Raw genomic sequence first — 72,089 nt, 5'->3', positions numbered from 1 at the left:
ATCAATTGACTTTGAAATTATCACCAAGTTGCTGATATTTAAGAAGCATAGTGATTATGCATGAGAAAGTTTTAGAATAGCACAGTTGAGAATAGCTACACAACCATTTTGCAGTTTTACATTGCACGAAAATGTATATTCTACACCAAAACAGTAAACCGAACGCTACAAACAGAGGCAACCACGAAACAGACTCACGCTGACAACGAAAAGTTTTGGATTTCTTTACAAATCACTAGTTCTTGAACTCAGGTATATAAAATTTTCTATTGTCAATTATCCTACAGTAGTAATAGTAGGTAGAAATTGAATTGTTAATTCCCTTCTTTCTCTGTTGATACAGTAAGTTCCATGTTTAGGGTGAAACTTTAAAATTAGGGTGTACAAATTCTCTCTCTAGAATGAAATTTTCTCTCAGCAAACGCTAAACATGGGCAGAAAATCGAACACTGGAGCGAGAAGGCAAAACACACAAGGGGCAAATCCAAACAATAATCAAGGAGGAAAAAGGTGTTCCACGGACTGAAGATGCGAAGAAAGTGAAAATTTTGGATGCAATTCATGGAATTATACTGCTAGATTTGGCTCAAGTATCGGCAACTACGATGCCATTAAAGACACCGGTGAGGCAACAGACTGTAATCAACTAGAACTCTTCCACCAAGAAAGAGTAGCATTAGAACTCTAGTTATTTCTTCATCTACTAACTCTATAAATTGCAGGAGGTTCTCACATTACAGGTGTTGCACAAATGCAGAAGTTAAACGCGAATTGAGAGCAAAATAGCCTGAATTGAGAGCAAAATAGCAAGGCAATTTTGCAAGCATTTCGTGTGTGATTCAAGTGTGCAAACCTGAAGCTACATGAACCAGATTAAAGAACCAGCTCCATAAAGAGTTTTATGTGTCTTTCTTTATTTCTAGTTCAATTGTAGTAGGTGTTTTTATGTTGTACCCTTCAGCTTTATCTAGAAGCAATTGTAATAGGTACCTTGAGTATTCAAGTTAGAGTTAACTTAAAGTTGTCGCAACAGTTAGAGGTTGGTTGCTACAACGGGATTAGAGGTAATTCTTAGATTTACAAAGAGTTTTGTAAATATTGATTTAGCTTAGTGATACAGTGAAGAGTTTGGAAAAATCCTACTGGGAAGTGGGTCGTGGTTTTTTCACATTTTGAGCCAAGTGTTTTCCAAGTAAAAATACTTGTGTTCTTTACTTTCTGCATTTCTTATTTAGCAACAGTAGTATAAAGAACACAAGGAAGAACAAGGTCCTTCCATAATCAGTTTAAGCGAAAAATTGGTCACCACAAAAATCATTCCCCCCCTCCTCTTGTGTGGTATTGAAGTATAAAACATCAATTGGTATCGGAGCAGGTTATCCTTGAAGAGCCTAACACCTTAGGAACAGATCAAGATGAGTGCACTACCTGAATACTGGGAAGGGCAATCCACTGATAGCCCTCCACTCTTTAATGGCCAGTACTACTCTTGGTGGAAAAACAAGATGAGACATCACATCATCGGAGAAGACTATGAGCTATAAGACATTGTCACTGATGGTCCCCTGGCTACCATGAAGAAGAATGCTGAAGGAGTAGATGTGCCAAAAACAAGAGCTGACTGCAATGCTGAGGACTTGAGGAAATGGGAAAAGAATGCTAAGGCCAAGAAATGGTTTGTGTCTGGACTTGGTCCAGACGAGTATAGTAGAATTCAAAATTGTACCACTGTTAAGGAAATCTGGGACACTTTGCTAGTTTCTCATGAAGGAACACCTCAAGTGAAGAGGTCTAGAGGAACACTGTTGTATTCTCAATATGAGAATTTCACTTTGAAGGAAGGAGAAACCATCTAGGAGATGTATTCAAGGTTCACCACACTGACAAATGAACTTAAGTCTCTTGGAAGGGTTATTCTTGAGTAAGACAAAGTTGAGAAAATATTGACAAGGGTTCTGCCAGTCTCTTGGGAAAGCAAAATCACTGCTACTCAGGAATCAAAGAACATTCTCACTCTTAAGTTGGATGAGCTAATTGGAAATCTCATTGCCTATGAATTTAGAAGGCAAACCATGAAGATGGATGCACCCAAGAAAGAAAGGAGCCTAGCACTCAGAATCATTGAAGGTGTTGATCTAGAGGAAGATGAAATGACCATGATCACAAAGGACTTCAAGAAGTACCTAATGAGAGAAAAGAGTCCTTCAAGAAGTGGAAGCTACAGAAAACCAAGGGTTCTTGAAAAAAAAACCAATGAGGGTGTTACAAGTGTGGGAAGATTGATCACTACATCAAAAACTGCCCTCAGTGGAAAATTTAATGGAAGAAAGAAAGAGCTAAACGAAGGAACAAGAAGAAGGAACAGGTTCAACCCAAGAAGAACAAAGGATCAACAAAGGCTATGATTGCTTCCTGGGAGAAAGCTCAGATGAGGACTAAGAGGGTGAAAATGGAGATGTACAAGCACTTATGGAAATTGGAGAATCCTATGAGAAATCTGAGGTAGGTATAATTCATCTCAAAAATAATATTAAATTTTTGTCTAAAGAAAGGTTAACTGAGTTACTCCTCGATTTCATTGATTAATCTGAGGATCTAAATAATGAAAAGGAACAGTTGTCTAAGGAGTGTGTGATTTTGAAAGCTAAATGCAAAAATGTGGAACTTAGGGCCAGTGAAAATGATAGTAAAAATATTGAGTTAAAGAACTAGGTTCATGAATTTGACACCACTGTCCTAGTGCTAAGATCTGAAAATCTAAAACTGAAATTAGGAATAGGTAAAAAGAAAGTTAATCACACACAACTCACATTAGAAGAAGACCTAGGGAAAATGAAAGACGAGTTGTATAAAAGAGATGAGCAGATAAGAGTCCTTAAGGAAGATCTAAGCAAGGTTAAGCACGAGCTAGACAGAACCTGTAACTGGAATAGGTCCTCCGATGCACTTTCATGACTACACAAATACCATAGTAGCAACAAGAGAGGACTTGGCTATGGGACCCATGCACCTAGGTGGGATCCCAAAAGCAAGTACCTCACACTTCTTGAGAACAAAATTTGCATATATTGTGGTAAAATTGGTCACTATAAAAGTGAATATATTGCAAAAAAAAAGGCTAGTCAAAAGAATAAATAATTTGTTCAAGGGAAAAATAGGCTACCAGGTTGGGCTAAAAAGAATCTGATTCACCCTTCTGTCTATAGAAAGGGACCCAAACTAGTTTGGGTTCCTAAGACTAACCCCTGATTTCCTTTTGCGGATCCAAGTGAAGGGGAGCATCCAAATATGGTACATGGATAATGGTTGCTCAAAGCATATGACAGGAAGCAATAATCAGTTCCTTTCACTTGAGGACCTCAAAAAAGGAGGTAATGTCTCCTTTGGAAATGGAAAGAAAAGTGAGATCATTGGGGTCGGAAAGGTAGGTAAGACTGATTCTCACTCTAATGAGAATGTTCACTTGATAGATGGACTAAAGTACAGCCTAATCAGTGTATCACAATTGTGTGATAGAGGTAAATTGGTAGCATTCACCTCTACCAAATGTTTTGTCATAAATCTTACCATTGACAAGATTATTTTGCAGGAAAAAAGAGTAAACAATATTTACATTGTAGATATGTCCACTCTCTCATAAAATAAACTCACTTTCTTGAGTGTGTTGGATAATGATCCCTCCTTTGGCACAAAAGACTTGGACACTCCAGTCTAAGTCAACTCAATAAACTAGTCTCCAAGGACTTGGTGATAGAACTGCCTAAAATTAAGTTCAAGGAAGACAAATTTTGTGAGGCTTGTGCAAGGGGGAAGCAGGTAAGATCCTCTTTGAAAAGCAAGAAAATGTAAGTACTACCAGAATGATGGAACTAATCCATATGTATCTTTGTGGACCAATGAGAACTCTGAGCAGAGGTGGTAAGAGATATGTTATGGTGATTGTTGAAGATTACTCTTGGTTTACTTGAACACTATTTCTGACATCTAAAAATGAACATTCGATATGTTCACTTCCTTTTTTAGAAAAACTCAAAAACAACTATGTACTCAACTTGCATCAATTAGGTCTGATCATGGTACTAAATTTGAAAATGCTAAATTTTCTGAATTTTGTGATGTGCATGGCATAGATCATAATTTTTTTGCACCTAGGACTCCACAACAAAATGGTGTAGTTGAAAGAAAGAATAGGACATTGGAATAAATGGCTAGGACTATGCTTCTTTCTAGTAAACTGCCTCATAGTTTCTGGGCAGAAGCTGTGAACACTGCATGTTACATCATAAATAGGTGCATGACCAGACCTCTTATTAAGAAGATTCCTTATGAGTCACTTAAAGGGATAAAGCTAAATATATCCCATATTAGGGCATTTAGATGCAAGTGCTTTGTGCACAATAATGGCAAAGACTCTATAGGTAAGTATGATCCCAGAAGTAATGAGGAAGTATTCTTGGGATATTCTTCACATAGTAAAGCTTATAAGATATACAGTAAAAGAACTATGTGTGTAGCAAAAAGTGTATATGTTATTTTTTTAAAACTAACATTCTTTTTGAGAGGCAGGAACAAGATAATGAAGAGATTGGACTGATAAGAAATTCAAATGGTGAAAACCACAGTCCAGCCTTAAGATGCATCATAGGAAGGAACATGTGATGGAACAGGTCCTTCTACCCAAGGAAACATGACAGGGGGAACTGACTAGAGAGAAGCTGATCCTCAAACCTCGAGGGAACCTGTCCATGAACCTATTCCTCAGTAACAAAATCAGGAAGGAACATCCAAAAAAATTGACACTCCTGTTGTAATATCCACGAAATTGGATATAGATGAACCTGGTTCATCTATTGATCAAAAGTTGTATAGGGGAATGATTAGTTCTCTTTTATATCTCACTGCTAGCAAACCTGACATTGTGTGCAGTGTAGGTCTTTGTGCTCGATTTCAGAAAAATCCAAAGGAGTCCCACTTGACTACTGTAAAAAGAATATTGAGATACTTGAAAGTCACCACTGACCTTTGCCTTTGTTATCCAAAAGGTAGTACTTTTAACCTAGTCGAATATGTTGACACTGATTATGCAGGTTTCCTTGTGGATAAAAAGAGCACCTCAGGTATGGCATACTTCCTTGGTTCATGTCTTATGTCATGGGCTACCAAAAATCAAAATTCAGTGGCCCTATCTAGCAATCAGAGTATGTTGTTGCTGCTTTATGTTGTGCTCAATTGATGTGGATCAAATAGCAATTATTGGACTTTGGAGTTGATGTTGCTTGCATTCCTATTTTTTGTGATAAAACTAGTGCCATTAGTATGATAAAGAACCCGGGTCATCATAAGAGAACTAAGCACATAGATGTTAGGCATCATTTTTTGAGGGACAACTATGAGAAAGGCTTGATTATTGTGGAGTTTTGTGCTACTGATAAGCAAATTGCTGATAGCTTCACTAAAGTCTTAAGTAAAGATTACTTTGAGAGGAACATGTTGGAATTAGGGATGATTAAGTTCACCTAAAAGGACCAGTTCAAGCTTAAATGGAAAAAAAATTGAAATAAATTGGTTAAAAAGTCTGTAAATTGTGTATAATTAGATTAAATCTTGCACAGTCTCATACTTTCAATAGTATGGTCTTATGCCATGTGTTAAAATGACCCATTAATCTCTAATGGTATTTTCTCTATTTTGGTAAATTTAGACTTACATAAGAGAATTATCAGTGAAGAACCTAGTTCATCAGGATAACACTGTATGTTTTCGACACTCTACATAATTTGGAATAATAATATTTGGATCATGAGCAGAGTCCTACCTAAGCCAAAATTTCTTTTGAACTTATCTGTTACAAGTGAACCAATTACGTTCAAGACTCCTGACCGTATTAAACTACCTAGATTCTTTTAAGTTTGCTATTGAGGGGGAAGAAAGTGGTTCTTCCGAAACTGAACAGGTATCTTCTGATTCTAAAGTTTCTCCTGATATAATTTCTGAAGTTGCTGCAAATTTGGAGAATAGATTTGTAGGATCTATAGTAGGTGTTGAGACTACAGAATCTAGAGAAGTTGGTGGTAAAAATGAAAAAGAAAAAAAAAGAGCAAGGGTGCTAGGAGTAATGTGAGGGGAAATGGGACAAAAGTGGCTGATTCTTCACCCACTCTTGTGAGTTTAACCAAAGACACATGTGCAATGGCTGTTTGGGGAGATGAACCTGGTTCATCTGTAGAGGAAACCCATGCAGTTCTGCTGAAGAAAGTGACTGAAAGCTATAATCCAGCTTCTTGATAGAGTTATCAATGGCACCAAAACTCATACCATTCCATATAGCTTCATTCTCACAACTGTGCTTGCACATTTCAATGTACCTATGAAAAAGTGGGAGGCTAGTACAAGCATGGATCATTTTTGGGTTAATACTCTGCTTGCTTGCGATTATGAAGTCAATGTCACTCCTAAAGAATCTAGTTCATCCAAAAGGTACCAATGAATAGCAAGATCAGAGCCTTGGTGCAATAAAGTGTGGCTAAAGATGCTGAGATTGAAAGGCTGAATAAGAGGTTGGTTGAGGTGGAGACTAAGAAAGATGCTCTCAGAACTGAGCTGGCAAGAGAAAAAGAGAAGAATGATGGCATTCTTCAAGGTATGTTGAAACTCCTTCAAGTCAAAAACCAAGCACATAGTTCTTCCCAGCCTTAAGCTTCCTAGCCTAGTGTAGATTAGCCAGTGATCCAGTTCGGGACTTTTTGTTTCTTTTTCTCATGTTTTTAGTATTTATATTTCTTCTTATGCTTTGTAGTAGAATCTTATCAATCATCAATGAAATTCACTATTTTTGCTCTAACTGTTTGTTTATATTTCTTTGATGGTTAAAATTCTTAGTTTGATCTATGATGATTAATCCATATTTGCATTTGAAGTAGCCCCAGTGGCCATGAGTAAGTTTTAAAATCTGCTTATCTCACATTTTTATGCAACTCTTCGATGATGCCAAAAGGGGAAAAAGTTGTGCTTTAAACAAGTGATGTTTACACTTTGAACAGTGATGTTTATAACCTAATGTACCTGGTCCTTGATAATAAGTGATAAAAAGGAAAAAAATTCTAACATTGTGTTGATGTTGAGCTGAGTTGAAACAGGGTTTGTCATCATCAAAAAAGGCGAATTTGTTGGCCCAAGTAAAGGTTTGTTTTGAAGATTGACAAAGGAAGCTCACGCATGAACCAGGTCCATCTCTCAGGTTCATAAAAACGAGCAGATATGAGCATGTAGGATGCATGTGAAGGAGATAAGCTTAACTTGGTGTGTTTAATATTTCCTGATTGAAAAGGTTGCATAATTAATAAGGAGAAGGACTCCTTAATCAAAGAGAACACTATCCAAGATAAGGAAGGAGTTAGAAGTTGAAATCAACTAGAACTCTTCCACCTAGGAAGAGTAGCATTAGAACTCTAGTTATTTCTTCATCTACCAACTCTATAAATTGCAGGAGGTTCTCACATTACAGGTGTTGCACAAATGCAGAAGTTAAACACGAATTGAGAGCAAAATAGCAAGGCAATTTTGCAAGCATTTCGTGTGTGATTCAAGTGTGCAAACCTGAAGCTACATGAACCAGATTGAAGAACCAGCTCCATAAAGAGTTTTATGTGTCTTTCTTTATTTCTAGTTCAATTGTAGTAGGCGTTTTTATGTTGTACCCTTCAACTTTATCTAGAAGCAATTGTAATAGGTACCTTGAGTATTCAAGTTAGAGTTAACTTGAAGTTGTCGCAACAGTTAGAGGTTGATTGCTACAACGGGATTAGAGGTAATCCTTAGATTTACAAAGAGTTTTGTAAATACTGCTTTAGCTTAGTGATTTAGTGAAGGGTTTGGAAAAATCCTACTGGGAAGTGGGTCGTGGTTTTTTCACCTTTTGAGCCAAGTGTTTTCCAAGTAAAAATACTTGTGTTCTTTACTTTCTGCATTTATTATTCTACAACAGTAGTATAAGGAACACATAGAAGAACCAGGACCTTCCATAATCAGTTTAAGCGAAAAATTGGTCAACACACAAATCACCCACTCTTGTGTGGTATTGAAGTATAAAACATCAACAAATGATGTGAAATTTTAGAGACCAACTTTTGCCTTTGGATGACAATACTTTGAAGAATCTAAAGAAACAAAAAGTATTTAAAGATGAACTTTATGCACAAAAAATAATTATATTTTCTGATGCATTTTCATATGCTTCTTTCGGCATATTTAATTACTTAGTTATTTTAAAAGTATTTTATTGTTTTGCCATTCCCATGTGTTTGGATTCGTTTTTTCGAATGATGTGTTATCCAACAAGCTAGCTAGTCGGTAAAACTTTTGTCGAAAAATGAGTAAGTTACTTAAAACATAAAATAATATGAAATAAACCACTCTTTTGTAGAAAACGAGAATAGAGATATATAAGCGTCACAGGAAATAGTTATTAATTCATAGTTTAATAGATCTTATAATTATTTATTTTCGACTATGGGGCTTGGGGGATGATTCTCCTGTTCTCTTATGTCACTACTTGCTAGATATATACACGCGAACATGCATAAGCAACATGGGTAGTGATAGATTGATGAGTACTCCTTCATTCTTAAATTGAAGGTCGAGCTCTGCCTGTGAAGTCATGCTCCAATACGAATATTGATTGAGTTGAGGTTGCAGTCTAATTATTACAATTTTATTGTGTTGTTAACATTTTACTAAGGATATTACTACAAACTTGTTTTCTTTGGGAGAGACAACCCCGTCATTTTCAAATTGTCTCCTTTTCATCATTTGAGAATCTTAGATTTAAAGCTCACACATGATAGATGCATCATTTTTTATTCATAATGTGTTATCGTCTTTAGATTCCTATTTCTTTTTTGTTTCTTTGTCGTCTCATTGGATTAAAAAAAAATTCAAGAAATGAACAATATAAAAAGCGGAAGTTACACAATTAATGAATATGTACAGTCGGACCTTTCTATGATAACATCCATATATAATAGTTATTCATTATAAAAGCTGAGTTTTTCTCGGAACCTATTATTATATTATGTTATAATATATGTCCTCTATCACAATACTTCACTATAGCAATAAAAAAAAATTTGGACAAACAAAACTATTATAGAAAGGTTTCGCTAGGGGTGTGCATTCGAATCGGTTTATCGATAAATCGAATCGGTTATTTGTTATCGAAATCGAAATCAAAAAAATGGAAAAAATCGAAACCTTATTGAAACGATAATGATAAGCATATGTACAAATTGATAATCGATAAGTAATTATCGCTAAGGGTCAAAACCGAATCGATAAATCGAATGCACACCCCTAGTGTAGACACTTGTAAAATGAGTAATTACCTATTTGTGTAGATTAATTAATTTATCACAAATATCGTATAGCTAATCTATAGGGGTATTATCACTTTTAGTCTACGCCAGATATTTGGTAGCAGAAAAAGTGTATAAAATTTATACTATAATTTTTTAATATAACATACAGAATGTATATATATTCCGCTACTATTTTGAAAGCGGCTATACAATATTATTTTCCCTAATCTATATAGAATGCGTCACCGATAAGATATACTAAAAAGACAAAAAAAAAATTACTTTTTTACCCTTATTCTATAATACTCTTTCCTTTATCCTAAGTCCCCAATCCTATTATTTTCTCTACCACATTTAAGGAATGATCATATTTAAAGATCAAGAGAATGAAATTCAAATTAATGGAAAACAGAATTAGCCGTGATGATGTATTTTGTTTTGTTTTGTTTTTTTTATACCGTTGGAGTGTTGGTGGCATACATTTGATCGCTTACTTTAGTTTTGTTGCATGTGTTTGTTGACACAATTTTTATGTTATAAACGGTGTTCGTCTTATTTTAACTTCTTTTTGTCCATATTAGTTAGGCGCGTTTATAGCGATGTACTTTCCATGGAATCCCGCAAATTTTCTTATTGGTGTAATCGATAACCGAATCGATAAGGCCCCAAAATCGATAAATCGAAATTGAAAAAATCGAAATCTTATTGAAAAGATAACGATAAGCATATGTACAAATTGATAATCGATAAGTAATTATCGATAAGGATCAAAATCGAATCGATAAATCGAATGCACACCCCTAAGTTTGACAGTACTCGTATTCAAGAATGTCGAGAGGCAAAACTCAAACTTATCTTCTACAACAGATTGCAAGAACTTATGTGATGGTTTCTTCATAGTCTCACTTACTTGCTTTGTCACTACAGAAGGCAATTTTCTCAGAAGAAACAAAGAGTGAAGGCCCGCAATAAGAGGCAGAGTCAGAATTTGAAGTTTATGTGTTTGGGAATCTGGTACGTTTAGGTTACTAGGTTGTAAATTAATAATTTATACATATTTAATATATTTCATAAGACAAATATAGGATTTGTATTAAAGTTACTAGGTTTGGCCAAACCCGTAACTTATATTCTAGCTCTGCCCCTATGTAACGACCCGACCGGTCGTTTTGAGCTTTTGCACTTTGCTCTCCAGTTCTCGGGCATGACTTGCTCCGTGTAATGTATTATGACTTATGTAAATCGTTGGTTTTGGTTTTCAGGGTAATCGGAATGAATTTAGAAGAACAGTTCTCAGTTTGATGCTTGAAATTTGAAAGGTTTGACCAAGATTTGACTTGTTTGTATATGATCTCGGATCAAAAAATTTATGATTTGGTTAGCTCCATTAGGTGATTTGAGACTTAGGAGCGTGATCGGAATGCATTTTGGAAGTCCGTAGAAGGTTTAGGCTTGAATTGGCGAAATTTAGATTTTGGCGTTTTCCGGTTGATAGGTGAGATTTTGATATACGGGTCGGAATGGAATTCCGAAAGTTGAAATAGCTCCGTTGTATTATTTTTGATGTGTGTGCAAAATTTTAGGTCATTCGGACATGGTTTGATTGGGTTTTTGATCAAAGGCGTAATTTTGAAGTTCTTGGAATTCTTAGGCTTGAATCCGATGCAATTTTGGTGTTTTGATGTTGCTTTGAGCGTTTCGAAGGTTGGAACAAGTTTTAATGAGGTTATGGGATATGTTGTCATGTTTGGTTGAGGTTCCGAGGGCCTCGGGTGAGTTTCGGATGGTCAATCGAACCATTGCATGTTGTTGGGATGCAGAAAATTGTTGATCAGTGTTGCAGAGAAATGGCCTTCGCGTTCACGAAGGGTTAGCTGGTAAAGGCTGGAATTTTAGCCTTCGCATTTGTGAGGAAGGCTCCGCGTTCGCAAAGGTCTGATTGTTTGGGTATCGCATTCACGCGTGAAGATCTGCGTTCGCGTAGAGGAAATTGGTCAGCTGACCTTGAGGTGTTTTATTCACCATGTTCGCGAGAGAGGTAACACGATCGCGAAGGGTCAAGCTGAGGAGCCATCACATTCGCGAGTGGTTGGTCGCGATCGCGAAGAGTAATTTCAGTTCAAAGTTATTTTGTGCTTCGCGAACGCGAGGCGTTGACCGCGTTCACGAAGATGGTTTTTGATGCCGGGGCAGAATGTTTAAATAGCCATTATCCGCGATTTTGGGGCTAACTTTCACCATTTTTGGGCGATTTTGGAGCTTTTTGAGATAATTTGAAGAGGGATTCAAGAGATAGCACATGGAGGTAAGATTTTTGAACTCAATACTCGATCCTATGTTGATTCTTACTTGTTTAGTCATGAAAAATGTGGAAATTAAAGCCTAAAAATTGGCGAACTAGGGCTTGAATTTGGAGAGTGTAAATTGGGAATTTGAAGGGGCAATTGAGGTCTGATTTTGATGTTCTTGGTATGTATAGACTTGTGAGAGGATGAGGATTCTATTGATGTAACTTTTATCAGATTTCGAGATGTAGGCCCGGGGGCCGAGTTTGAGCAATTTCAGGATTTTTGATGTAAATTGGATATTTTCGAGTGGGCTTTGTTCCCTTAGCATATTTTAATAGTTATGCATTGATTGTGGTTAGATTTGGAGCATCCGTAGGCCGATTCCTAAGGGCAAACGTATCGCAGGCTAAAGTTTGGACTAGATCGAGGTAAGTAATGATTATAAATACTGTCCTAAGGGTTTGAAACCCCAGATTTCACATCGTTATGCTACTTTGAGGTGATGCACACGCTAGATGACGAGCGTGGAGTCATGCACCCTTGAGGATTGTGACTTGGTCCATCCCGTACAACTGTTAAGTCGCGTATTTGATTTGAAATCTTATGATATTCCATATTTTAGAGATTGATATTATATTTTGGGTTGTACGCCATGTTTGGGGCTTTGTGTCGACCTGTTAAGACCCTTAGGGGAACTTTCATTATTTTTCCTCAATCTATTTGTTTTGAAAGCATATTCTCAATCATGTTCTACCTGTTTATTGTTTAAATATGTTTTTATCACTTTACTTCTTAAAATGTGAAAACTGTTTGGACTGAGTTTCCTGTTTTACTGATGGTCCGAGTGATAGGAGCCTTTGGGCTATAGGAGCCCCTCCGGAGTCTGCACACCCCCAGAGAGCGAAGTCGACTATATATATGGATCGGGCTACACACCGCAGCAATATATGGATCGGACTGTATGTCGCAACGGTTACTATATGGTACCTATTGAGTATGGGTGCTGAGTGTGAGCACGGATTGGTAAGAGTTGAGTCACGAGTGACTGAGAGGCTTGCCCGAGGAGCTATCTATATACATGTACACGAGTGATGCTTGCCTGAGGGGCCTGGTTATGAGCTTAGTGTTTTTCACTCCTCCTTAAAGTGAGTTTCTATCGAATATGTTGATTTAATTATTGCTTTCACTCATCTTTAGATCGAGCCTCTATTGAAAATGTTGAACACATGCTTTAAACAACTTTCATTTAAACTGAAGTTTTAAGTTATGAAATGGGTATGAATTTCTGTTTTGCCGAGAAACTGTATACGAACTATGTTTCGCCCAAGGGGCCGATTATGATTTTCATCACTTTCACTTTATATATATATATTTAATTAAACTTATATTGAAAAGGTTAGAAAGATAAAAAAATTTAAGGATTTTACTGAAGTAGGAGTTTAATGAAATGATTTGAGTGGTATTCTGATTTGGAAATAGGTTGTAATCACTGTGGTGCTATGACGTGATTGATGCCTTTTCTTACTACTCAATCTTTATTTACTCTTATTTCTTACTGGGTTGGAGTATTCACATTACTCCCTGCACCTCGTGTGCAGATTCAGGTATTTCGAAACCCCGTAGTGGGTGTTGATTGCTTAGAGGCGGAGTCATCGGAGTTAGCAAGGTGGTTGCACGATGTTCGCAGCACTGCTTTCCTTCCCCTCATTTTCATTACTGTATTTAGAACATTTTTAGACTCTTGTTGTATTCAGACCTTGGTAGATGCTCATGACTAGTGATACCCCGATGTCGGGCTTGTGTAATTATTCTGTATTTTTCTTTTTATTTTTTTAAATTTCATTATGAGGTTATTGATTAATAAATGGTATAAAAGTAACTTTTATAGAATAATGGTTGATTCGGGAGTTGCGTCGACTGGCCTAGTTTCACGATAGGCGCCATTATGACCAGGTCACTTTTTGGGTCGTGACAAATTGGTGTCAGAGCCTAGGTTACATAGGTCTCATGAGTCATGAGCAGGTTTAGTAGAGTCTCGCGGATCATTACAGAGACGTTTGTACTTATCCTCGGGAGGCTGTAGAACCTTTAGAAAAAACTTCACATTCTTGAATTCTTATCGAGCGCCCTTGATTCAGCTTGGAATGTAACTGTTTGAATTCCTTCCATGCATTCATATGCGCGCATGAGCGCTCAGTATCAGATATGCATCGATGGCTTGTGATTCCCTGATCGAGGGCGAGATGTGATCTCTGTGTTGATATTGGGCTAGTCTGGAAGACTTGGGGCCGGATTTTTGCCTATAGTTTGATCCCTGGGCTGTTGATTGCGTGAGCACGTGTTTCTGGATCTATACGTTCTGTGGTATCCCTATTAAGGGAAGTAAGGACTGGATAGCTACGTGATGAGGGTAAAGTGACTACGAGATGTTTTCATATGAATCAAATGAGGCGAGAAATGTCTGCTTTGGGGTAGCAAGAAATATTAGTTACTTGATTTTCATCTCGATTTGAGGTATAGCCCTGAGTTATGGGCGTATGAATAATCTTTTCATATTTCCTAGCTGGGAGTGAGGTAAATCTCATGTTGCGGTATGAGTTCAGACTCAGGGAGATCAAGCGACTGTGTAATGTCTATGATGGTGGAAGGTATACAGAAATGTTAGTTTGAGACAAGGCAGGTGGGTTACCTCCTGTGGAGTGTTCTGAAGTTGTGTGATCCTTATGTTGTCTGCTAGAAGATCTCATTTACAAGTGAATTATATGTGTTGAAATTTGAATTTGGGTCGCTAAAGAGGGTGGGCATGACTGTTACGAGGGTGAACGCGAGATTTGCAAAAGGTTTAAAGTACTAGATGGTCTGTTTTTCACGAGCCATGAAGTATGGAGTTTAATCTCACTTTGGTACTATGGCAGCAATAGAGTATATGTTTATGAGTTATCATATATGTGTTTTGATCTATGGCTTCGAGCCAAGGAGTCTGCTATTGATTAGTTGACTGCACGGTTATGTGCTATATTAGTACCAGTTGAGGCGTACATAAGAATCGGTTATGGCCTACGGAGTTTGAGATCGAAGATGGCTCGAGTAAAGAAAAATTCTTGACAAAGGTTATAATATGCTTCATAGGTGTGTAAGAATCACGGAATGTCTTGAGTTTTTGTTGGTAAAGGATGCTCGGTGTATAGAGCAGGAAGCTGCTTGGTTGTTTTAGGATGAGGTTACACTCTGCGGTGTCGGAGTGCTATTGAGGCACGGGTTATTTGGTTCGTTTGATCAGGCTAATTGCAGTTTGAGTAGAGTGAATGACTCTCGAGAATGGTTCTAATGTGTCCAAGATTTTACATGGGATAATTGGATATTTTCAAGTTGTATATGTGGCTAGAAACCGAGTTTTCATTGGAGGATGTCAAGACTTGTGGCATTTTTATATCAATTATAGGAGTTTATATATCATTATCAGGAAGGTGAAGGTAATGGCTTGGGATTCGTAGGAAGTCTCTTCAGGGTAGGATTTTGAACGTAGTGCTTTTGGGAATATTTAAGAGAGTATTCGGCGGCTTATGAGACTTAGACGATGTGGTGTTTTGCTCGAGTCTCATGTGGCGAGTCTGGGCTGAGGATTGTGATATGATAACATGAATAAGTATCAAGACGAAGGTAAATTTAGAGGGACTTGTATACATGGGATAGCTTGGTAGTAGGTCGGCTCAGTAGGGGAAAGGATATGATGAGTTCTCTGGGTACTTATGAGGTAATGGGTTTCTACATGTGTTTCATGACAATTCCCTTGGGTTTAGTGACCTACCTAGCTCGGTTGAGTTAGAATGGTTTAGTCTTGATGATTTAGTGTTGTGCAAATGGAATTCGGAGAGCTCTAGAGGTTTCCACCACAGTTAGAAAGGTATATTTTTCCTATTAGCGTGAGGAGCATGGGATGTATAGTGATTTTCTTCTACATGGGATCAATGGGAAGTTCTTGGTTGGTTGAGTAAGTAGCTGCTGGTAGCTCGGAGTGGTTTGCAAAGTTCTCGTAATTATTATTTGGGTGGTATAGTATATGCGATATATTGTATGGGGTTGAGGTTTGCATGTGTAAGGTCACGGTTCAGTTTTGAAAGAAAGGTCATAAATTCTTAGATAGCATAGGCAGCTTCAGGTGACTAGATAAATGAGATCACTAATTGGTGTGGCTTGATGAAGGTATACATTTCAGAAGGGGCGATGTGTTTGAGTTATGGATGCTTTATTGGTATTGTGGTACTATCTCGTCTGATCGACTGATGATATTCGAGTTTTTTTGGTGGCACAGAAGAATTATGGGTGTACCCCTCATGGGATGATTGAGTATTAGAGGTATGTTGTATATTCGAGCGGCAAAATTAGGATCAGATATGGTAATTCGTGTGTCTTATGGACGTGGAGACTGAAAGTTCTCATAAATAGGTTAACTTGTGGTTGTGGACGGTAAAGATGTGGGCAAGTTAGTCAGATGATAGTATGTACTATGATTCAGTCATTGTGAACTTTCGGAGGGTTATTTATCTGTTGTGGGTGACTAGAGTTGATATGTGGTTCATTAGTAGACCTATATGGATGTGTGTTCTGCATTGAGACGGCTTTATTGACTTCGAGTTGCTATTGGTGAGGGATGTGTTGATTCGGTTGTTATGGAGCTGTTAGTAATCACGGGGATATATGAGTTATCTTCCGTGTTGCGAGACGTTAGGATTTGTTGGTTATAGGCACATGTGGTGCGGTGTTATTGGGGCCTCTCAGTGGAATTCGAGCGGGAAGAGCACTGGGTATCGCTCGGTGGATGGCATATTGGTTATGTCCTTTCGATTTGTGTGGTGTTATGTAATTGCCTCACGGTGGTTATGATGATTGCTTTAGTTTAGACATCATATTGCGCACAGTTGTCGATTTTGATCATAGTAACTTAAGGTGTCTCATGAGTACTAGTGTTTGGATGAGGTCGCGCATTGGAGAGAAGCTATGTGGAAGTATGATCTTGTGGGTTAGATTCGTATGTTCTATTTCTACAATGTGTGGCGGGTTCTCAGCCTTGTGTTGTGGTGGTGCTAGTGAGCTTGCGGTACAGCTCTTTCATTTGAGTCACTTTCATGATTTGAGTAAGTTCAGATTATGGCTTATTGGTGTACGGATTGCACAAGTCCTAGCTCTAGTCTGTATTGATGTGAAAATGTCACCAGAGTAGCTGTGTTGGATTAGATGAGATCGTCGGGATCTTTAATGACTGCAAACGGATTTGATTTCAGCATGTTGGAAGGATAACATCGAGGTTCGGTGCAGAAATTTAATATAGTCTTTGCCAAAGGAGAAGTGGCTTCATGAATGGTTGATCTGAGAAAACGGTTATGGCTTACTGCGTGTTTCATTTTTTATTGGCAGCATATGAAAGTGTTGGAATGAGACTTTAGTTGATAAGAGGTTTCCTATCGATATTCGGTTGTTGTGTGCAGTTGTTGTGATTAGAAGTTATCGCTGCAAGCGTTTGAGTTATGTGGTATATCATGTAATTGTACCGAGGTTACGGGTATGGGTTATTATAGCTTGTTCGGGCTTAGTCAGAGTATAGATGTGAGATTTTGATCTTGTGGATGATTTCAGAAGTGGAAATGTGGTTCTAAGGTTCATGGGCTAGGTTGGACTGTGAAATTTCAGTTACATTGTGTTATCGGGCCTATACGAGATAGGGTGACGTGGGATCACCCCTGGGTATGTGCATGGTAAGGTTATTCAGCGATTAGTTGGCTTTTGGAACAACTCTGGGCACGTTCGAGGACGAACATATGTTTAAGTAGGGGAGGATGTAACGACCCGACTAGTCGTTTTGAGCTTTTGCACTTTGCTCGTCAGTTCTCGGGCATGACTTGCTCCGTGCGATGTATTATGACTTATGTAAATTGTTGGTTTTGGTTTTCAGGGTAATCAGAATGAATTTGGAAGAACAGTTCTCAGTTTGAAGCTTGAAATTTGAAAGGTTTAACCAAGATTTGACTTGTTTGAATATGAACTTGGATCGGAATTTTTATGACTTAGTTAGCTCCGTTAGGTGATTTGAGACTTAGGAGCGTGATCGGAATGCATTTTGGAAGTCCGTGGAAGGTTTAGGCTTCAATTGACGAAATTTAGATTTTGGCATTTTCCGGTTGATAGGTGAGATTTTGATATAGGAGTCAGAATGGAATTCTGAAAGTTGCATTAGCTCCGTTGTGTCATTTGTGACGTGTGTACAAAATTTTTAGGTCATTCGGACGTGGTTTGTTTGGGTTTTTGATCAAAAGCGTAATTTGGAAATTCTTGGAATTCTTAGGCTTGAATCCGATGTGATTTTGGTGTTTTAAAGTAGCTTTGAGCGTTCTGAAGGTCGGAACAAGTTTGAATGAGGTTATGGGATATGTTGGCATGTTTGGTTGAGGTATCGAGGGCCTCGGGTGAGTTTCGGGTGGTCAATCGGGCCATTGCATGTTGTTTGGAATTGCAGAAAATTGCTAATCAGTGTTGCAGAGAAATGGCCTTCGTGTTCGAGAAGGGTTAGCTAGTAGAGGCTGGAATTTTAGCCTTCGCGTTCGCGAGGAAGGCTCCGTGTTCGCGAAGAGCTGATTATTTGGGCATCGCGTTCGCGGGTGAAGCTCCGCGTTCGCGTAAAGGAAATTGGCCAGCTGGGCTTGATGCGTTTTATTCATCGCATTCGCGAGAGAGGTAACGCGATCGCGAAGGATCAAACTGAGGAGCCATCGTGTTCGCAAGTGGGTGGTCGCGATCGCGAAGAGTAATTTTGGGTCAAAGTTATTTTGTGCTTCGCGAACGTGAGGCGTTGACCGCATTCACGAAGAAGGTTTTTTACGCCTGGGCAGAATGTTTAAATAGCCATTGTCCGCGATTTTGGGGCTAACTTTCACCATTTTTGGGACATTTTGGAGCTTTTTGAGAGGATTTAAACAGGGATTCAAGAGATAACACCTGGAGGTAAGATTTTTGAACTCAATACTCGATCCTATGTTGATTCTTACTTGTTTAATCATGAAAAATGTGGAAATTAAAGCCTAAAAATTGGGGAATTAGGGCTTGTATTTGGAGAGTGTAAATTGGGAATTTGAAGGGGCAATTGAGGTCCGATTTTGATGTTCTTGGTATGTATAGACCATGAGAGGATGAGGATTCTGTTGATGTTACTTTTATCAGATTGCGAGACGTAGGACCGGGGCCGGGTTTGAGCAATTTCAGAATTTTTTATGTAAATTGGATATTTTTGAGTGGGCTTTATTCTCTTAACATATTTTAATAGTTATGCACTGATTGTGGCAAGATTTGGAGCATCCTGAGGCCGATTCCTGAAGGCAAAGGTATCGCGGGCTAGAGTTTGGACCGGATCGAGGTAAGTAATGATTATAAATACTGTCCTAAGGGTTTGAAACCCCAGATTTCACATCGTTCTGCTACTTTGAGGTGATGCACATGCTAGATGACGAGCGTAGAGTCGTGCACCGTTGGGGATTGTGACTTGGTCCGTCCCGTACGACTGTTAAGTCACGTATTTGATTTGAAATCTTATGGTATTCCATATTTTAGAGATTGATATTATATTTTGGGTTGTACGTCATGTTTGGGGCCTTGTGTCGAACTGTTGAGACCCTTAGGGGTACATTCACTATTTTTCCTCACTCTATTTGTTTTGAAATCATATCCTCAGTCATGTTTTACCTGTTTATTATTTAAATATGGTTTTATCACTTTACTTCTTAAAATGTAAAAACTGTTTGGACTGAGTTCCTTGTTTTACTGATGGTCCGAGTGATCATGAGGTTGATGACTGAGATAGACCGAGGGTCTGATTCTGAGGATAATGGTTGAGAGAGGTCGAGGGACTGGTTGTGAGGATTATACATTTATGGATCGGGCTGCACGCCGCAGTGATCCATAAATGTGTGTGAGTGTGTGTGTGTGTATATATATATATATATATATATGGATCGGGCTGCACGCCATAGCGAAATAGTGCTTGGGCTGTAGGAGCCCCTCCGGAGTCTGCACACCCCCAGTGAGCGCAGTCGACTATATATATGGATCGGACTGCATGCCGCAGCTATATATGGATCGGGTTGTACGCTGCAACGGTTATTATATGGTACCTATTGAGTGTGGGTGCTGAGTGTGAGCGTTGATTGGTAAGAGTTGAGTCACGAGTGACTGAGAGACTTGCCCAAGGGGCTATCTATATACATGTATACGAGTGATGCTTGCCTGAGGGGCCTGATTATGAGCTTAGTGTTTTTCACTACTCCTTAAAGTGAGTTTCTATCGAATATGTTGATTTAATTATTGCTTTCACTCATCTTTAGACCGAGCCTCTATTGAAAATGTTGAACAAATGCTTTAAATAACTTTTATTTAAACTGAAGTTTTAAGTTATGATATGGGTATGAATTTCTGTTTTGCCGAGAGGCTGTATACGAACTATGTTTCGCCCGAGGTGCCGATTATGATTTTTATCACTTTCACTTTATATATGTATTTCATTAAACTTATATTGAAAAGGTTAGAAAGATAATTTTTTTTAAGGATTTTACTGAAGTAAGAGTTTAACGAAATGATTTGAGTGGTATCCTGATTTGGAAACAGGTTGTAATCACTGTGGTGCTATGACGTGGTTGACGCCTTTTCTTACTGCTCAATCTTTATTTACTCTTATTACTTACTGGTTTGGAGTACTCACATTACTCCCTGCACCTCGTGTGCAGATTCAGGTATTTCGGAACCCGGTAGCGGGTGTTGATATATTGCTCAGAGGCGGAGTCATCAGAGTTAGCAAGGTGGCTGCACGACGTTCGCAGCACTGTTTTCCTTCCCCTCATTTTCATTACTGTAGTTAGTACATTTTTAGACTCTTGTTGTATTCAGACCTTGGTAGATTCTCATGACTAATGACACCCCGATGTCAGGTTTGTGTAATTATTCCGCATTTTTTTTTTAAATTTCATTATGAGATTAATGATTTATAAATGGTATAAAAATAACTTTTATTGGAAAATGGTTAATTCGGAAGTTGCATCGGCTGGCCTAGTTTCACGATAGACGCCACGACTGTGTTGGTTTTTGGGTCGTGACACCCCACCTACAATTGGACCTGATGTTGTTGAGAAGTAATATTAAGAAGCCTAACAATATGCCACTCGGATATATTATAGTTTTACGAGAACATAATGCATTTTGGAGGTCTTTTTTTCTTTTTTCTTTTTTTTGGGCGGGGGGGGGGGGGGGGTTAGCTAGCTTTCTGTGCATCATGTATAAATTCTGACCTATTTTGTTTTCGAAAAAGGGCCAAAGATGTCCCTAACCTAATGGAAATGGCTCAAAAAAAATCCCCGTTAATATTTGGGACCGGAAATACCCTCAACGCTTTTTTAGGCTCAAGTCTGCCCATGAGATTTAATAGACCGGCCATGGTCAAATTTACACTTTAAAGTTCCACGTGGCACGTTATAAGTGTGCCACGTGTATTAAACATTAAACAAAATTAAAATCCATCTTTAAAAAATACTCAAACCAACCCGCTACCCATAATACTTATAACCCATTTAACTAAAACCTAAAAACGAGCGGTAAGTCAGATTAAACACCCCCTCCCCCCAAACCAATTCCTTCTTCCACATTTTTACTTCTTTAATTAGGTAAATTTTCTTCTTCCTCTTCTTTCTACCAATTTCGTTAATAATAATCTCCCGTTATCTTTGTATAAAAAATTATTCTTTTGGGATAGAATGTCCAAGAATTCGGTTTCCTCTCAAAGCTCAACCCAATCGAGTAGATGTAATTGAGGATAGGTTACGAGTCAATTTACGGCCAAAACTCCTATTAATTTATGGAGTAATTAAGTAATATTTTGCCGAGAAACTTGTAAGTTTGTATTTTAATGTTCTGGATGATTTTACTGAAATTTTATTTTGATAAGGTTGCCTCTTGTGGCTATTGGGAATGGTGCGACGAAGAATTTTCCCCTCTTGTGGCTATTGGGAATGGTGCAACGAAGAATTTTCACAATATGTGGCATTGGGGATCAATAATTTGAGAGTTTCATTGGATGTTGTTCGTCATGAAAGAATAATTTGTAGAAAACGATGACTAAAATGTGGTGAAATTGTATATATTGGAGAAGAAAGTGTAGAGAATGAAGATTTCCTGCTATTGTCGTGGTGTATATTTGTTGGTGTAGCTGCTAACGTGATGTAATGGTGATTAATAGCTATGTAATGTCCAGATTTAAAGCTATGTAAAACTGCAGATTTAAAGTAATAATTTTTATGTAATACTGCGGATTTGAAGCTAAGTAGTTAGTATGTTAATGGAGGTATCTTAAAATACAAGAGGACTATATCCATTTGTTTTTTACCAAGCTATTTTGGTATGAAATAGACATTTTCGTGCAATGCAAAACTACAAAATAGTTGTGCAGCTATTCTCAACTATCTAAAACTATAAATATATTTTTGTTTAGAACCAGTAAAAGCATTGGCATAACTAATTCATCACTAAGACAACAAAAGATAATCACTTTACATGTCTATTGATATTACATAACATCATGGTACGTAACCAGCAAAATAATTTAACTTCTAATTGTCTTGTACATGGCCCTTTTAGCTTTCAGTTTGCCCGGTAACTAACAACGGCTTCACCTCACTAAACCTTAGCTCTTTCCTTATATTCTTGACAAATATTAATATATGACATTAGGTCGGCATTACACCTTTTCTACATGTGTATTAATTTTTTTATATAAACCAATTGAGGTTCTCGGACCCAAATACCCTCGTAATTAAAAATCAAGTCCACGTTTTCTTGACTTCTTCAGAGCCAGCACATGCAAGCTAAAAAAGAAAGTAAATATGGACCACATCAAAAACATAAAATTAGAAGGACAAGATTGTAGATACCCCAATCCAATAGTTTAATAACCCTAAATTTCTGACAAGACAAATCGACAAGGGACCACAAGTGAACAAAAATGAGTAAATAACGCCATTAAAATCTTCAACAAACATAAATAAAGTAAAAAAAAAAAAAAAAAAAGGCGTTAGAAGGACAAGGTTTTAATTTTGTTAACTGTTTAATACACATGACACACTTATAACGTGCTACGTGAAAATTTAAAGTGTAAATTTGACTTTGACTTGTCTGTTAAATCTCATGGACAAACTTGAGCCTAAAAATAACGTTGAGGATATATATATACATTCTGAATGTATATATATACAAAAAAATAATAATAATTTTTGTGTGATAAACCTTTACTCGGATGATAACAGAATGAATTTTTCCCCACAGGCATGGCAACTTTTTTTGTATACTATGAGTGTAACTTCTTGTACTATTTCTGCTATTAATATTTTAATTTTCTTGTCTTTAGTATTTTTATCTTAGGTTTTTTACTTTTGTATTTTTCTAAATTTGTTATGAAAACGTTTTTCTTGAGCCGAGGTTCCATCAGTAACATCTCTACCTCACACAAGGTAGGGATAAGGCTGTGTATACCCTACTCTTCCTAGAGCCGATTTGTGGGATCACGCTGGGTATGTAATGGTTGTTGTTGGGTGTAACTTGTTGTAATAACTTGCCTTATTTTCAGGTTGTTATGAATAGTAGTAAGTAATAGGTAAAATGACTCTTTATAGCCGTTCTCAAACTAATAGCAAAAAAATATATATATTTTTTTTGTATATATATGCATTCTGTATATTATATATAAACATTATATAAATTTTATATATTTTTTCGACTATCAAATATAAATAATTTCTGACGCGAGTTAAAAGTGATAATACCGCATAGTAATACGTAGTTATGTTATAAGTGACATGATACTACGAACGGATTAGTGCACATTCAATGCGGGACTTTTTCGCGAATTCAGATTTTGTCGTTCCAATGTGGATATTAAATACACCCACCTAATAAAAAGCAAAACAAACAAAAAAAAAAAGACGACAAAGAAAATTTCTCAATTATTAAATACTCCTACCTAATAAGTGCTCACTCTCTATCAGCTTCTATCATCGGACAACATAAAGAAAAGACTTGAGGAATTTCTCATTGGCCAACAATATTTTGTGTTGAAAGGCCAAAACAAGGTCACATATATATCAGATATTTTCAATTATCTGTATTATATAATACGAATATTTGATTTGATTCCTCTTATAAATTTGCAGGCCAGCTCTGATCATTCAGGAGAAGCAAAAGATCCAACGAAAGAAGACACAGCCAAAACAAAAAAGGTTTTTTTTTGCAATTTTCTCATTATATGCTAAACATATAAATATATTGTTTGGTCAAGTTTTCTAAAGGCCAAAAGTATTTTTTTATTAATTTAAAAAAACACTTACTTTAGAGAATGAAAGTATTTGGCCAAGTTTATGGCAAATAAATAAGTATGTTTAAGTAGTAACAAATTATTTTTAGTTTCTAAGCAGAAGCGAAAATAGCTTCTCCAAAATAAAGTGTTTTTTTTATTTATTTATTTTGAACAAGATTACCCATATGAAAAATTCAACATTACTAAATTAATTAGTATATAGTAACTTCCTTTTTCATAATTTCGGGCTGCCCTTTTCCTTTTCATAATTTGGCGATTAAAGAGACTTTTTGAATTTATTTGCCAAACACATACTACTAATGAAAGTATTTCTAAAATGATTTATCCAAATACAAGCTACTCCTCTCAAATCACTTCTTTGACAAGCAATTTTGATTAAAAATACTTCTCAAAATAAATTGTTTGACAGCTTAGCCAAACAAGCCACCGATGGATATATTTCGTCTAATAATTTTATTTTGGATTTTAGACTCTTATTCATCGTTATTCATCGCTCGATTTGAGACTTCCTGATGTTTTTTATTTCATAGAACAATTAAGGACACGTTTGACCAAAAGAAAATTTTCACTTTTTCGATTTTTTGTTACTTTTTCAGAATTAGTTAGTGTTTGTCCATACAAATTTCACATTTGATTTGAAGTTGGATTTCGAAATTTTCGAAAATTTAAAAATTTCAAAAAACTGTTTTTCAAAATTTTCACTTCAAATCACTCACAAAAATTCAAAAACAACTCCAAATTATATTCATGTCCAAACACAACTATAATTTTCAAATACTATTTTAAAAAATAATTTTACTTTTTTCTGAAATTTTACAATTCTTATGTCCGAAGGCCCACGTAGTTCTTTCAATCCAAAAATTAAAATTTCTAACATGTTATGGCAAGACATGTAGGACGAGAGTTGATGTGTTTTTTATTTTTTTATTTTTGGGCTTTTCAAATCGAATTCTGCAATGAATTGGATTTAACAATAATACCCGATCATTTTGACTAGTTATTAAAAGAATTTGGTACCAGATCATTTTAACCCGATTTGTCATGTGTAAGAATTGGGGCCTTTGTATTTATACCCGGTTTTAGGGTCACAATTGAAGCTATACCTACTTCACAAAAAATTGCAAACCTACCCACTTTACGATTAACTTCAGACTTATCGGGTCTGAAGTTAAAAAAAATAATCTGAAGTGCAAAGATTAAGGTCAATTAAGTCTAAAGTGCAAATTTTACGCTTAAGATGCACTTAAGGCCAAATACGTCTGAAGTGCATACATATTTTCATGCACTTAAGGTTAGAGAGGTCTGAAGTGAAAAAATTGCACTTCATATGCACTTAAGGCCAAATAAGTATAAAGTGCAACCAATGGTTTTATGCACTTAAGACCAAATAGATGTGAAGTGCAACCAATGGTTTCATGCACTTAAGGCGAAAAAGTCTAAAGTGAAAAATTTGCACTCCAGACTTAAGGCCAAATAGGTCAGTAGTGCAACCAATAGTTTCATATACTTAAGGCCAATAAGTCTGAAGTGAAAAAATTACACTTTAGATGCACTTAAGGCCAAATAGGTCTGAAGTGCCACCTACGTTTTCATATACTTAAGGCCACATAGGCCTGAAGTCTTTGGCCTTAAGTGCATATTTATCACGCCCCGACCTCGGGGAGCGCGACCAGCGCTCAACCGAGATAATCCGACCGAGAAAGCCTGTACAATAACTCCTACCCGAACTCCCCCATGATTAAGGAGAAGATCTATATCATTAGTTAAACAATGAAGAGGATCATGCAAACAACATCAATTCATTAACATTAGTTACACCGCTTTAAGTCTCAAAATACATACACTTACATAGTTTGAAGTGGTACATGTGGTACAAACACAACGTTACTAGCTTGACCTTCCCAATGCCAATATACAACCACGCTATGTCTACGAAGCCTTTAATATATACAAAGGAGTATAATGATAGTGTCGACAACAAGGCCTCGGCTATACCTCAAAACTAAATGTACAAGGAGCAAAAGATGTACGACCGCGAAATGAAGTGGGGCTCACCAAATCAGCCGAAAAAAGGGTACACCGCTATCACTGATCAAAGCCACCTGTTGTGGAACCACCTACATCCATTAAAGATGCAGCGTCCCCGGCAAAAGAGGTGTTAGTACATGTTGAATAGTACTAGTATGAAAACCAAACACCCCCTTCAAGGATTGGAGGCACAACATGATATGTCGAATCATGGAAGCAATAAAAAAGCTTAAACAACCGTAAAAACCATAGCAAAATAATTCAAAGCTTTCAAAAATATTTATAAATTTCAAGTTGAGAATCCTCAACATGTCCTGTACCATAATGCCACAACTCTACACAAAGAGGCCCCTCCGCCTCCCTCCAATGTGTGCGGGTAAAGATGTAATCACATTCACAATCTCTATACAAAGCGACCCCACCGCCTCACCTCAATGTGTACAGGTGGAGGTATAATTACAATCACAATCTCTACACAAAGCGGCCCTGCCGCCTCACCCCAATGTGTGCGGGTGGAGGTGTATTCACAATGGCACACTTCAGATTCCCAAAATGATAATAGTTTGTACAAAAGATTTATGTTTCGGTCATTAGCACCTTTGGCCTTAACAAGTGTAAGATCATAAGATTTCATCATATGAGAAATAAGTATTTGATCACATTAATTTCATACAAGATTTTCTTCTTAAGTCAAATAGAAAAATCTTTAACATACGAGGGTTCAGACACGTTATGCAATTTGAGAATCATTTTACTAGCTTGAACATCCCACCTCAATAGTGTTTCAAGTTCGACTACACATGATGGAGTTTTGCAAGGGTTTGGGAATTTCGATACTACAAGAAAAGTTTAGCCTTCATACCTCGAAAGAGCTTTTTGCGGTGTAACAATAGCATCCCGACACTCCTAACGATGCCAATCTATAGAAGAGGAGAGAGTTTACGAGCACGGTTAGAGGAATTCGTATGGCAAGAGCTGCTACAATGACAACCCAATCTTTCATCAACAACTCAACAACAAAAAGTCACCCAAGGTTGTCCAACAACTTTCCCACAACCCTTATTAGCTCATTCATGCGATACATCTACCCTCATTACCCACAACAACAACAACATCCCAGTATAATCCCACCAGTGGGGTCTGGGGAGGGTAGTATGTACGCAGACCTTACCCCTAACCCGAAGGACAGAGAGGCTATTTCCAGGAGACCCTCGGCTCAAGAGAGCAACAAAGAGACAATATATTAGTACTATCAATAGAAATTGGAGAATTTGGAGAATTTAGGAAAGAAATTCTTACCTTTTAGAAACCCTAGCAAGCTCCTTTTGATGGAATTTCAAGGTTTGATCAAAGTAGAGTAGTGAAATCCGTCCTTCCTTTTATCTCTCTATAATAGCTCTCTCATCTCTCTAAAATGTCAGGTAATCCACCAAAAATGATCCCTATGGCTAAATAAAACGAAATGAGGTCGGGTCATAACATTAGAAAAATGAAGCCTTGATGCAGATCTCTACGGTCCGCAAAATGGATCGCATAATGACCCTCCAGAACTGGGCATTTCTGCTTCACTCTACGACAGGTCTGCGGTCCGCAGACCAATTCTGCGGTCGCATAATGCGTCGCAAAACTCCCCTCCGGAAATTTTTATGTTGGATCTGCAATGGATTGTGTGGCCTACAAAATGAATATGCGGATGCATAATGGTCCCTAAATTAGCTCACGTTTCTGCTTCAGTCTACAGCAGCTCTGCGGTCCGCAGATCAGTTTTGCAATTGCAGAATGGGCCATAGAAACGCCATGCACTGTAAAAAAAATTTCTTCAACTCCCCAGCACACTGTTCAACCCAAAAAGTCAGTACCGCGACGAGCTTGCCTCTACAATTATCAACACCTAAGTCTATCTAGGCACCACAAAATCTCCGGATTTTAGGTAAAATTTTACGGTGCCTTACAAAATTGCCCAAAAATAAAAATTTGTTCTTCGAATTTTAACGATCCAATACACGATTTAACACCCTACTCCAAATGAGAAAAATAAAGTGCCGCAACAGTCCACCACTGTAAAACATCATAAATTACCTTAAAATATGTTCATAAAACACCATATAAAATCACTATAGAAAAATAAGAAGATGAAGAAGAAGAAAGAGGAGAAAAAACCCGAAGTTGTTTAAACTTTGGGTACTACTTAAAAAATTTAAAATGTGGGTAGACGTGCAATTTTAACGTAGGAATTACAGGTCAAGAAAGTTAAGTAAGAGGGATGGCACCAGAGGCGGATCTAGGATTTGAAGGTGGTTGGTGCCACAATTTTCTTTAATGTACACATTGTAATGATTAATATAGAGTTTGTTCGGAACATTTATTCAATTCATTTTTTTAGTTTGTCGGGGTAATTTAAGAAGCATTTTTTATTTACAAATATAAAAATCACATCTCTTTCCCAGACCCTACTTGTGAAATTTCACATGTTATTTTGTTGTTATTGAATGAAAATTACATTTGAAATGCTTATTTTTAATTTTTAAATTTTGGAGGTTCTTTTATGAGTGTTCTTGATAGAGATCACAGACAAAATAATAAAATAGAGGAAAAAAATATAAAAATAATAAATAACAAATAAAAAATTGGGATTTAGCCAAAAAGGAAAATGACTAGAACAAAAGAAATAAAAAGCACAACGAACATGGAAAGTCAGATATGTTTCAAGATAATTCGAATTTGAATTTTACATATGAGAAGAGAAAAGCTTTCAAAAAGATCTACCTATCATGACACCTTTGTCTAGTTTGCGACTGTTGTGGATTGTAGAATCAAATATTTAACTTAGTCTAATAAAATTTATATATAAATATATAAGAATTTTATCAACCTAGCGAGTGTCATATACCACTCACCCTAAAGGGTGGATCAGGATGGCACACTCTATTGACGTTAACCCAATAAATCACCAAACTCCACTGCTTCATCAAACTACAGAATATGGGGTCTCCCTCCCTCCCTCAGTCTCTCTCTCACTCTATCTCCCTCTTTCTCCCTCAACACGTACAAACAATACCTTTTCGTTTTACTTTATATTTGTGAAAGGGGAACCTTCAAGCAATTGTAAAGTTATCTTTATATGACATGTCACGGGTTCGAGCTGTAGAAGCATCCACTACGATTAATATTAGGGTTGACTGTCTACATCACACTCCTTAGGGTGCGGTCATTTCCCGTACCTGTATGAGCGCGAAATACCTTATGCACTGGAATGCCCTTTTTGTTTTTGTATGTATCAAAAAGAAACAAAGGTAGGAAGTGTTTAGGAATTTGATTTTTTGTTTTTGATTCGGTTTATAGATATAGCAAACAGATATAATACGTTTTGTTTGATAAATGAAAAACTTAACCAAACGGCCTATGTACACCATCCTTTGTCCTATTGTTATCATGAAATTTTGCTTATGCTTCCTTTTCAAGCAGTTTCGTAGCCTTTTTGGTCAAGCTGCAAAAATTAACTTTTGAGAAGTGTTTTTTTCAAAAGTATTTTTGGTAAGAAGTAGTTGGTGTTTGGCTAATTAATTAAAAAACACTTCTGAGTAGCAATTAGTGTTTGCGTAAGCTTTTAAAAGTTACTTCTAAGTGTATTTTTCTTTAAAATCTTTTTCAAAAAGTGCTTTTGGAGAGAAGCTATTCTTTTCTGCTACTCCAACACTACTTTTGCTTCTCCTCAAAAGTACTTTTTTTCTTCTAAAAACTTGGCCAAACACTTCAACTGTAAAAAAAAATGCTTTTAGGATTAAAGAAGCTTGGCCAAACAAGCTATCTGTCTCAAACTTTTGTAATTTAGCTTGAAACTCCTATTGCAAAAAATTATGACTCTTTTTCACTAATTATAGTTAGAAGAAGGGAGGAATGCGGATCAATTAATCGAGACAAATCAAATTCTTGATTAAATATATTTAGATTTGTACCATTCATCTACCAAATCTTGTACCATATTTAGAGTAAGTGTGGGGCTAAGTGAATCAAATTCACATGCTTATAAGCTAATGTTGGTTTCTATTGGTCCTTACCATAAGAAGAATTCATAACTATGCCCGATGGAGAATTATAAATTGCGTTACCTACGGCGGTTTCTGAAAACGTGCATTTGTGAATTGGAGAAATTGAAAAATGAGGCGCTAAAGTGTTATGATGATATAGAGGATATTTATAGTGACAACAATACAGGTCAAGTCCATGCCATTATCATGAATTTGTGGGTCTATCAGAAATGACATAATGAACAATAGTGTATGTTTCTCGTTTTTGGCACTTTAGAGCCATAAAACATGAATCCGGGATAATTTTTAATTTTTTGTGTGCTAAATCCACGCCATCATCAAGAATTCGAGAGACGAGCTCCGAATCGCCTAAAATTTTGTGGCCTATAGAAGAAGACATTATTATTACCTACAGTTGCATAGATGGTCAAGTACGTCGAGATTTGTTATTACTAGAAAATCGACTTCCTTTCTTTGTCCTTACTAAGCTTCAAGACATGACTATATATGGATCCAATAGTACCATTCATAAAATTGGTGAAGGAGACCTTTAATTCTTCCTTCCTGAAAATAAGCCCTGCATCCTTTCTTGAGACTGACACTGAAGCCAAAAACATGAAACATATACTTCAACTAATACACATTTCATGTCACCCTTTGGAGAAGAAAACTAGCCTTACTCTTGAAACCCCTAGTTTTGAAATGGAACAGTTTAGGAAAATCTTATGTTGGAATCCTTTACAAATGCTAACACGCCGAATGCAACAGAGCTTCGCGAAGCTGGAGTTACATTTTTAAAAGTTGGAAAAAGTTATAGAAGATTGGAGGAAGATCACGACCTTGGAGATAACACAAGTTTATTTGACATTAAATTTGAGAATGGAGCTATGACAATTCCTCGTTTTGAAGTCTTTGACTGTACGGAGACCATCCTGAGAAATTAAATCTTATAGTATACGAGCAACAATCATCTGATGTACATCCTAGATAATTCAGTAATTTTTCTATTTTCATGGATTATCTTATCGACTCAGACAAAATTAGGAAAGGGGTTGCGATTTCATATGACTTCTATTACGAAGAAGAATACATGATGTTAGTTCAGCTGCAATTATGTGCCCTGCAATCCCAAGATAACTAGAATCAACTATATAAATCGTCACTATCTATTATGACATGTCAATCCTTTTAATTTGTTTCCATTTCTTAAAATGTATTGTATTTTATTTTTTTATTTTTTGGCAAAAGAGTAGAAGTTAATACAGCTGAAAATTGTAATTACTTTGGGTTGATACAATAACGTCTTAACCCTTATCTCTCTCTCTATTGTAGGAATTGCAGTTTCAAGAAGAATGGCACATCATATTGAGACTACCCAAATGGATCATCAAATTCCACTTCTTGATCAAACTTATGTAAATGAGGTCTCTGTCTCTATCTCTCTCACATCCTACGCTATACATCTTTAATTCAAAAATAATTGAAGTCATATATGGTGTCCGTCACTTTATGCTATCCTTTAAAAGATACTCCTTCGGTCTACAATAAGTGACTTTTTGGCTTTTTATTTTGGTTCAAAATAAGTGTCCTTTTTACATAATCAAGAATAAATTAACTATAGTTTTTTAATTTTTTCCCTATTTACATATCACAATGCTTCACGTTAACAATATGCAAAGTTTAATTAAGGGTAATTCAATCAAAATACTTATTTATTTTCTAAGAGTTTCTATTTTATTAAAGGGTGTGCCAAAATACTTATTTGTTTTTCTTTTTTTTTAGTTGTTGACTTTGATATAACTTAATCTAAGTGAAAAGTTGAGAAAATAAAAAACTAGAATTTTATATGCGTGTAGACTTCTGGAACTCACCCACGCATTTTTTCTTTATTTAAGCATTAATAATTAATAGAATAATTAAAAAAGAAAAAGAGTAGTAAAAGATGTTTATAAAATTAACTAAACAAAAGAGAATATTAGTAAGGGAAAGTTAGTCCAGCTATAATTATTTATATTAATGATAAATGGGTTAAAAATATAGAAAAATCAAAGCGAGAGAGGTAATCGAAATATCCTAAAATACAGGGACGCAAGCGTAATATAGCAAAATGTGAGGAGAAATCTTTTAAATAATTTCAATTGTTATTTTGGACAATTTTCAGTCTTGATTAGAAGAAGATGAGCCTTGGCGTAACTAATAAAGTTGTTGTCATGTGACCAGAAGATCACGGGTTCGAGCCGTGGAAACAACTTCTTGTAGAAATGTAGGGTAAGATTGCGTACGATAGATCCTTGTGGTCTGGCCCTTCCTCCAACTTCGCGCATAGCAGGAGCTTAGTGCATCAGGATCGAAAAACAAGGAGAAAATCTTTCTTTTACCATAAACACAATCCTGAACTTCGCTCCATGGAAAAGTACAAACTGTGTTACCTACGATGGTTCCTTCGCAGGAAAGAGGGGATTGATGTGGAAAGTTGCATTAAGGAATTGGAGGATGAAGTATTAAAGTGTTATGACAATATAGAGAACCTTGAAAGTGATGTTGTTGGCAATTTTTCAAAAATATTGTTACTTGATGGTTGTTTTCTAGTTGAATTCATTTGAGAGTGGTGTGGAATGTGTCCAGAAGAAGAAGAAGAAACGATTATCCCCGGAAATTCCATACAAGCTCAAGTACATCGAGATTTATTATTACTAGAAAATCAACTTCCTTTCTTTATCCTCACAAAACTTCATCACATGACTATGGATGAGGAAGATGAAATACTACACAAAAATGGTGGAGACATGTTTACCTGTATTATCGAAGATGACCCCTGCATCATATCTTGAGAGTGAAGGTAATGATATGGCTGCAGAAATCAAACATTTACTTCAACTAGTACACATGTCATGTCACCCTTCTGAGATAAAATGTACTAGCCTAACCCATGAGAATCCTAGTTTGGAAATGGAACAATATTGTAGTAAGAGCTTATGTTGTAATCCTTTGCAAATAATCAGGTCAAAAGATAAGCCAATAAATAAGGACCACCTAACGAGGCATAATGTCATGGCAAATGCAACGGAGCTTTCCGAAGCTGGAGTTAGCTTCGTAAAAGTCGGACATATTTATGACAAGTTGGAGAAAGAAAATTCTGGAGATAACACAAGTTTATTTGATATCAAATTTGAGAATGGGTTAATGAAAATTCCTAGTTTTAGAGTCACTGATGAGACGGAGACTCTTCTACTGAATCTGATAACGTACGAGTGTTACGACCCGAAATTTGCACCTTTGAGGCCGTGATGACGCCTAATATTTCACTGGCTAGGCAAGCCAATGTTAGAGTAATTTTTAAGCCAATTTTAAAATAGTTCAAATAATTAAACCAATTAAACTAAAATGAAACAAAAATAAAGTACGAAGTAGCATAATAACCAGTATATCTAAATACAACCCGGATTTGGAGTCACAAGTACACGAGCTTCTAGAGGTTCTACAAATAGGGTCTGGAATAAATATAACTGTTTGGAATGAAATGAATAGTAAATGAGGAAAGAGGAAGGGGACTTCAAGGTCTGCAGACGCCAGCAGATCTACCTCGAGTCTCCAAATATGCTAATCCGAGCTGATGCACCTCACGTACAGTTGGGACCAGTACCAAAATCTGCACAAGAAGTGTAGAGTGTAGTATGAGTACAACCGACCCAATGTACTCCGTAAGTGTCGAGCCTAACCACGACAAGGTAGTGACGAGGCTATGACATGACACCCACATAATTAAACCTGTACAAATGAAGATATACGTTCAACATAATATCAAATAAAGATTAAATACGTACGATTGGGAGGGAACATGCAAAAAAGGGTACAAGATACAGTAACTACAACAGGTATGACAACATAAGACAGTCAAATAAATCCTCAACCAAAGAATATGGATAAACATAATGAATAAAAACGGCACTACATCACCCATCGTGCTTTAATCTCAACCTCACCATAAAACAATAATAATGGAACGACATCACCTTTCGTGCTTTTACTCTCAATCTCTCCATGAAATGACAAATACGACACAACATCACCCTTCGTGCTTTAACTCTCTTCCTCACTATGTATTAATCAGTATAAGAATAAGCAAGAGTAAACCTTTTGTCAATAATGGTTCCAAGATACCAATCCTCAATTTCAAAGAATACTCAACTATCACAATTAAATTCTGTCACGACCCCAGTTCGCCCTCCGTGAACTATCGTGATGGCACCTAGTCTCTACGACTAGGTAAGCCTGACAATGCGGAATAAACAGTCGAAAAGCCATAAATAACTGAAGGAAAATAATATTTAAATGCTGCTCGACACATACACACAACTCTTCAATAATCTGACACACTATCCCAAAACCCAGAAACTTACGGATCCACAAGCTGAGAATAACGGTACATAGCTCTAAATCCCTGGAATGTCTAACAAGAACAAAAGTACAGAAGGGCTAATACTAAAATGCAGAAATAGAAGGAGACTCCTAGGTTTGCGAACGCGGCAAATATACCTCGAAGTATCTACAGCAATCGCCTCTCTCAAGGATAGTAGGCCTGATCAGCGGTACCTGGATCTGCACATGAAAACACATGCGCAGAAGGGGCATGAGTACACTAAAGCGGTACTCAGTAAGTGCCAAGCCTAACCTCGGTTGGGTAGTGACGAGGTAGGTCAGGGCCCTACTGAGATCGAATAAATATAAAGATGATAGGATAAGATAAGCAACATAATTGAGAATCTACAGTAAGAATCTACACAGGATAATAAGAGTATAATAACGGAAAAAAAAGGATGAAAGCAAACAACAATGAACGTAACCGGGGATCTCTCAGTATCCCGAGGATCTCTCAGTATCCTCAACTTGTACTAGGGATCTCTTGGTATCCTGAGGATCTCTTGATATCCTCAATATACGCCAGAGATCTCTTGGTATCCCGAGGATCTCTCAGTATCCTCAATATATGTCAGGGATCTCTTGGTATCCCGAGGATCTCTTGGTATTGTCAATTTATGCCAGGGATATCTTGGTATCCTGAGGATCTCTTGGTATCCTCAATATATACCAGGGATTTCTTGGAATCCCGCACCTCAGTCCAGATCATAAATACATACATGGGATCTCCCAGGATGCCGTCCCATAGTCCCAAATTAAAAACACACAAAAGCAACACAAGAATACTCAATTAAATACTAAATTCATACCAAGTAAGCAATTGATTCTAGCCTAACATGCTTCACGTAATGCAATTAAATCAGTTTAAGCAAATAGGTAATTAAGTCAACTAAGCATGCTTTTCTAAACTACAACAGGATGAATTCGCAAGTACAATAAAACAGGAAAAATGAACTCAATTGAAACACTTGAAGGAAAAACCGGATTTTGCAACAATTAGCTCAAGTATGCGCTCGTCACCTCGTGTACAAGGCATTTCAATTATCAAATATATCATTTCCTAAGGAGAAGGTCCCCCACACAAGATTAGATAAGCCACTTACCTCGAACCAGCTCAAAATCAACTCGAAACCACACTTTTGCCACGAGTATCCAATTCCAAATGGCCCAAATCTATTCAATTCAATTGCATATTGTAAATAACATTTCAAGTAACTGATTCTACAATTAAAGTCTAAGCTAATACGTGAAATTATGTAAAATGACCAAAATGCCCCTCAGGCCAACATCTCAGAATCTGGTGAAATTAACATTTTCAGAATCCTCGTACTCTCACGAGTCTAACCATATAAACATCTCTCAAATTGGATGTCAAAAACCCATTCAAAACTCAATAATTCGGTCTATGAAGTTTTATAAATTTTTCATTCAAAATCCGAAATTAAAGGAGGAATTCATGCTTAGATTAATGTGTTACAGGCAAAAAGGAGTTTACAATCGTTACCCAATCGAAATCTCTGAAAATCCCTCGAAATCTCGCTCAAATCTGAGCTCTCAAGCTTAAGTTTTGGTAAAAATGGCTAAACCCTCGTTTTTTGAAATGTTATATCTGCCCAGGTAATTTGTTCAATGCGATCGAAGGAAATCATCTGCGATCGCGAAGAGTAAAATTTAAAGGTTCTAGAAATGGCCTGTGCGAATGCAACCTAAGGTTTGCGATCGCAGAAGAGAAAGAAACAGGCTTATGCGATCGCAAACAGGGCCACGCGATCGCGAAGAGGAAAATGAGATGAAGTACCCGCTCCAATTTTCTACTATGCGAACGCGGAAAAACAATTGCAAACGCGAAGAAGGAAAAGCTTGACTTCCGCGATCGCGAACCAGATAATGCGATCGCGAACCAGATAATGCGATCAAGTAGAACAAAATTATCCCCCTCTGGAATTACTCTATGCTAACGCGGAGGGATGGATGCGATCGCACTGAAGGAAGGTCTGCAACACCTGAACCTAAATTTTTCTGCAACTCTTTAACAACACAAAATGGCCCGTTGAGCATCCGAAACACACCCGAGGCCCCGGGACCTCAACCAAACCTACGGACATATCCCATAACATCATTCAAACTCATTTAAACCTTGGGAATGCCATAAACAACATCAAAACACCTATTTTTCATTGAATCCAACCTTAAAAATTTCCAAAAACTCTAAAAACACATTTTTGATCAAAAAGTGTATCAAACAGCGTCCGAATGACCTGAAATTTTACACACACATTCCAAATGGCATGACAGAACTACTGCAACTTCCGGAATTCCATTCCGACACTCGAATCAAAATCTCACTATTGGACCGGAAACTTTAAAAATTCAAACTTCGGCATTCAAACCTAAATTAGCTACGGACCTCCAAAATACATTCCGGACACGCTCCTAACCCCGAAATCACCTAACGGAGCTAACGGAACCATCAGATTTCCATTCCGAGTCCATCTTCACACTTTTCTGACTACAGACATCTTTCCAACACTTAAGCTCTCATTTAGGGACTAAGTGTCCCAAAACTCACCAAAACTCAAAACCGAACATCCCGGCAAATCACATTAGCAGAAATAAACTTAAGGAAAAAGGTTAATAGGGGATCGGGGCATTAATTCTTAAGACGACCGGCTGGGTCGTCACATCCTCCTATACTTAAACATTCGTTCGTCCTCGAACGAGCATAGAGACATACTTGAAGTAGTGAAAAGACGAGGGTAACGGTTGCGCATATCTTGCTCGGTCTCCCAGGTCGCCTCCTCGCCCAGCTGGCCCCGCCACTGAACCTTTACCGAAGCAATTTTCTTTGACCTCAGCTTTCTAACCTGCATTTTCAATATTGCCACTAGCTCCTTAACATAGGATAGATCCTTATCCAACTGGACTGAATTGAAATTCAACACGTGCGATGGGTCACCGTGATACATCTGGAGCATCGAAACATGAAATACCGGATGAACTCCTGCCAGGCTGGGAGGTAAGGCCAGCTCATAAGCGACCTCCCCAACACGCCTCAATATCTCAAAAGGGCCAATAAACCTCGAACTCAACTTCCTTTTCTTCCCAAATCTCATAACACCCTTCATAGGCGAGACCCGAAGCAGAACTGGCTCTCCAACCATATAGGAAACATCACGAACCTTCCGGTCTGCAAAACTCTTCTATTTGGACTAGGCTATACGGAGTCTATCCTAAATCACCTTAACCTTCTCCAAAGCATCCTAAACTACGTGTGCGCCCAATAATCTAGCCTCACCCAGCTCAAACCAACCCACCAGGGATCTACACCGTCTACCATGTAAAGCCTCAAACGGCGCCATCTGAATGTTGGACTGATAGCTGTGGTTGTAAGCAAACTCCGCCAATGGCAAGAACTGATCCCAAGACCCTCCAAATTCAATCACACACATACGGAGCATATCCTCAAGAATATAAATAGTGCACTCGGACTGTCCATCCGTCTGAGGGTGAAATGCTGTACTCAACTCCACCCGAGTACCCAACTCATGCTGAACGGATCTCTAGAACCATGATATGAATTGGGTACCTCTATCTGAAATGATGGACACTGTAATACCATACAGACGAACAATCTCTCGGATATAAATCTCCGCCAACCGCTCCGAAGAATAAGTAGTGCACACAGGAATAAAATGAGCAGACTTGGTCAGCCGATCCACAATCACCCAAATAGCATCGAACTTCCTCAAAGTCCGTGGGAGTCCAACTACAAAGTCCATGGTGATTTGCTCCCACTTCCACTCCGGAATCTCTATCTGTTGAAGCAACCCACCAGGTCTCTGGTGCTCATACCTCACCTGCTGACAGTTGAGACATCGAGCTACGAATCTAACTATATCTTTCTTCATCCGCCTCTACCAATAGTGTTGTCTCAAATCCTGATACATCTTCGCGGCACCCGGATGGATGGAATACCGCGAACTTTGGGCCTCCTCTAGTATCAACTCTCTAAGCCCATCAACATTAGGTACACAAATTCAACCCTAAATCCTCAATACCCCATCATCGCCAATAGTACATCTCTGGCATCACCATACTGAACCTTGTCCTTGAGGACAAGCAAATGAGGGTCATCATACTGTCGCTCTCTGATACGGTCAAATAAGGAAGACCGAGAAACCAGGCAAGCTAGAACCCAACTAGGCTCCGAAAGATCCAATCTCACAAACTGGCTGGCTAAGGCCTGAATATCCATCACCATAGGCCTCTTCGATGCTGGTAAATAAGCCAAACTCCGCAAACTCTCCGCTCGGCGACTCAAAGCATCGGCCACCACATTGGACTTGCCCAGGGTGATATAAAATAGTAATTTCATAGTCCTTCAGTAACTCTAACCACCTTCTCTGGCGCAAATTTAGATCCTTTTGCTTGAAAAGTCTTGCAAGCTCCGATCGTCAGTATAAATCTCGTAGGGAACCCCGTATAAGTAATGACGCCAAATCTTCAGGGCGTGAACTATGGAAGCTAACTCAAGGTTATGAACAGGGTAGTTCTTCTCATGTATTTTCAACTGTCTGGATGCGTAGGCAATCACCCTACCATCCTGCATCAACACCGCTCTGAGGCCAACCCTCGAGGCATCACAATAGACCATATAAGACCTCGAACCTGTAGGCAGTATCAAAATTGGGGTTGTGGTCAAAGTTGTATTGAGCTACTGAAATCTCACCTCACACTCCTCCGTCCATTGGATTGGATCACCCTTCTAGGTCAATCTGGTCATAGGTGCTGCAATCGATGAAAACCCCTCCACAAAACGACAGTAGTAGTCTGCCAAACCAAGGAAACTATGGATCTCAGTAGCTGAGGATGGTCTGGGCCAACTCTGTACGACCTCTATCTTCTTCGAATCCACCTGAATACCCTCACTCGATACCACGTGGCCTAAGAATGCCACTGAATCCAACCAAAACTCACATTTTGAGAACTTAGCATATAACGTCTTCTCTCTCAGAGTCTGAAGCACAGTCCTCAGGTGCTGCTCAGGATCTTTTCGACTCCGGGAATACACCAAAATATCATCAATAAAGACAATGACAAACGAGTCAAGATATGGCCGGAACACACTGTGCATCAAATGCATAAAAGCTGCTGGGGCATTGGTCAGCCCAAATGACATAACAAGGAACTCGTAATGACCATACCGAGTCCTGAAAGCAGTCTTCGAGATATTTGGCTCCCGAATCTTTAACTGATGGTAACCTGAGCGCAAGTCAATCTTAGAAAACACCCGTGCACCCTGAAGCTGGTCAAACAGATCATCAATATGAGGAAAAGGATAACGGTTCTTCACTGTAGCCTTGTTCAACTGACGATAATCAATATACATACGCATAGAACCATCCTTTTTCTTCATAAACAAGACAAGAGCAACCCAAGGTGATACACTGGGCCGAATAAAACCCTTATCAAGCAATTCTTGTAACCGATCCTTCAACTTAGGAGGAGCCATACGATACGGAGGAATAGAAATAGGCTGAGTGCCCGGCAACAGATCAATGCCGAAATCAATATCTCTATCAGGCAGCATGTTTGGGAGATCAGCTGGAAACACATCGGGAAAATCCCGTACTGCTAGGACTGAATCAACTGAAGGTGTATCAATACTGACATCTCTTATATAAGCTAAATATGCGACACACCCCTTCTTAACCATACGTTGAGCTGTAAGAAAAGAAATAACTCTACTAGGAGTGTGATATAAAGTACCCTTCCACTCAACACGTGGCACACTTGGCATAGCCAACGTCACGATTTTGGTGTGACAATCAAGAATAGCATAATGGGGCGAAAACTAGTCTATGCCCAAGATAATATCAAAATTAACCATGCTGAGTAATAATAGATTGGAGAAACCACTAAGAGAAACCAAAAACGACCGATAAACGAGGTCTACAACAAGAGAATCTCCCACAGAAGTAGAAACATAAACATGGGAACTCAAAGAATCCCGAGATACACCCAAATGCAGAGCAAAATAAGAAGACACATAAGAGTAATTAGAGCCTGAATCGAATAGAACTGATGCATATCTGTGGCAAACCAATATAATACCTATGATGAAAGAATCGGAGGCAACAACCTCGGTACGGGTAGGAATGGCATAGTATCTGGCTTGGCCTCCCCCTCTAGGGAAACCTCTACCTCCCCACCTCCACCTCTAGCTGGATGAGCAAGTGGGGTAGCAACTGGAGCTGTAACCATAGCCTGAGAACTCTGCGGGGCACGTTGTGGCTGAGAAGTCTATGGAGGTGCACACCTCCTAAGTCTAGGGCAATCCCTCACCACGTGGCGTGTGTTACTATACTCAAAACAAGCTCTGGGAGGACGTGGTGGCTGTGATGAGCTAGCGCCAAGTCTGCTGGACTGACCTCTGAAAGCACACCGCGCAGGAGGTACACTAGAAATTGGAGGTGCATAATAAGGTTCCTAAGGCCTAGGAGGAGCTGGAGTATTGCTGGCTGATGGAAGAGCTGAATGAATAGGGAGACTCATATAACCCCTACCATGACAACCTGTAGCTGGGGTACGGGCACCAGAATAATGGCCCGCCTCTCGAGACCTCTTGGCCTCCCTCTCCTCTCTCTCCCTAGCATACATACCCTCAATCCTCCTAGCAATGCTCACTACCTGATGATAAGAAATATCCAAATCCAACTCACTAGGCATGCTAGACCTGATGCTGGGAATAAGGCCCTCAATAAACCGGTGAACCCTCTCGCGAACAGTAGAAACCAAGGCTCGTGCATGCCTAGCCAAACTAGTGTAACAGACAACATACTCTGAGACAGTCATAGCACCCTAGCACAAATGCTCAAACTCTGCACACCATGCGTCCCTGAGGCTCTGAGGAACATACTCTCTTAGGAACATATCTGAACACTAAGTCCAAGTCAGTGAAGTAGCCTCATTCGGACTATCTAACTCATAGGTGCGCCACCACTCATAGGCGGCTCCTCGAAGCTGGAAGGTAGTGAAGGAAACCCCGCTCGATCCTGATATACCCATGGTACGGAGAATGCGGTAACTCTTATCTAGAAATTCCAGAGCATCCTCCGATGCTAGACCACTAAACTCAGGAGGCTTATACCTCTTGAACCTCTCAAGCCTTAACTGCTCCTGCTTGGAAGCCGCTACCATACCCTCGGGCTGAACTGGCACTGCAAGCGGTATAGGAATAATCTCAGGGACCTGCTCGACATGCACTCACTACTCAGAAGTGCGGGCGGTGGGAGTCTGTGCTCCTCCCCCAGCCTGAGATGTGGCTGCAGCAAGGGGAAGCAACCCTGCCTGAGCCAGAGTGGTGTACATGTTCATGAACAGTGCCAAAGTCTCCTGAAGAGCTGGAGTAGTAGTAGCAGTAGGCGTGTCAGGTGTCTGGACTCTGGCTGGAACTGCTGGTGGTACCTCGGCGGCAGCTTGCGTAGGTGCTCTGGCTGCACCACGTGCGCGTCCTCGGCCTCTACCCTGGCCCTGGCCTCTGACGGCTGCAGTAGGGGGTGCAGGTGCCTGATCGTCTCGGGTAGCATAGGTCCTCACCATCTGTTAGAGAATAGAAGACAAAAGTTTAGAATTGTGATGTCGAAATATCGCACGACAAGGAAATTAAATGAAGTGGAATTTTTCTAACAGTTACATAGCCTCTCGTAGATAAGTACATGTGTCTCCGTACCGATCAGCGAGACTCCAATAAACCGGCTTGTGATCTATGACTCCTATGAACCTAGAGCTCTAATACCAACTTGTCACGACCCCAGTTTGCCCTCCGTGAACTATCGTGATGGCACCTAGTCTCTATGACTAGGTAAGCTAACAATATGGAAAATAACTAAACTTGCGGAATAAACAGTCGAAAAGCCATAAATAACTGAAGGAAAATAATATTTAAATGTTGCTCGACACATACACACAACTCTTCAATAATCTGACACACTATCCCAAAACCCAGAAACTTACGGATCCACAAGCTGAGAATAACGGTACATAGCTCTAAATCTCTGGAATGTCTAACAAGAACAAAAGTACAGAAGGGCTAATACTAAAATGCAGAAATAGAAGGAGACTCCTAGGTTTGCGAACGCGGCAAATATACCTCGAAGTATCTACAGCAATCGCCTCTCTCAAGGATAGTAGGCCTGATCAGCGGTACCTGGATCTGCACATGAAAACACATGCGCAGAAGGGGCATGAGTACACTAAAGCGGTACTCAGTAAGTGCCAAGCCTAACCTCGGTTGGGTAGTGACGAGGTAGGTCAGGGCCCTACTGAGATCGAATAAATATAAAGATGATAGGATAAGATAAGCAGCACAATTGAGAATCTATAGTAAGAATCTACACAGGATAATAAGAGTATAATAACGGAAAAACAGGGATGAAAGCAAACCACAATGAACGTAACCGGGGATCTCTCAGTATCCTCAACTTGTTCTAGGGATCTCTTGGTATCCCGAGGTTCTCTTGGTATATTTAATATACGCCAGGGATCTCTTGGTATCCCGAGGATCTCTCGGTATCCTCAATATATGCCAGGGATCTCTTGGTATCGTCAATTTATGCCAGGGATCTCTTGGTATCCCGAGAATCTCTTGGTATCCTCAATATATGCCAGAGATTTCTTGGTATCCCGCACCTCAGTCCAGATCATAAATACGTACAAAGGATCTCCCGGGATGCCGTCCCATAGTCCCAAATTAAAAACACACAAAAGCAACACAAGAATACTCAATTAAATACTAAATTCATACCAAGTAAACAATTGATTCTAGCTTAACATGCTTCACGTAATGCAATTAAATCAGTTTAAGTAAATAGGCAATTAAGTTAACTAAACATGCTTTTCTAAACCACAACAGGCTGAATTCGCAAGTAGAATAAAATAGGAAAAAGGAACTCAATTGAAATACTTGAAGGAAAAACCAGATCTGAAGTACGCGCTTGTTACCTCATGTACAAGGAATTTTAATTATCAAATATATCATATACTAAGGGAAAGGTCCCCCACATAAGGTTAGACAAGCCACTTACCTCGAACCAACTCAAAATCAACTCGAAACCACACTTTTGCCACGAGTATCTGACTCCAAATGGCCCAAATTTATTCAATTCAATTTTATATTGTAAATAACACTTCAAGTAACTGATTCTACAATTAAATTCTAAGCTAATATGCGAAATTATGTAAAATGACAAAAATGCCCCCCAGGCCAACGTCTCGGAATCGGGTGAAATTAATATTTTCAGAATCCTCATACTCTCCCAAGTCTAACCATATAAAAATCTCTCAAATCGGATGTCAAAAACCCATTAAAAACTCAATAATTCGGTCTATGAAGTTTTATAAATTTTTCATTGAAAATCCAAAATTAAAGGAGGAATTAACGCTTAGATTAATGGGTTACAAGTAAAAAGGAGTTTAGAATCGTTACCCAATCGGAATCTCTGAAAATCCCTCGAAATCTCGCTCAAATTCGAGCTCTCAGGCTTAAGTTTTGGTAAAAATGGCTAAACCCTCATTCTTTGAAATGTTATATCTGCCCAGGTAATTTGTTCAATGCGATCGCAGGAAATCGTCCGCGATCGCGAAGAGTAAAATTTAAAGGTTCCAAAAATGGCCTATGCGAATGTAGCCTAAGGCATGCGGTCATAAAAGATAAAGAAACAGGCTTATGCGATCGCGAAGAGGAAAAGCGATGAAGTACCAGCTCCAATTTTCTGCTATGCGAATGCGGAAAAACAATTGCGAATGCGAAGAAGGAAAAGTTTGACTTCCGCAATCACGAACCAGATAATGCGATCGCGTAGAAAAAATCATCCCCCTCCAGAATTACTCTTTGTGAACACGGAGGGATGGATGCAATCGCAGTGAAGGAAGGTCTGCAACACCTGAACCTCAAATTTTCTGCAACTCTTTAACAACACAAAATGGCATGTTGAGCATCCGAAACATACCCGAGGCCCCCAGGACCTCAACCAAACCTACAGACATATCCCATATCATCATTCAAACTCATTACAACCTTGGGAATGCCATAAACAACATCAAAACATCTATTTTTCATTGAATCCAACCTTAAAAGTTTCCAAAAACTCTAAAAACATATTTTCGATCAAAAAGTCTATCAAACCTCGTCCGAATGACCTGAAATTTTACACACACATCCCAAATGACATGATGGAACTACTGCAACTTACGGAATTCTATTTCGACCCTCAGATCAAAATCTCACTATCGGATCGAAAACTTCAAAAATTCAAACTTCGGCATTTCAAGCCTAAATTAGCTACGGACCTCCAAAACACATTCCGGACAAGCTCCTAACCCCAAAATCACCTGACGCAGCTAACAGAACCATCAGATTTCCATTCTGAGGCCGTCTTCGTACTGTTCTGACTACGGACATCTTTCCACCACTTAAGCTCTCATTATGGGACTAAGTGTTCCAAAACTCTCCGAAACTCAAAACCAAACATCCCGGCAAATCACATTAGCAGAAATAAACTTGGGAAAAACAGTTAATAGGGGATCGAGACGTTAATTCTTAAGACGACCGGCTGGGTCGTCACAAATTCATAAATGCGGAAAGAATGATCAAATAAGGAATAAACTAATCTAAGCATGGATATCATAAGTAAAGAAGGCAATAAATTACAAGCTACAAGTTCCACCCACATGCTTTAACCCAACAACAATGCATAAGTACTTCTTATCTCGCATATACGTTGTACCTAAACATTTAAACATGTAGCAATTAGGCAAGCAAGTCCTAATCCCTCAAGTCAAGGTTAACCACGATACTTACCTTGCTCCGAAATCGAGTCAAAGTCCAACCACGACCTTGCCTTTCGAACCAACCAAATCTAGGAATTTATTAACCAAATGATTCAAAATAAGCCTTAAGAACTATCCATGAATAAAAGAGGTTCAATTTAAGTCATTATTAAAAAAGTTAACAAAAGTCAAACCCAGGTCCGCTTGGTCAAAACTCAAAATTAAGACCAAAACCTGATTACTCAATCACCTCCGAGCCCGGTTATGTAATTTATTTCAAAATCCGACCTCAATTCGAGGTCTAATCTAATTTTACAAAAATCCCTAATTTTACCCAAATCTCCAATTTTTACCATGAAAATCCAAGATTTAAGGTTGAAATCTTATGAAATGTAAGGGGTAATTGAAAGGAGGTAGGTTAAAGTCACTTACCAATGAATCGAGGAAGAAAATCTCTTGGAAAAATCGCCTCTAAGGTTTTTAGGGTTGAGAATTTAAAAGAATGAGCTAAAATCCTATATTTCCCTTCTTAAGTCCAGGCGCAGATGTCGCAATTGCGACCTGGGGTTCGCAATTGCAAACCCCGCAAATGCAAAGTCTTCACACTTCTTCTTCCATCTCAATTGCGATGGTTTGTTCGCAAATGTGAACATGGACTTCTCGCAACTACGACCATTTTGATCGCAAATGTGAACTATGTTGACCCAGCCCCACTTCGCAATTGTGAAGTAATTGTTCGCAATTGCGAACCTGACAGAGGCACTATAACAACGCAAATGCGAAACCAGACCTCGCAAATGCAAGGTCTGAGGCCTGCACCAGAAATAGATTTGCACCGGCTATTTTCTTAAGTCCAAAACCACTCCGAAGCCTATTCAAAACTCACCCGAGCTCTCGGCGTTCCAAATCAAATATGCAAACAAGTCCAAAATCATTATATGAACTCGCTCACACGATCAAAACACCTAAATAACACCTACAACTACGAATCAGACACTAAAAGGAATGAATTTTTCAAAAAAAAAAACTTAAGAACTTCCATTTAAACAACTGGATGTCCGAATCACATCAAATCAACTCCGTTTTACACCAAATTTTGTAAAAAAGTTGTAAATACAGTAAAGAACCTATACCAAGCTCCGGAACAGAAATTCGGATCCGGTAGCAATAAAGTCAAACTTTGATCAAATTAAATTCTTTAAACCTTTAAACTTTAAATTTTTGACAAAATGCGATAAGTCGAGTTAGGGACCTCCGAATTCAATTCTGAACATACGCTCAAGTTCTAAATTACGATACGGACCCACGAAACAGTAAAAATACGGATCCTGATCCGTTTGCTCGAAACATTGACCGGAGTCAACTCAAATAAAATTTTACGGCACAAATTTATATTTTTATCAGTTTTTTACATAAAAGCCTTCCGAAAAAAGACACAGACTGTGCACACAAATCGAGAAAGGCTAAAAGGAACTATTTGAGGTTTCTAAATACAAAAGTAATGTTTAAAACTCCAGATGACCTATTGGGTCATCACAACGAGCAACAGTCGTCTAATGTACATACTAGATATTTCAGTGATTTTGTAATTTTCATGGATTATCTTATCGACTCGGAGAAAGATGTGAATTTATTTTGCCAAAAAGGAATTATCAGGAATAGGATACGGGAGGACAAAGAAATAGCTACCCTTTTTAACAAGACCGGGAAAGGTGTCATCGTTTCATCTGAGAACTTCTATTACAAAGAAGAATGCAGAAAATTAGTTCAGCATTGTGAATAACCATGGAACCTAATGAAGGCAAGTTTGAGGCGCAATATTGGAAAACTAATTCAAAGTTATAGTAGAAAACTTTAATTATTTAGGATTTAGTTTATTTAATTCATTCTCAATAGGATTTGTAGTCAGAATTAATATAAGAATATGCTTTCCTATTTCTAGTTAACATAGGTTTCATACTATTATAAATAATGGTATTACTTGTTTATTTTAATATGTGGATATTTGTGAGAATCGTAGAGAGCTTACAGATATTTAATAACAACATATTTTACTTCATATTGGTATCGGATTTTCTACGATCTTGGGAGAGAATCAAGTAGTTTTCGCTGCCGACGGACGACACTAGCCTATGTGTGTCGCCCGTCTGGCCAAACATTATATTGACAAACCCTGACCAATGATTATATTGGCAAAAGCTGAGTCAATGATACATGTATGGAAAACAATCATGCTAAGAAGCATTGAGCAAAAAGATTGCAAGCATAAACATGTGCAAGCAAATATGGCACACGAGGAAGAGGCTCTTCTAAGAAATTAGATAAATGGCCAAGAAAAAATAAAATTGATTGTTGGTGATAAAGTGCATCAACGGGAGTTGGAGACAAGTGCTTCAACAAAATTGGATGTTAACGACAAAGTGCTTCAATAAAATTAGGTGTTGGTGGCAAAGTGTATCAACGGGCATTCGAGACAAGTGCTTCTACAAAATTGGGTGTTGGTGACAAAGTGCATCAACGGGATTGAAGATAGGTGCTTCCACAAAATTGAGTGTTGGTAACAGAGTGCATCAATGGGAATTGAAGACAGGTGCTTCAACAAAATCGGGTGTTAGTGACAAAGTTCATCTACGGGAGTTGGAGACAGGTGCTTCAACAAAATCGGGTGTTGGTGACAAAGTGTATCTACGGGAGTTGGGGACATGTGCTTCAACAAAATTGATTGTTGTTGACAAAGTGAATCAACGGGAATTGAAGACAGGTGCTTCAACAAAATTGGTTGTTGGCGGCAAAGTACATTAGCGAGGGATTAAGACATGTGCTTCAGCAAAAGTAGAAGTTGAAGAGACGTGCTTCAACACACAACATACAACTTTGAATTACGGGAGAATGTTGGAAAACTAATTTAAAGTTGTAGTAGAAAACCTTAATTGTTTAGGATTTAGTTTATTTAATTTATGTCTCAATGACATTTGTAGTCATAATTAATATAAGAATATGCTTTCTTATTTCTAGTTAAAATATGTTTCGTACTATTATAAATAAAAGTATTACTAGCTTATTTAATGCGTGGAGATTTGTGAGAATTGTAGAGAGCTTTCAGAGAGTTATAATAAAATATTTTTCTTCACACAATTATTTTAATAGTCCGTGGGTAGGAGCTTCAGCTATGGGAGCTGTCATACTCCTCATACTCACAGCTATGCAGATTGTTCTAGCCAGTGGTGGAGCCAGAATTTTCTTTAAGGGGTGTAAAAATATATAAAAGTAAATATACCAGGAAATTAAGGGGAGTCAAAACATAGTAGATATAAATATAATTTTTTTTACTTACCTACACAGTGTATTTTTCCTGCGAATGACACCCCTTCCTATAAGGTGGCTCCGCCACTGATTCTAGCTTTCACATGTGATGTTTAAATAGTCATTGTTCTAATTATACACAATGGTTGTTTGATTTTGTTAGTCCTTTCAGTCTGGTTTTCCTTACTATTATTTGTGTATCCAATCCAAGTTTAAAATGTCTTCTACATATACTATGAGGAGTCTTCTAAATCATCAGGTGTACAAATTAAATGGAGGTGGAATGAATAATGAAAATTAACCTAACAAGTTTTTCAAGTTGGAAGTAATCTACAAGAAAGGGCTATTTTACATCTAGTCAATGTCTCAAGGGAATCCACTCTTCCCATCTCTTTTTGTTTTAGGGGCAGAGGTGCTTTTCAAACTCCTCCACAAATTAAAGGACAATGACAACTTCATACGTACCCTTTAGCATGAATACGACCTACATCACAATTAGTCATTTGGTTTATGCAAATAAGAGAGTGATTTTCACCGGAGGCAATAATAACTCTGATCCATCAAACTTATTGTTTAACCAAAAAATAGATTTATCGGTCAAAGTCTAAATTTAGAAGAAAACGGGTTACTAATAAGCAAATTTTATTTCACTTTCCCAATATTATTTATGAAAAAAATAAGAAGAATGGTAAAGAAAATATACTGAAAGAAATAAAGAAAATATTGATGAACAATTTATAAAATCAAGGTTGAGAACTTCGATAAAGCAGAGAAGTAAATAGTATATTTCAATAGTACTTGGAATCTGTCTTTACAAATAAAATTCGGTGTCCTTATATAGGAGTTTACAATCGTAACGTTTTCCTCATATAATTTGGGTTTATTATGGGAATTAATTGTAGTGATTGCCTAGTATCTCATGTAATTGTAAATGTCGTATTTATTGCTATAAATGCCTTATAACTGTTCTGATTCCCCTTCCTTATTTACTTTTGTTTCATGTATCTTCCATTCTTTTGGTTTTTATTCATTCCGTCCTTGCCTTTTCTTGGGAACTGTAAGGCCCGGTTCTCTTCTATGTACTGTCTCGTGGGTGTTTCTCTTGTGCCTTCCTCTCTCAATTAATTCTATTATTGAGAAAGCCACTTGTCATTGTATCACTGCTCCACGCGTCGTGCTTTGTCAGCATACTGACATTCCACGTGTAATGCTCTTTTTCCACCAATATAGATAGTCCTTCCACTTTCTGAATATTCTCTATTGAATATTCGAGAAGTGGAAGCTTTTATGGTGGAAATTCTTTGCCGCCGTATTTCAAATATAATCATGTCTCCTTCAGAACCGATGCGACGTACATCACATCTATTTAATGCTCATTCATGTGGCTTCTAACGATTGGTTCTGCAGTTTCTCAACACTTTTTAAGGTGTGGCCGCGTCAGTCACGAAGTGACAGTTCCATTATGACGCTTCATAATGACTAACTTTAATAATGGTCATGTCTCTTTATAAATAATCCATTCTTGTTTGATTTCTTGGAATCCTTCCTCTTCCATATTCATTACCTTCTTGTTGCTTTATATTTTTCTGCGTCTTTCTTCTGTATTTCTTTGAACAATCATGTCTTCTCCAGATCCCCGTAAGGTGGTAATTGTTGACGAATTTGTTCTTTCTAATGCTCCTACAAGAAGTTGGAGGGGTGGTAGACTTCGTAGTCTTGGTTTAATATCTAACCGTGGTTCCTCCTCTCAGAGTAGTACTACCCAACCTTCTTCCTCTAAGCCTAGGGCTCCTTTAACCCCTATATATTCTTCCAAAAATAGAGACTCAACTGATCCTGTACGTGAACCTACAGTTGCAGAGATTGTTCCTCAAGAATTTTATTTTTCAACTGATCGTGAATCCATGAGAAATCAAGTTTCCTCTATAGCTTCCCTTAATCCTGCTGACCTTTATAAAACCTTAATTACTACTGGTCTTATTTTCTCGGTTCGAAGAGAATGTAATTGGAAACCAGATTTCCCAATCTTAGTTCTCAGTTCCAACCAGAGAATTACTTCATACCAAGCTGGTTATTCCTTTGTTTACACTTACCCCTTTACTTTAGGGTTTAAACCACCTATCGACCCAGTAATCGTTGAATTCTGTCGTTATTTCAACGCGTGTCTTGGACAAATTGACCCTATTGTTTGGAAGGCTGCTGCATGCCTTCGTTATTTATCGGATCTAGCTTCTATGCCTTTTTCTTTCCGATACTCACTTCATCTTTACTCTCCTAAACTGTTTCGTGAAGGAGTTTTTTCTCTTGTGGCTAGAAGTAAGAGAGTATTGGTTTGCCCTGAAGATGATAGGGACCGTAGCTCGTATGCCCATTTTGTTGTTGTTCCCACTAGTGCTCTAGTAGGTGAAGAAAATATGCCTTTTCCAGAAAAATAAAATTTTGACACGTAAAATTTCCCCTTTTCTTTTCTTCTTTCTTTTTCTTAAAAATAAAATAAAACCTCATGTGATCATGTGCTTTCTTTTTCAGCAACCATAAAAGTTTTTGAGGAGATTCCCAAATTCTGTGCTTGGGTAGACAAACCGCTAACTGTTGCCCCTATGGAGAAAAGATCATAGAAATACCTTTCACAGAGATTTGGCTAGAAAGCGAAGAAGCACGACACTTTTTATCTTTACTGTACCTTCCTTTTTCTTCCTTGTTTATTCAAGAATTTCTCATTTTCCCTTTTTTTTATTAGGGTTTCCCATTCGTAACATCAGTCCCGCATCTATTCCCTCAACCAGGCTTTCCAAGAGTCTTGCTCAGGAAAGAATTTTAAGTGTTTCTTCTTCTAAAAGGAAAGCTGATGGAACCCGTGGCTCTGAGGGCGAAGAAGAGACAGAGGAGGGTTCTTTAGTGTGAAGACCACGAGTCAGGAGACTCGTAATTTCTGATGATGAAGCCACTCCTTCTCATGACCCTCCAACTAGTTCAGTCCCTTTTAGACTCTTGGATGAGCCAGAGAGTGCTCCTGTGGTGGTTTCTAATGATGATGTTGTTGATCCTCCCCTAAGTTCTATTGATAGATTGTTTGTGCCCCAAAATCCGAGGAGTGCGACCGGTGCTCAACCGAGTAAACTCGATTGAGCAAGCCTGTTATGTTCCATTCTACCCAAACCAACTCATTATAAAATAGGATATGGACTCCATTAATCAGATTTAGTAAGTATTTCATTAACAACTTAAATCAAAATTATCAAAGTATTACTAGTTGTATAAATCTTTTCCAAACATCAATATTTCTACTTTAATTCCCAATACCAAACACCACTCACAACCTGACTACGGAGCCTCTAAATATAATTGAAGAATAATATGGAAATGCCGGTAACAAGGCTCCGGATATACCTCTAAATACAAAGTACATGACAAACAATGGTACGTTACCCCGAAATGAAGTGGGGCTCACTAAATCAGCTGAAAGGAAGATGCGTCACTAGCTGTGACCAACACTGCCTGCTATGGAACCACCTACATCCATTTAAAGATATAGCGCCCTCGGCAAAAAGGACGTTAGTGCCATCAAATAGCACTAATATGTATAACTAAACACCATCTAGTTAGAAAGAACTATCATACAAGAGCAAAGAAATCATAAACACCTTCTCATTAGAAAGAACTATCAAATAAGAATAAAGGAATCATAAAGGTCAATCAAAAGCTTTAACAATCATCACATCATCAAATCGAAGAATCATATGACTTTCACATAATTGTTAGAAAGAACTTTCATACAATAATAAGGAAATCACAAGTACAACTCAAACACTTTAAATGATCACAAAATCATTAAATAAAAGAATCATGCCATTTTCACATCATTTTCCCATAGTTTTAGGTTGGGGCACTTGATATTGTTCATCATCATTCATAATACCACCGCTTTCTTGAGCGGAGTCCAATCACGACCCGATTAGCTAGGTTGCCTCATTTGAGACAAATACCTCAATCATAATCTCATTTTTCCTTTTTCCTGAATTCATTCACAATACCACCACTATCTTGAGCAGAGTCTGATCTCGGACCAATCGGCTAGGCCGTCTTGCCAAGGTGTTGTTCCCTTCTCCTTAATCATCTCATTTAAATCTTTATTTCACATATATCAATTCATAGGCACTTGGAGCCACAATTATCACATCATACTTGGCACTAAGCTACATTTCATAACTCAATCTTTTCTTCCCCACATTTCACATCATTTCCACATATTTCACATCAATATCAATCTTAACAACAAGCCATTCAATTCAAGATGTCAAGTATACATGAGAGGAATCATGAATCATGGGCATATACAATGTTTTAGAAATCATACACCTCAAGTTTATTAACAATGGAACTTTAAACACAACTAATTCTCCCAAAAAGGAGGGGACACACCAAACTACAATAAAAACACACATCAAAGGCATAAACAAGCAATTACACTAATTGTTCTTGAATTACTCTTTTCTAATCATGACAATATACAATTTCAACATCGAAGTATGTAATAAATTGGATCACATTGGATGTACTCATAAGGCAAAACATTATCTCGAATAGCCACTTATGGCATAAATTGTGTACAAAGCCTTTAGGGCACATTATTATTGAAGTCATTTATGGAAAGCAAAGTCGAGGCTCATTTCATAATCTGTTTCATATTTTCTCATGTCATAGGCATCACCAGGTACAATTATAATTCAAGTTCTCGGCATATTGGCCACACTCTATTTCCCAAATTCATTTGATTACTTCAAACATCTCTATAAATAGAGGGTTTCACATAGTTTGGCATAATATATGCAGCTCAAATCTCAATTTAAGGTCTTAGCATATCAATACATGATTCATTTTCCTTGCACCTTTTTTAAGTTATCAAGAATAGCACATTGATCATATTGGAATGCATCTTTCACAAATATAGGGTCACAACACCAATACATGTAAAGTATCAATCAAAGCAAGAATCCAAAGTTCAGTATTACCACATTTACACAAGCATCAATAGAGCTCAATTTCTAAAAGACGGGGTTTTAGCCATACATACCTTGTCTAAGCTTTCCTTAAGTTACTACAACATTCCATAAATTCTAGCAATCCCAATATACTTTGAGACATAACAAAATTGAACACAAATTAGGAAGGTATCCATGGTTTCAGCTCAGTTGAGCAATTTATCAAATACTAGTTGAGCATCTTGATTTCAAATCTGTTTTACAAGGTTTCCTTCATTCCCTAACCCAATCTTTACTTATTTATGTTCAATAATCTTCCCATAAATCTAATTTGTACATGCATGTATACACAATACTAATACACCCAAGAATCATACCTCAATAACCCATCTTATACCTTAAACTCGAAATTAAAGTCTAATGTATAGAAACCTACCTCTTAGATGAAGAACATGTGATTGGGTTCTTTGATTTTTGAAGACTTGAGCAAGATTTGGATGATTATGAAGCTAGACCTCTCCTTTCTCTCTCTATATGCTCTCATTTCTCTCTAAAACCAATTCCTTCTTCCACATTTTTACTTCTTTAATTAGGTAAATTTTTTTCTTCCTCTTCTTTCTACCAATTTCGTTAATAATAATCTCCCGTTATCTTTGTATAAAAAATTATTCTTTTGGGATAGAATGTCCAAGAATTCGGTTTCCTCTCAAAGCTCAACCCAATCGAGTAGATGTAATTGAGGATAGGTTACGAGTCAATTTACGGCCAAAACTCCTATTAATTTATGGAGTAATTAAGTAATATTTTGCCGAGAAACTTGTAAGTTTGTATTTTAATGTTCTGGATGATTTTACTGAAATTTTATTTTGATAAGGTTGCCTCTTGTGGCTATTGGGAATGGTGCGACGAAGAATTTTCCCCTCTTGTGGCTATTGGGAATGGTGCAACGAAGAATTTTCACAATATGTGGCATTGGGGATCAATAATTTGAGAGTTTCATTGGATGTTGTTCGTCATGAAAGAATAATTTGTAGAAAACGATGACTAAAATGTGGTGAAATTGTATATATTGGAGAAGAAAGTGTAGAGAATGAAGATTTCCTGCTATTGTCGTGGTGTATATTTGTTGGTGTAGCTGCTAACGTGATGTAATGGTGATTAATAGCTATGTAATGTCCAGATTTAAAGCTATGTAAAACTGCAGATTTAAAGTAATAATTTTTATGTAATACTGCGGATTTGAAGCTAAGTAGTTAGTATGTTAATGGAGGTATCTTAAAATACAAGAGGACTATATCCATTTGTTTTTTACCAAGCTATTTTGGTATGAAATAGACATTTTCGTGCAATGCAAAACTACAAAATAGTTGTGCAGCTATTCTCAACTATCTAAAACTATAAATATATTTTTGTTTAGAACCAGTAAAAGCATTGGCATAACTAATTCATCACTAAGACAACAAAAGATAATCACTTTACATGTCTATTGATATTACATAACATCATGGTACGTAACCAGCAAAATAATTTAACTTCTAATTGTCTTGTACATGGCCCTTTTAGCTTTCAGTTTGCCCGGTAACTAACAACGGCTTCACCTCACTAAACCTTAGCTCTTTCCTTATATTCTTGACAAATATTAATATATGACATTAGGTCGGCATTACACCTTTTCTACATGTGTATTAATTTTTTTATATAAACCAATTGAGGTTCTCGGACCCAAATACCCTCGTAATTAAAAATCAAGTCCACGTTTTCTTGACTTCTTCAGAGCCAGCACATGCAAGCTAAAAAAGAAAGTAAATATGGACCACATCAAAAACATAAAATTAGAAGGACAAGATTGTAGATACCCCAATCCAATAGTTTAATAACCCTAAATTTCTGACAAGACAAATCGACAAGGGACCACAAGTGAACAAAAATGAGTAAATAACGCCATTAAAATCTTCAACAAACATAAATAAAGTAAAAAAAAAAAAAAAAAAGGCGTTAGAAGGACAAGGTTTTAATTTTGTTAACTGTTTAATACACATGACACACTTATAACGTGCTACGTGAAAATTTAAAGTGTAAATTTGACTTTGACTTGTCTGTTAAATCTCATGGACAAACTTGAGCCTAAAAATAACGTTGAGGATATATATATACATTCTGAATGTATATATATACAAAAAAATAATAATAATTTTTGTGTGATAAACCTTTACTCGGATGATAACAGAATGAATTTTTCCCCACAGGCATGGCAACTTTTTTTGTATACTATGAGTGTAACTTCTTGTACTATTTCTGCTATTAATATTTTAATTTTCTTGTCTTTAGTATTTTTATCTTAGGTTTTTTACTTTTGTATTTTTCTAAATTTGTTATGAAAACGTTTTTCTTGAGCCGAGGTTCCATCAGTAACATCTCTACCTCACACAAGGTAGGGATAAGGCTGTGTATACCCTACTCTTCCTAGAGCCGATTTGTGGGATCACGCTGGGTATGTAATGGTTGTTGTTGTTGGGTGTAACTTGTTGTAATAACTTGCCTTATTTTCAGGTTGTTATGAATAGTAGTAAGTAATAGGTAAAATGACTCTTTATAGCCGTTCTCAAACTAATAGCAAAAAAATATATATTTTTTTGTATATATATGCATTCTGTATATTATATATAAACATTATATAAATTTTATATATTTTTTCGACTATCAAATATAAATAATTTCTGACGCGAGTTAAAAGTGATAATACCGCATAGTAATACGTAGTTATGTTATAAGTGACATGATACTACGAACGGATTAGTGCACATTCAATGCGGGACTTTTTCGCGAATTCAGATTTTGTCGTTCCAATGTGGATATTAAATACACCCACCTAATAAAAAGCAAAACAAACAAAAAAAAAAAGACGACAAAGAAAATTTCTCAATTATTAAATACTCCTACCTAATAAGTGCTCACTCTCTATCAGCTTCTATCATCGGACAACATAAAGAAAAGACTTGAGGAATTTCTCATTGGCCAACAATATTTTGTGTTGAAAGGCCAAAACAAGGTCACATATATATCAGATATTTTCAATTATCTGTATTATATAATACGAATATTTGATTTGATTCCTCTTATAAATTTGCAGGCCAGCTCTGATCATTCAGGAGAAGCAAAAGATCCAACGAAAGAAGACACAGCCAAAACAAAAAAGGTTTTTTTTTGCAATTTTCTCATTATATGCTAAACATATAAATATATTGTTTGGTCAAGTTTTCTAAAGGCCAAAAGTATTTTTTTATTAATTTAAAAAAACACTTACTTTAGAGAATGAAAGTATTTGGCCAAGTTTATGGCAAATAAATAAGTATGTTTAAGTAGTAACAAATTATTTTTAGTTTCTAAGCAGAAGCGAAAATAGCTTCTCCAAAATAAAGTGTTTTTTTTATTTATTTATTTTGAACAAGATTACCCATATGAAAAATTCAACATTACTAAATTAATTAGTATATAGTAACTTCCTTTTTCATAATTTCGGGCTGCCCTTTTCCTTTTCATAATTTGGCGATTAAAGAGACTTTTTGAATTTATTTGCCAAACACATACTACTAATGAAAGTATTTCTAAAATGATTTATCCAAATACAAGCTACTCCTCTCAAATCACTTCTTTGACAAGCAATTTTGATTAAAAATACTTCTCAAAATAAATTGTTTGACAGCTTAGCCAAACAAGCCACCGATGGATATATTTCGTCTAATAATTTTATTTTGGATTTTAGACTCTTATTCATCGTTATTCATCGCTCGATTTGAGACTTCCTGATGTTTTTTATTTCATAGAACAATTAAGGACACGTTTGACCAAAAGAAAATTTTCACTTTTTCGATTTTTTGTTACTTTTTCAGAATTAGTTAGTGTTTGTCCATACAAATTTCACATTTGATTTGAAGTTGGATTTCGAAATTTTCGAAAATTTAAAAATTTCAAAAAACTGTTTTTCAAAATTTTCACTTCAAATCACTCACAAAAATTCAAAAACAACTCCAAATTATATTCATGTCCAAACACAACTATAATTTTCAAATACTATTTTAAAAAATAATTTTACTTTTTTCTGAAATTTTACAATTCTTATGTCCGAAGGCCCACGTAGTTCTTTCAATCCAAAAATTAAAATTTCTAACATGTTATGGCAAGACATGTAGGACGAGAGTTGATGTGTTTTTTATTTTTTTATTTTTGGGCTTTTCAAATCGAATTCTGCAATGAATTGGATTTAACAATAATACCCGATCATTTTGACTAGTTATTAAAAGAATTTGGTACCAGATCATTTTAACCCGATTTGTCATGTGTAAGAATTGGGGCCTTTGTATTTATACCCGGTTTTAGGGTCACAATTGAAGCTATACCTACTTCACAAAAAATTGCAAACCTACCCACTTTACGATTAACTTCAGACTTATCGGGTCTGAAGTTAAAAAAAATAATCTGAAGTGCAAAGATTAAGGTCAATTAAGTCTAAAGTGCAAATTTTACGCTTAAGATGCACTTAAGGCCAAATACGTCTGAAGTGCATACATATTTTCATGCACTTAAGGTTAGAGAGGTCTGAAGTGAAAAAATTGCACTTCATATGCACTTAAGGCCAAATAAGTATAAAGTGCAACCAATGGTTTTATGCACTTAAGACCAAATAGATGTGAAGTGCAACCAATGGTTTCATGCACTTAAGGCGAAAAAGTCTAAAGTGAAAAATTTGCACTCCAGACTTAAGGCCAAATAGGTCAGTAGTGCAACCAATAGTTTCATATACTTAAGGCCAATAAGTCTGAAGTGAAAAAATTACACTTTAGATGCACTTAAGGCCAAATAGGTCTGAAGTGCCACCTACGTTTTCATATACTTAAGGCCACATAGGCCTGAAGTCTTTGGCCTTAAGTGCATATTTATCACGCCCCGACCTCGGGGAGCGCGACCAGCGCTCAACCGAGATAATCCGACCGAGAAAGCCTGTACAATAACTCCTACCCGAACTCCCCCATGATTAAGGAGAAGATCTATATCATTAGTTAAACAATGAAGAGGATCATGCAAACAACATCAATTCATTAACATTAGTTACACCGCTTTAAGTCTCAAAATACATACACTTACATAGTTTGAAGTGGTACATGTGGTACAAACACAACGTTACTAGCTTGACCTTCCCAATGCCAATATACAACCACGCTATGTCTACGAAGCCTTTAATATATACAAAGGAGTATAATGATAGTGTCGACAACAAGGCCTCGGCTATACCTCAAAACTAAATGTACAAGGAGCAAAAGATGTACGACCGCGAAATGAAGTGGGGCTCACCAAATCAGCCGAAAAAAGGGTACACCGCTATCACTGATCAAAGCCACCTGTTGTGGAACCACCTGCATCCATTAAAGATGCAGCGTCCCCGGCAAAAGAGGTGTTAGTACATGTTGAATAGTACTAGTATGAAAACCAAACACCCCCTTCAAGGATTGGAGGCACAACATGATATGTCGAATCATGGAAGCAATAAAAAAGCTTAAACAACCGTAAAAACCATAGCAAAATAATTCAAAGCTTTCAAAAATATTTATAAATTTCAAGTTGAGAATCCTCAACATGTCCTGTACCATAATGCCACAACTCTACACAAAGAGGCCCCTCCGCCTCCCTCCAATGTGTGCGGGTAAAGATGTAATCACATTCACAATCTCTATACAAAGCGACCCCACCGCCTCACCTCAATGTGTACAGGTGGAGGTATAATTACAATCACAATCTCTACACAAAGCGGCCCTGCCGCCTCACCCCAATGTGTGCGGGTGGAGGTGTATTCACAATGGCACACTTCAGATTCCCAAAATGATAATAGTTTGTACAAAAGATTTATGTTTCGGTCATTAGCACCTTTGGCCTTAACAAGTGTAAGATCATAAGATTTCATCATATGAGAAATAAGTATTTGATCACATTAATTTCATACAAGATTTTCTTCTTAAGTCAAATAGAAAAATCTTTAACATACGAGGGTTCAGACACGTTATGCAATTTGAGAATCATTTTACTAGCTTGAACATCCCACCTCAATAGTGTTTCAAGTTCGACTACACATGATGGAGTTTTGCAAGGGTTTGGGAATTTCGATACTACAAGAAAAGTTTAGCCTTCATACCTCGAAAGAGCTTTTTGCGGTGTAACAATAGCATCCCGACACTCCTAACGATGCCAATCTATAGAAGAGGAGAGAGTTTACGAGCACGGTTAGAGGAATTCGTATGGCAAGAGCTGCTACAATGACAACCCAATCTTTCATCAACAACTCAACAACAAAAAGTCACCCAAGGTTGTCCAACAACTTTCCCACAACCCTTATTAGCTCATTCATGCGATACATCTACCCTCATTACCCACAACAACAACAACATCCCAGTATAATCCCACCAGTGGGGTCTGGGGAGGGTAGTATGTACGCAGACCTTACCCCTAACCCGAAGGGCAGAGAGGCTATTTCCAGGAGACCCTCGGCTCAAGAGAGCAACAAAGAGACAATATATTAGTACTATCAATAGAAATTGGAGAATTTGGAGAATTTAGGAAAGAAATTCTTACCTTTTAGAAACCCTAGCAAGCTCCTTTTGATGGAATTTCAAGGTTTGATCAAAGTAGAGTAGTGAAATCCGTCCTTCCTTTTATCTCTCTATAATAGCTCTCTCATCTCTCTAAAATGTCAGGTAATCCACCAAAAATGATCCCTATGGCTAAATAAAACGAAATGAGGTCGGGTCATAACATTAGAAAAATGAAGCCTTGATGCAGATCTCTACGGTCCGCAAAATGGATCGCATAATGACCCTCCAGAACTGGGCATTTCTGCTTCACTCTACGACAGGTCTGCGGTCCGCAGACCAATTCTGCGGTCGCATAATGCGTCGCAGAACTCCCCTCCGGAAATTTTTATGTTGGATCTGCAATGGATTGTGTGGCCTACAAAATGAATATGCGGATGCATAATGGTCCCTAAATTAGCTCACGTTTCTGCTTCAGTCTACAGCAGCTCTGCGGTCCGCAGATCAGTTTTGCAATTGCAGAATGGGCCATAGAAACGCCATGCACTGTAAAAAAAATTTCTTCAACTCCCCAGCACACTGTTCAACCCAAAAAGTCAGTACCGCGACGAGCTTGCCTCTACAATTATCAACACCTAAGTCTATCTAGGCACCACAAAATCTCCGGATTTTAGGTAAAATTTTACGGTGCCTTACAAAATTGCCCAAAAATAAAAATTTGTTCTTCGAATTTTAACGATCCAATACACGATTTAACACCCTACTCCAAATGAGAAAAATAAAGTGCCGCAACAGTCCACCACTGTAAAACATCATAAATTACCTTAAAATATGTTCATAAAACACCATATAAAATCACTATAGAAAAATAAGAAGATGAAGAAGAAGAAAGAGGAGAAAAAACCCGAAGTTGTTTAAACTTTGGGTACTACTTAAAAAATTTAAAATGTGGGTAGACGTGCAATTTTAACGTAGGAATTACAGGTCAAGAAAGTTAAGTAAGAGGGATGGCACCAGAGGCGGATCTAGGATATGAAGGTGGTTGGTGCCACAATTTTCTTTAATGTACACATTGTAATGATTAATATAGAGTTTGTTCGGAACATTTATTCAATTCATTTTTTTAGTTTGTCGGGGTAATTTAAGAAGCATTTTTTATTTACAAATATAAAAATCACATCTCTTTCCCAGACCCTACTTGTGAAATTTCACATGTTATTTTGTTGTTATTGAATGAAAATTACATTTGAAATGCTTATTTTTAATTTTTTAAATTTTGGAGGTTCTTTTATGAGTGTTCTTGATAGAGATCACAGACAAAATAATAAAATAGAGGAAAAAAATATAAAAATAATAAATAACAAATAAAAAATTGGGATTTAGCCAAAAAGGAAAATGACTAGAACAAAAGAAATAAAAAGCACAACGAACATGGAAAGTCAGATATGTTTCAAGATAATTCGAATTTGAATTTTACATATGAGAAGAGAAAAGCTTTCAAAAAGATCTACCTATCATGACACCTTTGTCTAGTTTACGACTGTTGTGGATTGTAGAATCAAATATTTAACTTAGTCTAATAAAATTTATATATAAATATATAAGAATTTTATCAACCTAGCGAGTGCCATATACCACTCACCCTAAAGGGTGGATCAGGATGGCACACTCTATTGACGTTAACCCAATAAATCACCAAACTCCACTGCTTCATCAAACTACAGAATATGGGGTCTCCCTCCCTCCCTCAGTCTCTCTCTCACTCTATCTCCCTCTTTCTCCCTCAACACGTACAAACAATACCTTTTCGTTTTACTTTATATTTGTGAAAGGGGAACCTTCAAGCAATTGTAAAGTTATCTTTATATGACATGTCACGGGTTCGAGCTGTAGAAGCATCCACTACGATTAATATTAGGGTTGACTGTCTACATCACACTCCTTAGGGTGCGGTCATTTCCCGTACCTGTATGAGCGCGAAATACCTTATGCACTGGAATGCCCTTTTTGTTTTTGTATGTATCAAAAAGAAACAAAGGTAGGAAGTGTTTAGGAATTTGATTTTTTGTTTTTGATTCGGTTTATAGATATAGCAAACAGATATAATACGTTTTGTTTGATAAATGAAAAACTTAACCAAACGGCCTATGTACACCATCCTTTGTCCTATTGTTATCATGAAATTTTGCTTATGCTTCCTTTTCAAGCAGTTTCGTAGCCTTTTTGGTCAAGCTGCAAAAATTAACTTTTGAGAAGTGTTTTTTTCAAAAGTATTTTTGGTAAGAAGTAGTTGGTGTTTGGCTAATTAATTAAAAAACACTTCTGAGTAGCAATTAGTGTTTGCGCAAGCTTTTAAAAGTTACTTCTAAGTGTATTTTTCTTTAAAATCTTTTTCAAAAAGTGCTTTTGGAGAGAAGCTATTCTTTTCTGCTACTCCAACACTACTTTTGCTTCTCCTCAAAAGTACTTTTTTTCTTCTAAAAACTTGGCCAAACACTTCAACTGTAAAAAAAAATGCTTTTAGGATTAAAGAAGCTTGGCCAAACAAGCTATCTGTCTCAAACTTTTGTAATTTAGCTTGAAACTCCTATTGCAAAAAATTATGACTCTTTTTCACTAATTATAGTTAGAAGAAGGGAGGAATGCGGATCAATTAATCGAGACAAATCAAATTCTTGATTAAATATATTTAGATTTGTACCATTCATCTACCAAATCTTGTACCATATTTAGAGTAAGTGTGGGGCTAAGTGAATCAAATTCACATGCTTATAAGCTAATGTTGGTTTCTATTGGTCCTTACCATAAGAAGAATTCATAACTATGCCCGATGGAGAATTATAAATTGCGTTACCTACGGCGGTTTCTGAAAACGTGCATTTGTGAATTGGAGAAATTGAAAAATGAGGCGCTAAAGTGTTATGATGATATAGAGGATATTTATAGTGACAACAATACAGGTCAAGTCCATGCCATTATCATGAATTTGTGGGTCTATCAGAAATGACATAATGAACAATAGTGTATGTTTCTCGTTTTTGGCACTTTAGAGCCATAAAACATGAATCCGGGATAATTTTTAATTTTTTGTGTGCTAAATCCACGCCATCATCAAGAATTCGAGAGACGAGCTCCGAATCGCCTAAAATTTTGTGGCCTATAGAAGAAGACATTATTATTACCTACAGTTGCATAGATGGTCAAGTACGTCGAGATTTGTTATTACTAGAAAATCGACTTCCTTTCTTTGTCCTTACTAAGCTTCAAGACATGACTATATATGGATCCAATAGTACCATTCATAAAATTGGTGAAGGAGACCTTTAATTCTTCCTTCCTGAAAATAAGCCCTGCATCCTTTCTTGAGACTGACACTGAAGCCAAAAACATGAAACATTTACTTCAACTAATACACATTTCATGTCACCCTTTGGAGAAGAAAACTAGCCTTACTCTTGAAACCCCTAGTTTTGAAATGGAACAGTTTAGGAAAATCTTATGTTGGAATCCTTTACAAATGCTAACACGCCGAATGCAACAGAGCTTCGCGAAGCTGGAGTTACATTTTTAAAAGTTGGAAAAAGTTATAGAAGATTGGAGGAAGATCACGACCTTGGAGATAACACAAGTTTATTTGACATTAAATTTGAGAATGGAGCTATGACAATTCCTCGTTTTGAAGTCTTTGACTATACGGAGACCATCCTGAGAAATTAAATCTTATAGTATACGAGCAACAATCATCTGATGTACATCCTAGATAATTCAGTGATTTTTCTATTTTCATGGATTATCTTATCGACTCAGACAAAATTAGGAAAGGGGTTGCGATTTCATATGACTTCTATTACGAAGAAGAATACATGATGTTAGTTCAGCTGCAATTATGTGCCCTGCAATCCCAAGATAACTAGAATCAACTATATAAATCGTCACTATCTATTATGACATGTCAATCCTTTTAATTTGTTTCCATTTCTTAAAATGTATTGTATTTTATTTTTTTATTTTTTGGCAAAAGAGTAGAAGTTAATACAGCTGAAAATTGTAATTACTTTGGGTTGATACAATAACGTCTTAACCCTTATCTCTCTCTCTATTGTAGGAATTGCAGTTTCAAGAAGAATGGCACATCATATTGAGACTACCCAAATGGATCATCAAATTCCACTTCTTGATCAAACTTATGTAAATGAGGTCTCTGTCTCTATCTCTCTCACATCCTACGCTATACATCTTTAATTCAAAAATGATTGAAGTCATATATGGTGTCCGTCACTTTATGCTATCCTTTAAAAGATACTCCTTCGGTCTACAATAAGTGACTTTTTGGCTTTTTATTTTGGTTCAAAATAAGTGTCCTTTTTACATAATCAAGAATAAATTAACTATAGTTTTTTAATTTTTTCCCTATTTACATATCACAATGCTTCACGTTAACAATATGCAAAGTTTAATTAAGGGTAATTCAATCAAAATACTTATTTATTTTCTAAGAGTTTCTATTTTATTAAAGGGTGTGCCAAAATACTTATTTGTTTTTCTTTTTTTTTAGTTGTTGACTTTGATATAACTTAATCTAAGTGAAAAGTTGAGAAAATAAAAAACTAGAATTTTATATGCGTGTAGACTTCTGGAACTCACCCACGCATTTTTTCTTTATTTAAGCATTAATAATTAATAGAATAATTAAAAAAGAAAAAGAGTAGTAAAAGATGTTTATAAAATTAACTAAACAAAAGAGAATATTAGTAAGGGAAAGTTAGTCCAGCTATAATTATTTATATTAATGATAAATGGGTTAAAAATATAGAAAAATCAAAGCGAGAGAGGTAATCGAAATATCGTAAAATACAGGGACGCAAGCGTAATATAGCAAAATGTGAGGAGAAATCTTTTAAATAATTTCAATTGTTATTTTGGACAATTTTCAGTCTTGATTAGAAGAAGATGAGCCTTGGCGTAACTAATAAAGTTGTTGTCATGTGACCAGAAGATCACGGGTTCGAGCCGTGGAAACAACTTCTTGTAGAAATGTAGGGTAAGATTGCGTACGATAGATCCTTGTGGTCTGGCCCTTCCTCCAACTTCGCGCATAGCGGGAGCTTAGTGCATCAGGATCGAAAAACAAGGAGAAAATCTTTCTTTTACCATAAACACAATCCTGAACTTCGCTCCATGGAAAAGTACAAACTGTGTTACCTACGATGGTTCCTTCGCAGGAAAGAGGGGATTGATGTGGAAAGTTGCATTAAGGAATTGGAGGATGAAGTATTAAAGTGTTATGACAATATAGAGAACCTTGAAAGTGATGTTGTTGGCAATTTTTCAAAAATATTGTTACTTGATGGTTGTTTTCTAGTTGAATTCATTTGAGAGTGGTGTGGAATGTGTCCAGAAGAAGAAGAAGAAACGATTATCCCCGGAAATTCCATACAAGCTCAAGTACATCGAGATTTATTATTACTAGAAAATCAACTTCCTTTCTTTATCCTCACAAAACTTCATCACATGACTATGGATGAGGAAGATGAAATACTACACAAAAATGGTGGAGACATGTTTACCTGTATTATCGAAGATGACCCCTGCATCATATCTTGAGAGTGAAGGTAATGATATGGCTGCAGAAATCAAACATTTACTTCAACTAGTACACATGTCATGTCACCCTTCTGAGATAAAATGTACTAGCCTAACCCATGAGAATCCTAGTTTGGAAATGGAACAATATTGCAGTAAGAGCTTATGTTGTAATCCTTTGCAAATAATCAGGTCAAAAGATAAGCCAATAGATAAGGACCACCTAACGAGGCATAATGTCATGGCAAATGCAACGGAGCTTTCCGAAGCTGGAGTTAGCTTCGTAAAAGTCGGACATATTTATGACAAGTTGGAGAAAGAAAATTCTGGAGATAACACAAGTTTATTTGATATCAAATTTGAGAATGGGTTAATGAAAATTCCTAGTTTTAGAGTCACTGATGAGACGGAGACTCTTCTACTGAATCTGATAACGTACGAGTGTTACGACCCGAAATTTGCACCTTTGAGGCCGTGATGACGCCTAATATTTCACTGGCTAGGCAAGCCAATGTTAGAGTAATTTTTAAGCCAATTTTAAAATAGTTCAAATAATTAAACCAATTAAACTAAAATGAAACAAAAATAAAGTACGAAGTAGCATAATAACCAGTATATCTAAATACAACCCGGATTTGGAGTCACAAGTACACGAGCTTCTAGAGGTTCTACAAATAGGGTCTGGAATAAATATAACTGTTTGGAATGAAATGAATAGTAAATGAGGAAAGAGGAAGGGGACTTCAAGGTCTGCAGACGCCAGCAGATCTACCTCGAGTCTCCAAATATGCTAATCCAAGCTGATGCACCTCACGTACAGTTGGGACCAGTACCAAAATCTGCACAAGAAGTGTAGAGTGTAGTATGAGTACAACCGACCCAATGTACTCCGTAAGTGTCGAGCCTAACCACGACAAGGTAGTGACGAGGCTATGACATGACACCCACATAATTAAACCTGTACAAATGAAGATATACGTTCAACATAATATCAAATAAAGATTAAATACGTACGATTGGGAGGGAACATGCAAAAAAGGGTACAAGATACAGTAACTACAACAGGTATGACAACATAAGACAGTCAAATAAATCCTCAACCAAAGAATATGGATAAACATAATGAATAAAAACGGCACTACATCACCCATCGTGCTTTAATCTCAACCTCACCATAAAACAATAATAATGGAACGACATCACCTTTCGTGCTTTTACTCTCAATCTCTCCATGAAATGACAAATACGACACAACATCACCCTTCGTGCTTTAACTCTCTTCCTCACTATGTATTAATCAGTATAAGAATAAGCAAGAGTAAACCTTTTGTCAATAATGGTTCCAAGATACCAATCCTCAATTTCAAAGAATACTCAACTATCACAATTAAATTCTGTCACGACCCCAGTTCGCCCTCCGTGAACTATCGTGATGGCACCTAGTCTCTACGACTAGGTAAGCCTGACAATGCGGAATAAACAGTCGAAAAGCCATAAATAACTGAAGGAAAATAATATTTAAATGCTGCTCGACACATACACACAACTCTTCAATAATCTGACACACTATCCCAAAACCCAGAAACTTACGGATCCACAAGCTGAGAATAACGGTACATAGCTCTAAATCCCTGGAATGTCTAACAAGAACAAAAGTACAGAAGGGCTAATACTAAAATGCAGAAATAGAAGGAGACTCCTAGGTTTGCGAACGCGGCAAATATACCTCGAAGTATCTACAGCAATCGCCTCTCTCAAGGATAGTAGGCCTGATCAGCGGTACCTGGATCTGCACATGAAAACACATGCGCAGAAGGGGCATGAGTACACTAAAGCGGTACTCAGTAAGTGCCAAGCCTAACCTCGGTTGGGTAGTGACGAGGTAGGTCAGGGCCCTACTGAGATCGAATAAATATAAAGATGATAGGATAAGATAAGCAACATAATTGAGAATCTACAGTAAGAATCTACACAGGATAATAAGAGTATAATAACGGAAAAAAAAGGATGAAAGCAAACAACAATGAACGTAACCGGGGATCTCTCAGTATCCCGAGGATCTCTCAGTATCCTCAACTTGTACTAGGGATCTCTTGGTATCCTGAGGATCTCTTGATATCCTCAATATACGCCAGAGATCTCTTGGTATCCCGAGGATCTCTCAGTATCCTCAATATATGCCAGGGATCTCTTGGTATCCCGAGGATCTCTTGGTATTGTCAATTTATGCCAGGGATATCTTGGTATCCTGAGGATCTCTTGGTATCCTCAATATATACCAGGGATTTCTTGGAATCCCGCACCTCAGTCCAGATCATAAATACATACATGGGATCTCCCAGGATGCCGTCCCATAGTCCCAAATTAAAAACACACAAAAGCAACACAAGAATACTCAATTAAATACTAAATTCATACCAAGTAAGCAATTGATTCTAGCCTAACATGCTTCACGTAATGCAATTAAATCAATTTAAGCAAATAGGTAATTAAGTCAACTAAGCATGCTTTTCTAAACTACAACAGGATGAATTCGCAAGTACAATAAAACAGGAAAAATGAACTCAATTGAAACACTTGAAGGAAAAATCGGATTTTGCAACAATTAGCTCAAGTATGCGCTCGTCACCTCGTGTACAAGGCATTTCAATTATCAAATATATCATTTCCTAAGGAGAAGGTCCCCCACACAAGATTAGATAAGCCACTTACCTCGAACCAGCTCAAAATCAACTCGAAACCACACTTTTGCCACGAGTATCCAATTCCAAATGGCCCAAATCTATTCAATTCAATTGCATATTGTAAATAACACTTCAAGTAACTGATTCTACAATTAAAGTCTAAGCTAATACGTGAAATTATGTAAAATGACCAAAATTCCCCTCAGGCCAACATCTCAGAATCTGGTGAAATTAACATTTTCAGAATCCTCGTACTCTCACGAGTCTAACCATATAAACATCTCTCAAATTGGATGTCAAAAACCCATTCAAAACTCAATAATTCGGTCTATGAAGTTTTATAAATTTTTCATTCAAAATCCGAAATTAAAGGAGGAATTCATGCTTAGATTAATGTGTTACAGGCAAAAAGGAGTTTACAATCGTTACCCAATCGAAATCTCTGAAAATCCCTCGAAATCTCGCTCAAATCTGAGCTCTCAAGCTTAAGTTTTGGTAAAAATGGCTAAACCCTCGTTTTTTGAAATGTTATATCTGCCCAGGTAATTTGTTCAATGCGATCGAAGGAAATCATCTGCGATCGCGAAGAGTAAAATTTAAAGGTTCTAGAAATGGCCTGTGCGAATGCAACCTAAGGTTTGCGATCGCAGAAGAGAAAGAAACAGGCTTATGCGATCGCAAACAGGGCCACGCGATCGCGAAGAGGAAAATGAGATGAAGTACCCGCTCCAATTTTCTACTATGCGAACGCGGAAAAACAATTGCAAACGCGAAGAAGGAAAAGCTTGACTTCCGCGATCGTGAACCAGATAATGCGATCGCGAACCAGATAATGCGATCAAGTAGAACAAAATTATCCCCCTCTGGAATTACTCTATGCTAACGCGGAGGGATGGATGCGATCGCACTGAAGGAAGGTCTGCAACACCTGAACCTAAATTTTTCTGCAACTCTTTAACAACACAAAATGGCCCGTTGAGCATCCGAAACACACCCGAGGCCCCGGGACCTCAACCAAACCTACGGACATATCCCATAACATCATTCAAACTCATTTAAACCTTGGGAATGCCATAAACAACATCAAAACACCTATTTTTCATTGAATCCAACCTTAAAAATTTCCAAAAACTCTAAAAACACATTTTTGATCAAAAAGTGTATCAAACAGCGTCCGAATGACCTGAAATTTTACACACACATTCCAAATGGCATGACAGAACTACTGCAACTTCCGGAATTCCATTCCGACACTCGAATCAAAATCTCACTATTGGACCGGAAACTTTAAAAATTCAAACTTCGGCATTCAAACCTAAATTAGCTACGGACCTCCAAAATACATTCCGGACACGCTCCTAACCCCGAAATCACCTAACGGAGCTAACGGAACCATCAGATTTCCATTCCGAGTCCATCTTCACACTTTTCTGACTACAGACATCTTTCCAACACTTAAGCTCTCATTTAGGGACTAAGTGTCCCAAAACTCACCAAAACTCAAAACCGAACATCCCGGCAAATCACATTAGCAGAAATAAACTTAAGGAAAAAGGTTAATAGGGGATCGGGGCATTAATTCTTAAGACGACCGGCTGGGTCGTCACATCCTCCTATACTTAAACATTCGTTCGTCCTCGAACGAGCATAGAGACATACTTGAAGTAGTGAAAAGACGAGGGTAACGGTTGCGCATATCTTGCTCGGTCTCCCAGGTCGCCTCCTCGCCCAGCTGGCCCCGCCACTGAACCTTTACCGAAGCAATTTTCTTTGACCTCAGCTTTCTAACCTGCATTTTCAATATTGCCACTAGCTCCTTAACATAGGATAGATCCTTATCCAACTGGACTGAATTGAAATTCAACACGTGCGATGGGTCACCGTGATACATCTGGAGCATCGAAACATGAAATACCGGATGAACTCCTGCCAGGCTGGGAGGTAAGGCCAGCTCATAAGCGACCTCCCCAACACGCCTCAATATCTCAAAAGGGCCAATAAACCTCGAACTCAACTTCCTTTTCTTCCCAAATCTCATAACACCCTTCATAGGCGAGACCCGAAGCAGAACTGGCTCTCCAACCATATAGGAAACATCACGAACCTTCCGGTCTGCAAAACTCTTCTATTTGGACTAGGCTATACGGAGTCTATCCTAAATCACCTTAACCTTCTCCAAAGCATCCTAAACTACGTGTGCGCCCAATAATCTAGCCTCACCCAGCTCAAACCAACCCACCAGGGATCTACACCGTCTACCATGTAAAGCCTCAAACGGCGCCATCTGAATGTTGGACTGATAGCTGTGGTTGTAAGCAAACTCCGCCAATGGCAAGAACTGATCCCAAGACCCTCCAAATTCAATCACACACATACGGAGCATATCCTCAAGAATATAAATAGTGCACTCGGACTGTCCATCCGTCTGAGGGTGAAATGCTGTACTCAACTCCACCCGAGTACCCAACTCATGCTGAACGGCTCTCTAGAACCATGATATGAATTGGGTACCTCTATCTGAAATGATGGACACTGTAATACCATACAGACGAACAATCTCTCGGATATAAATCTCCGCCAACCGCTCCGAAGAATAAGTAGTGCACACAGGAATAAAATGAGCAGACTTGGTCAGCCGATCCACAATCACCCAAATAGCATCGAACTTCCTCAAAGTCCGTGGGAGTCCAACTACAAAGTCCATGGTGATTTGCTACCACTTCCACTCCGGAATCTCTATCTGTTGAAGCAACCCACCAGGTCTCTGGTGCTCATACCTCACCTGCTGACAGTTGAGACATCGAGCTACGAATCTAACTATATCTTTCTTCATCCGCCTCTACCAATAGTGCTGTCTCAAATCCTGATACATCTTCGCGGCACCCGGATGGATGGAATACCGCGAACTTTGGGCCTCCTCTAGTATCAACTCTCTAAGCCCATCAACATTAGGTACACAAATTCAACCCTGCATCCTCAATACCCCATCATCGCCAATAGTACATCTCTGGCATCACCATACTAAGGACAAGCAAATGAGGGTCATCATACTGTCGCTCTCTGATACGGTCAAATAAGGAAGACCGAGAAACCAGGCAAGCTAGAACCCAACTAGGCTCCGAAAGATCCAATCTCACAAACTGGCTGGCTAAGGCCTGAATATCCATCACCATAGGCCTCTTCGATGCTGGTAAATAAGCCAAACTCCGCAAACTCTCCGCTCGGCGACTCAATGCATCGGCCACCACATTGGACTTGCCCAGGGTGATATAAAATAGTAATTTCATAGTCCTTCAGTAACTCTAACCACCTTCTCTGGCGCAAATTTAGATCCTTTTGCTTGAAAAGTCTTGCAAGCTCCGATCGTCAGTATAAATCTCGTAGGGAACCCCGTATAAGTAATGACGCCAAATCTTCAGGGCGTGAACTATGGAAGCTAACTCAAGGTTATGAACATGGTAGTTCTTCTCATGTATTTTCAACTGTCTGGATGCGTAGGCAATCACCCTACCATCCTGCATCAACACCGCTCTGAGGCCAACCCTCGAGGCATCACAATAGACCATATAAGACCTCGAACCTGTAGGCAGTATCAAAATTGGGGCTGTGGTCA

General features: G+C 37.6%; 1 protein-coding gene, 1 long non-coding RNA gene and 1 pseudogene across 7 annotated transcripts in view; all 3 read left to right on the top strand.

Moving 5' to 3' along the window:
- Positions 1–23,637: 23,637 nt before the first annotated feature.
- Positions 23,638–54,860, top strand: LOC138889130 (uncharacterized). Its single transcript, XR_011406709.1, has 4 exons — positions 23,638–23,796; positions 23,878–23,943; positions 31,430–31,521; positions 54,506–54,860. It is a non-coding gene; the product is annotated as an uncharacterized lncRNA (long non-coding RNA).
- On the top strand, positions 30,155–31,238 carry LOC138889091 (uncharacterized; annotated as a pseudogene).
- Positions 54,861–56,521: 1,661 nt separating the features above from the next.
- Positions 56,522–72,089, top strand: part of LOC104239197 (UPF0481 protein At3g47200-like) — a 71,590-nt gene continuing 56,022 nt past the window's right edge. For all 6 annotated transcript variants that reach the window (XM_070171824.1, XM_009793768.2, XM_070171823.1 and 3 more), the window contains exons 1-3: positions 56,522–56,680; positions 56,762–56,827; positions 64,315–64,406. In XM_070171824.1, coding sequence (XP_070027925.1) covers positions 64,335–64,406 — 72 coding nt within the window. In that variant the 5' untranslated portion in view covers positions 56,522–56,680; positions 56,762–56,827; positions 64,315–64,334. The remainder of the gene's footprint in view (positions 56,681–56,761; positions 56,828–64,314; positions 64,407–72,089) is intronic.

Source organism: Nicotiana sylvestris, chromosome 4 (assembly GCF_000393655.2).
Source record: "Nicotiana sylvestris chromosome 4, ASM39365v2, whole genome shotgun sequence".
NCBI lineage: Eukaryota > Viridiplantae > Streptophyta > Magnoliopsida > Solanales > Solanaceae > Nicotiana > Nicotiana sylvestris.
This window is presented reverse-complemented; position numbering and strand designations above follow the sequence as displayed.